Source organism: Phodopus roborovskii, unplaced genomic scaffold (genome assembly GCF_943737965.1).
Source record: "Phodopus roborovskii unplaced genomic scaffold, PHOROB, whole genome shotgun sequence".
Lineage (NCBI taxonomy): Eukaryota > Metazoa > Chordata > Mammalia > Rodentia > Cricetidae > Phodopus > Phodopus roborovskii.
This window is the reverse complement of record NW_026126434.1, coordinates 13,364,487-13,436,575: the sequence shown is the minus strand read 5'-3', so window position 1 is coordinate 13,436,575 and position 72,089 is coordinate 13,364,487.

Sequence of the window (72,089 nt, the reverse complement as noted above, 5' to 3'; positions counted from 1 at the left end):
CATTGCCTTACAAAGTACAGAACTCAACTTGACTTCTCAAGTTAGGTTTGTGAAACATTTAATTTTGTTTCTCTTCTTTCTCTTCTTTTTCTTAGAAGATTTTATATGTATTGTATGTTTATGCATGCTCATAGGATAGTGTGTGGAGCTCAGAGGACAGCTTGTGAAAACTGTTTCTCTGCTTCCACCATGTGGGTCTAGAGATCAAATTAAGATTTGTCAGCAAAGCCTGTTCCTGCTTATCTAACTCACAGTACCCTATAAGCCAATTCTTGATATTAAATTTCTTTTTCCATGAATGTTGTATGTATGTATACACATGGACATATTCATGATGCAGTATGCATTGCTAAAAGACATAATTTTTTATATAATAACCTCAACAACTAGATAAAAAACTAACTAGTTGATGCTACCATCAGTTCACCTGAAATATGGTGAAATGAAGACTACTTAAAATGTTTCTTTCTACCACAATCTGCAATGTACAGTTTATGAGAATACAATTAGGTATTCTGGAACTGACAGCCTTTCTCTGACCATAGAAATTCCAGTTTTTCACAAAAATGAATTCATTTAGATGAATATTTTTTGTAGTTTATATATTGGAATTTAATGAGGCACAGATTACAAAATTGAAAACACTTTCAAATCTTACAATTTATTCACCCCAAAGAAAGTATATGTTTTCCATTGGGATAATTGCTAAGATATTGTTGTTAGGCTCCAAGGATTATTTCTCTACAGTTTATTGTACTGTGGCTGGGACTCTGCATATTAAGAGATTCCTATGCCAAGACTGTTGAATTATCCCAAATGGGTGGACTGGAGGAGAATGGAAGGCAGAGGATGAGAGGGCAAATCTGGCTTCTGCTAAGATGTGTCCTGTTACAGGCATCTCAGGAATAGGTCTATCTGTGAGTGCACTTTGTTCTAACTGCTATTCTCTTCCCATCTCAAGTTCAGCCCATAATTCCACAGAGGCTCTAGCAGCCCGATAACAGGCAGTTTAAATACATGAGTTATAGTTCCAGGTTCTTACCTCCACATTTCTAGGATCTTGACACACATCCTGCTCACTTTGTATTTTTTTTCTAGGTCCTAGAGGAGAAGCATCCTCCTGGGGGTCTCTATTTGATTTTAAATTATTTTTTAATGGGGCTGGAGTCATGGCTCAGTGTTAAGAACAGTTGTTGCTGTTCCAGAGGTCTTTAGAGTATTTCTAGTACCTTTGTTATTTGACTCACAGTCTCTCTTAACTACGTTATTGGGAGATCTGATGTTCTCTTCTGGCTTCAACTTGCACACACCTACACACAGATACATGGACATATGCATAAATACAAATAAATCTTTAATAATACCTTGAACCGTCTAACATGTGGTTCCCTTTTAAGTATTTCACACAACCTGTTATATATGATATAACCTCTATTCAAATGAAGTTGCTATGGCTTAATTTATTCTAACTCATGGAGCTGACTTTTGATCTGAGTAAACAACTGAGCTTGCATGATACCCTTTACTGTGTAAATGTTTGACTTCAAGTTCCTGATATGGATGGGGAAATCTGTAATGACCATTGCTTCTGCCTCTGCTGTACATCAGCCACACTACTCTTGCCACAGTAGTAGATTAGAAGGTCGTAGGTCCTTTTCTGAGATGTGTATTTTGTGTGGACAACACATTCATTGATAAGAGGGCCACAATACAGGTGAGGTATCATAGTGGACCAGTGGAGCACAGAATTGAGAAAAGATGTATTTAAAGAGTTAATGAGCATTCACCTCTGCAGAGCCTGCCACAATGACATTCATTCAGTGACCATAATTTCCTATGAGGGAGAGACAATAGGGTGGGTGTTTAATTTCTCCAAAAGTTCAGGGCACCAATTATGAGGCTTACCTTTGTTGTGGGAGACCTAGAACCATGAGGGAATTATTACATAGTCTTTCCTAGATGGTAACACAGAATAAAGATTAGGGGTGTAGCAGGGCTTCTCAATATGTCATGTATATGTGTCAATAGTAGGCATGCAGAGCCCAGCGCCACTACTTCCTGCCCACAGCTCATGGCAGCAAACTGGTTTCCTGAGAACCTGACACCACATCTACCTGGCCTTAAATTAACTCCAGTATTGAGCCTGCCTACCTGTGGAGTTCCCCAGCTTTTTCCCAAGAATTTTTCACCAAGCTAATTAGAGAATGTCTTTCCCTTCCAACAACATTCAGCAAAGCACAGAGGAGATGGACTTTCTTCAAATTTGAGATGCTTATGGTAGGCTCCAGTGATTGGGGTGATAGTAGCATTTGACATATAAAATTAAAGGCATACATGGTTGTATTTTGAATATAAAATGTCCCCAACATGGTCATGTGTTTTAACACTTATCCCCAGCAGGTAGAAATTTGGGAAGGTTTTTTTTTTAAGCTATTTGGGAAGGACCAGGACTATTAGAAGGTAGAGTTATGCTGGAGGAAATATGTCACTAGGGGCATGCTTTGTGATTTCATAGCAAGAGACCAGGTCTTGTTCACCATTTTCCCTCTGGACTGTTGATGCAGTGTGATGAGCTGGTTTCATACTTTTGCCACTATGCTTTCTTGCTATTGTGCTCTGTACTTGTTGGAACTGTAAGACAAAATAACCTTTTATCCATTAAGTTGTGTTTGTTAAGGCATTTTATCACAACAAGAGAGAGGAAACTAATAATATGGTCGAGCCATAGATTCAAGAATTTTAAACACTGACACAGTAGGATAAAATAACAAAACAACCACCACTGCCATTACTGTTACTAATACAGCTGCTGGGTGCATCCTTTTGCAACCATAAACCATTGAAGACAATGAGAGTAGGGAAATTAACCAAAGAGAAAAAAGATGCCATTTACACAATAGTAGATAGCAAGACAGTAAAGTCTTTAAGGTACTGAAAGAAAATAGTACGTCAACACAGTCAGCTATCTTCAGCAACAACATAGTTCAGAAATGAAGAATAAATAGAAATTTGCAGGAAAAGTGCAGAAAACTGCTTTGCCAGCAAACACTCAAGCAGACTAGATTGTTAGAGGTATGTTTGCTCATTGGAGGGTGAGGAGAGAAGCCAGTTTCCATGCAAGTGAACCACAATTGATGAGAGAGGAATAAATGCAATTATCAGATGCATCATTTTCATTTTTTATAGTTAAAGAACAATTGACAAAAATATTTGGTGTATACAATGTCATTTTGGCAAATATGTACATACATACATACATATATATATATATCTGTGTGTGTATATATGTGTATATATACACATATATATATATATATACACACACACACACACACACACACACACACAGAATTATTGCTGTGACCAACTCATACAATTAATCCCTCACTTTTCAATATGGTGACAGTACTTAAGATGCATTATTCTTAATAGTATTGAGTAGTAGGACTGAAGGGGTCATGCAAAGAAGTTGAAGCTTGGCGCCATGAAGAGAATCTAGGAGAGGTTACTAGTGAAAGTGCAACCCAATTGCAGCAGAAGACCCTGGCACTTTGGAGATGTCAGAACCATGGGATGACCAACCAGAACAGCAGCAGCAGTGGAGTGGAGAGTGACTCAGCAAGCAGCATTCTTCCACAATTTCTGTCTGAGTTGCTCTTTGAGTTCCTACCCCTAACATCCCTCATTGACAGACTCTTACCTGGAAGTGTAAGCCAAAAAAAAAAACTTTTCTCCCATTTATTGCTTTTGTTTCATCATAGCAACAAAAAAGCAAACCAGACAAGAAATGGGAGATGTTAATCCAGTAGCAACTCAAGGCATGTGGTCAAGGAGGGTCCTGCCGGGGCAGCAACCCAGTGCAAGCCCATCAGTAGAGAACACATCAGTGATGTTCTCTAGCACCTCACATGAGCCTCCCTCCATATCTCATCTACCTATAGCCCACATGAGTCCACAAAAAGGAAACAAGTTTAGATTAAGAAAGGCAAGGTAGTATGAAGTCTTACTTTCATTGTTAAGACAGTAAGAAAGGGTTTGCCCTTCCATTTTTTGATTGGTTTTTACAGTGGTATGGATGGGGTGAAGAGCCTCGTGCATGTTAGGAAAATGCTCTGCCACCAGGCTACAGCCCCTAAGGCTCATCTTTCAGTTAGTCTTTTCAATCCAATAATGAGGTCTTCTGACCTCACCCCAAATCAGGTCCTATATTATCTTAGTGTTTGTCCAAATAACTGTATAACATTAAATTCATTGACTCTGACTTTCATTTGCAAAGTAACCAATTATTTTCCTGATATTTTTAAACCAGTTAAAGTATATATTGAGACCTACCCAATAAAAAAGATATGTCTATGGATATGAAAAAATAGTATTGAGTAGTGTATACCGTATTATTAGCTATAGCAGCCATGATGTGAATTAAATAATTAGGATTTATTCAACTGAGAGGGTGAAATGGTGGCTCAGCCCATGCTACACTGACCTGAGTTTGAACCCTAGGACTACCATAGTAGAAGGGGAGAATTGTCCTCTGCAGTGTGTGAGGTCTATAGTATGTGAGCAACATTTTGAAATCTGTTTATTTTTTCTCCTTCCTCCTCTTGCGAAAGCAGGGTCTTTCTTTCTGTCTCTGTTGCTGTACTGTGTACTTCAAGCTGGCTAACACTATGAGACAGCTATTTATCTAGAAGTGGTATTTCCAGAAGAGATACTTTTCATCCATGTTTTATTTTAATTATTTTTGTTTTTTTTTAGGGTAATCCATACTGTTTTCAATATTGGATTGCCATTTTAAACTCTGTTATCAGTATAGAAGGGCTTCAATGACAGCAGCTCATACCCATTTATCTTTTAATAAGGGCCAACCTAACAAGTATGTAATATTGCATTATGGTTTCAATTTATTTTTCTGTGATGTTTGGAGAAATGTCTATTCAGGTCTTTTACCCAAATTTTGATTAGATTATTTGCTATTGGTTTATAGGAATTTCTTATAGATTGTGGATATTAATCCCTTATTAGATTTATGGTTTGAAAATTTATTTTCTTACAGGTTATATGTTGCCTCTGAATTGGGTTGCCTGGTTTTATCTTTGGTGCATAGAAGCTGGTTAGTTTGATCTATCCCCAGCTTCATTTATTATATATAAAAGTCATATTATAAAGTGTATTTCAGCCTAAAGGTGATCATCCAAATAAATACTTCAAAGCTTTAGTCTAAGGATTATATGTTTTCAAATTGCTATGTCTCAGAAACTCACCTGAAAATGTAGACCAGTACTGGACTTGAAAGACAAATATATTTTTGGGAGAATATTGTGATTCACTCTGAAACTGCAGAACTTGTATCTGACAGTTTTATTTACCAGTGTAGTGTGGGTCACAGAGTAATTTGCCATATCATAGATTGTGAATGTCTATTGTACTTTATTTTTTACTTGAAACTCTGGGAGTTATATTACTGTATGTTCTCTTAGAACTTAACAAAATCAAAATTTAAAATTGTTTTAAAAATTACATTTTATTTGTGTGTGTGTGTATTTGTGTGTGTGTGTGTGTGTGTGTGTGTGTGTGTGTGTGTGTTTGTACAGGTGCCACAGTTCATATGTTGAATTTGGAGACAACTTGGGAATGTGGAGAAGTTAATTCTTTCCTTTTACCACCTGGGCTATGGGATGTAAATTTAGGTCATTAGGCTTGGCAGCAGGTACCTATAGCAATGGAGCCAGTCCCTATCCCAGAATATAGACTTTAAAAATAATATAGTTAGATAAAATGTTAATGTTTGTACAGTGTCAGTAATAACAACAATATATTTTAGTTCTATTCTTTTTTATTGTTTTCACACATTTGGACTTTACAAGTTTTAAAAACCCATAACACAGGTGTTTTCATATATATTATGTTGTCTAACATGCCCGAGTTTCCATGACTTATAATGCAAGTGGGTTTTTTTGGTTCAGGGTTCTGATGTTTTGATGGTTAGAAAGTACAAACAGTGTAGCAATGACATCTCAAAAGGGGCCCTTGAGCAGGTCACAACATTCAAGTGAAGTTGGAAGGAAAGGAATTGCATACAGAAATGGTCTCATTTTGTAACAGGCTACTTTTATTGAGTCTAACTTTTGCAGACCAGCGTTAATCCTGTCATGCGAGTAACAGTCCCAAACCCAATGATTTTCAGATGTGCCCTTAGTTTTAGAGGTATACTATCTTTCAGTGCTTCTATTCAGGGGATACACTTCACTGCAGGCTGTGCGCACACCTCACCAGCAATATTACTTTTCTTTTAAATAGTTATTTTCAAATGAGGATGCTTAAAAACCATATTTTATGTCACTGTCATTTTTATTCTGATGCTTTTTATTTATGTTCATCCAAACTTCTCTGGGGTATACTGTTCTACTGTTCTGTCTAAAAACACTCTCTTTAGCTATTTGCCAGAGAGTCTTTTTTTTTTTTTTTTTTTTTTTTTGCTATTTCAGAAGGAAGTCAGGAAACAAAGTTTACCAATCTTGTTTGATTGTTTGATGTTCATTTTTCATGGCTTCTCTTTTATTAAGCTTAGAATTCTGTGTGAAAACAGATTGTTCTAATATTTTAAAGCTATTGTATCTTTTCTTCTGGGGGCTAAAGAACTGGCTCTGTGGGTAAGAGTGCTTGTTGTGCAAGCATGAGGTCCTGAGTTTGAATCAAATGTTGTGAGTAGTTCCATTTGTATCTGTAACCTCAGGGCTATAGGGTGGGAACAGGGGAGTCACTGGGGCATACTGGTTAACAGCCTAGCTCCAGGTTAGGGGACCCTGTACCAAACAAATAAAGTGAAGAGTGACATAGAGGGACACACAAGGCCTACTTCTTGTCTCTGACTTGTACACAGGTGCACATGTCCACATACATAAGTGTTTCCACATTATATACATACACACATTTACACAGACATAAATAAATATATAAATAGGTAGATAGATAGATCCAAACAAGAAGGCTTCTGCTTCTGATTTTTTTTCAAAAAAATTTATTTTGCTTGAGAAAATTATATATGTATTAGATATGTTTTGTTCAAATCCACCCACCCATTCTGTCTCCTCCAACCTCTCCCTTTATCTACATAGTGCTTCCAGTATGTATATGAGTATAGGGTTCATCTATTACAGCATGAAATCTTAGGGCAGGAAGAGTTACATGGCATAGGGGAAAAGCAGACATGGTAGAGGAAGAGGGGTGGGGAGGGATAACTACAACTAAAGAACTTTGAAAACACCAGATGGAAATCTATTAATGCACAAGCATATCCAAATATTTAATAGTACATATATCAAAAGTACAGTTGTACTTGCCTTGCCCAGGCACCACAGGCTATTGCCTATGGGATACCTCCTTTGAGTTGTTGGTCAGTGGGATCCTAGAGACCTCCAGACATTGCAGACTACTGTCACTACTCTTGGTGATGTTAAGTCCCTCTTGATGAAGATACCACACACTTGTGTCATAGGTTATGAACATTTTTTAGTTGTTCATTCTCCTTTGTGTGTACATATGCATATGTATATTTTTTTCCTCTAGTTCCCTTACATTGTTTTTAATTTTCTTTGTTTCACAGTTTGGCTGTGAAGTGTCCAGGTTTTTGTATTTTCTATTTACAATTTATTTTGCTCAGGGTTTTTTGTATTCCATGTATCTGTGAATTATGTCCATGTGAATTTAGCTGGACTCGGAACCATCATATTTAAACATTTTGTCATCCCTGTTCTCTATAGCCCCTCTGGCACTCAAGTGGAATGTGCCTTACACTGTCCTTCACTACTAGAATATTGCTCTTGGCCTTACATTGACCCCTTGTGTTCAGGCAGTCACTGACATGACTGCACTCTATGCTAATTCATTAAGAAAATGTTTCCTCACTGTCAGGGTTATTGTGTAATTTTCTTTTTCTTTCTTTCTTTCTTTCTTTCTTTCTTTCTTTCTTTCTTCCTTCCTTCCTTCCTTCCTTTCTTTTTACACTTTAAAAAGAACATACTTTTTTTGTTTTTTTGTGATTTATTTTTCTTATTTTTCATATCAATCCCAGTTCTCTCTCCCTCCCTCTCTCCCACCCTCCCATTCCCCCTGATCACCCTCCAATCCCATTCCCCCCCATTCCACAGGGAGGGTGGTGCCTTCTTGGAGTGGTCAACAAAATCTGTCAAGTCATTTGGAGTAGGGACTAGGCCTTCCCTCCTGCCTCTAGGTTAAGGGAGTATCCCTCCATGGGGAATGTGCTCCCAAAGTCCTTTCGTGCACCAGGGATATGTCCTGGTTCCACTGTCAGAGATTAGACTGCCCAGGCCTTCTAACTGAGACCCATATTGAGGGGGTCTGAGTAAGTCCAATGCTGGTTTCCCAGCTATCAGTCTGGAGGTCCATGAGCTCCTCCTTGTTCAGGTCAGCTGTTTCTGTGGGTTTCTGTAGCCTGGTCTTGCCCTCCCTCTCTGCATCTGGGTTCCAGTTCGGCTCAGTGTTTAGTTGTGGGTGTCTGCTTCTGTTTCCATCAGCTACTAGATGAGGGCTCCATGATGGTGGTAGATCTTATTATCAGGGAAGGGCATTTATGGTAGCCTTTCCAATGTTGCTCAAATTGTTAGTTGGGGTCAGTCTTGTGGGTCTCTGGACATTTCTCTAGAGTAAGTTTTCTTTTCAAACATATATTTTTAACTTCTTTTTTATTTATTCCTTGTGTCTTTCATCTCCATCTTGTTTATTTCCCTATCCCTTAGTATCTGCCCTCTGCCCTTGCAACCTTCCTCCAAAAATAAAACAAAATATGATACAATTTAAGAGAAAAGAAAGGAAAGAAAAATCAATCTTATCATGGAAGCTGTAGTGTGACACAGTGGTCATGCAGTAAACCCTTTTATCCGTATCTTTATTTGCAAGTATTTACTGCGAAGAGTCATTGGTCTGGTTTTGGGGAGAACTAACTTTGAGGAGGTGAAAGCAGAGCTGGCCTATGCTAATTGCTGCAAAGGATGAACTATCAAGGCAATGTAGGAGAGCTCATCTTGGTGGTTGGCTGACCAATCCTGCAACTACCCAGGCCTAGAACCAAGGTTGTGAGTTGAACTGCTCCAACATCCACCCCATCTGTAATCTTCTCCAGCATGTGAAGGGGCCAGTTCTGTGGACCCAAAGCTGCAGATCTCCATGACACAGGACAACAACAGGATATCCAAGAGGAGTTCCAGTGAGGGCCCATTATCCATAGTATAGCAGAAACTAGAGGCTTCGAACCAGACCTATTGTTTGTTTTTCTATTTCTGGTAGTATCATTTGAGAATTTTTAGTAATTTCCACTTCTCTGGACTTAAATGAAGATCATGGCTCAGTGTGGAACAGATAAAGAGGAACTGTTGGCCCAGCCATGGGGAAAGCTGCTTCATGGTGCTAGAATGCACTGAATGAGAGGAAAGCTGTCCTTCATCTTAGATTTCTATAGTTTGCTTGGTGCTATCTGGGCTTGGCTTACGTGATTATAGCCTTTAACCTCTGTGCTTTTATCTATTTCATGAGCTAACAATGTCCTTGCCTTGATTCTATGCATAGAGATTAAAACCCAGGAAAACATTATCAATAGAGTTGTGTCATTGGACTTTATCTATGTCTTGACTGGCAACAAAAGCCATTCAGGTTTCCTTGAGATCCTGTGTTCTAGAAATCAGGGAGGATGTTTTCACTATGTGACATGGTGGTGAAATCCTTCAATCATCTGAGCAGCTGCACTGTAAGCCTAGTGAAGATTTATTGAAATGTACTTGGCAGCTCATTTTCTCTCTTCCTAGCTCTTTATCTAGTCTCCCCTCATTCACCAGTGCAGCCATTGTTTATGGCTGGATATTGCCATTCCCAGGGAGAAAGCCCATAGGCCTCCCATGTCTTTTGTCAAAGACAAATTAATGAACAGCCTAGGTTCAAAAACAGTAGACACAGACTTCACATTGTCAGGGGTGCAAAGATATATGTCTCCAGGAGGGAAAGCATTAATGACAACTGTCTTTGAAGTTATGCTAGAAAGCAATAGTGACTGTGATAACAACATTGGTCATACTACTGGTGCAAAGATTCTTGGAGGAAGCTTAGTTATTTATCTTGAATCCCAGAACCATCCATATTGAAATAAATGATGAACAAAATAATCCACAAGTTTCAGTTTTACTAGAAAAATAGTCACTGTGATATTGTGTAGTGCACAGAATCAAATATTTCAGACTGTTTTGAATGTAAGAAGTCCATTGGTAAATACTTGAGGCAGTTCACTGGTGTGTTTGAGATGCATTCTATATGTCCTATAGCTAGAGTGTATGGTGTCTCCAGCAATAAATTCTTACCATGTAGTTATTCTGGATAAGGCAGGGCAATGGTACTATTCAGTGTTATTTTGGAGAGATATCTAGAGCTCCCAGGTCAATAATTCATAGGGAGGTATAAATGGAGTTCTTAATTGGTCTAGATAATAATAAGCCAGAGTCAGTTATAGAGGAAAATGCTGAGAGATTAGAGAGAAGGAGCAAACCACAGTATACCTTACCTCTTCAGTGTCTCAGCAAAGGAGAGCAATTTCCTATTTCTCCCTGCTTATATTCTGTTTCCACCCAGCTACCTCATTATCATTATCTGTCTGTCATTACAGACCTCCAGACCTCTATGGTTAGCTAGTGGTAAGCTTTTTTCTCTGACCCCCAAACAGGCTTTAATTGTGTAACAAAGATATTACCACAGGGAGGTATTTCATGCCTACATTTTGATTTTTATGTAATAACCCATGTTACTGTCTACACACACAAGGTAAATTTGCCTCAAACTCATTTTCAAGGTGCATTTTGAGATTAGCTCACTGTTAGATATTACACATAAGGTTTTTTTTTTTTTCAGAGATCCTTTTGATAACCCATGTATATTTCCTTCTTCCCCTACTCTGTATCAGTTTTTGTAACAAACTATCATGATGACAGACAGGAGCATGAGGGTGGGTTGTCAGATTTCCATCCATGTAGGAAGCAGGCAGAGAGAAAGCAGGAACTAGGGACAGCCTATAAATCTCTAAAGCCTGCCCTTACTGACATACTTCTGGCAATAGTGTTCCTCCAAAAGTTCCATAGCACCATAAACAGCACCACCTGCTGGGGACCAAATGTTCAAATAGATGCACCTATGGGGACAATTCTCATTCAAACTGCCATAGAGCCCCCATAACAGGCTTTTAAGTCTAGCTCAGATATTTAAGTACTCTACATTAGTATTGTCCCATAACTTCTCTGCGTACTCATGTTAAAAAAAAAAACTGTAGAGAGAAACAATATTCCAATGTTGATTTGTGGGGTGTGATGGGGCCTGTCTCTGTATATGTCAGAGCTGATCATAATTAGGATTTATCATATGCCACCCCCATCCTTTCTTGGGATGCATGCATAACAGATGCTAAACACTTCTTAAATGGATACAAACATCTCTGCCGTGTTGCTAGCTGATATGCCAGATGTTCCAGGATGAGTTCTTGAAATGAGATATTCACATAAATTAGAGTATGCAGATATGATAGGACATGCAAGGGGATAGGAGAATTAAAATGTATGGAAATCTATAATCAAGAGTATTTGGATACAAAGAAAGGATTGTAATTTTCTCTCATAAGAAAATTATTCCCTAAATCTACCTCATTCTTTCTGGTGATTGCTTAGTGCGTGACAGTAAATTTCCATGTCATATGAGGGAAAATCTTGAGCTTCTTTAGTTTGTTTCACTTCCATATTTTTTTTAAGGCACACATCATATAAATTTGATCAAATTGATTCAAATCACGCCTTGGGAAGGAAATATAATTGCATAAAACTGTATGCTAGCTAGTGGGTTTTGACATTTTAAAAGGACATAAAATTATGCCTGTCAGAAAATGTAGTACATGACACATTAGATACCCCTTCTGATTATACATTTCTTTTTATTTTTTTTTTTATTAAATGCTCATTTTGATACTTAACACTGTCTTTCATATAAGGTGACCAGTAAATATCTATGAAGTCATTGCCTTAAGAAGAGAAAGATTGGGTTGTTTTTGTTTTGTTTTTGTGTGTTTGTGTGTTTGTGTGTGTGTGTGTGTGTGTGTGTCTTTGTGTGTCTGTGTGCCTGTGTGTGTGGTGTGTGTGTAGACAGTATTAGTTTTTTAAATGAGAGATTTTTATTCTTTAATGTTAATATAAAATATGATTATTTTCCTCTTCCCTTTTCCCCCTCCTATTCCTATCATACTCAGCCCTACCCCTCTCAAATTCATAGCCTCCTTTTCTTTAGCCATTGTTTTATATATATATATATATATATATATATATATATATATATATATAAATGAATAAACATTAATACAACTTGACAGTTCCATTCAGTGTTGCCTGCATGTATATGTTTTTAGACATGACTGTTTGGTGTTGGATAACCAACCCAGGGGCTCACCCCTGGGGAAGACTAATTATATCTCTCAGTAGTTGTTAGTTGTTTGTAGCTCTTTGTCTGGGGGTGGGGTCCCATGGGACATCCCCCACCCACATTGTCAATTTTTGTTGGAATAGACTTAGTGGTCTTTAGGAAGCCACACTTTTGCAATTTTGTGGCTGCATGTTCTGTCATAGCTGGATGGCACAATTTCAGAGTTCCTGGTCCTGGGGTTCTTACAGTCTTACTTCCCCGTCCTCTAATGTCCCTGAGTCCTGTACAGGAGTTGGGGTATAGATGTATCAGTTGGAGCTAGAAATCCCACAGTCAGTTGTCATCTGCCTGTGACTAGTTGTGGCATTCTGCAATAGTCTCCCCGTGCTGCAAAAAGAAATTGATATCTCCCAGATAAGGAATATGTAAGTTATTAGAATAACTATCTCTACAAAGCAAAATGTCTTGATTCATCTTCAAGTTAATCTCATAATCCCTCTTAGACAGAATTATTGTAAAGTTTTAAAAAAATTTCCCCCATAGTTGTGAAACATCTTGAGTTGATAGTCTAATCACTATTACTTGACAGAGGTTGGCAAGGTAATGTAAGGGGAAATTGTCAAAGAAAATATCTGTGGAAATTATTGAGATGTTATCTGACTTCTATGAGTCTAAGATTTTGAAACTTTTAGTTCAAAACAAAAGACCTATTCACTGGTGTTCAAAAGTGAGTGTTGTCAGTTTTAGCTCATGATTTTTAACTTGCAAAACAAATGCAATGTCAAAACTCCACTGTATGTTTGTTTTTCCCCTTTTTGCAGCTTGTAAGTCATTTATTTCAAGGTGAGGAGACAATTTTATTCTTAGGTGCATGTGTGGACTGAATTCACTGCAAAGTCCCAGACTCAAAGGCCATCTCACAGGAGTTGCATCATGGAGTCTCTGGATACTGCATTTCTTTCTTTAAAAAATAAATTTAAACTATTTTTAATTCACTTTTGATAATCCCATACAATATATTTTGGTCATATTCATTCCCTTCCAAACTCCTTCCATACCCATCCACCCTTTCCTACCCACCTAACTTTTTAACTTAGAAAAAAGAACCATCAAGTTTAATTTGTGCTGGATATACTGTTAATTCAAATCCTAATGATTGTTTGTAGCAGTAGGTTATATAAGCTTCCAGCTCTCATCTGAGAAGCTTCTTTATGAGGTAGATGGCTGTCAACATAGAGACAAGCAACTTGTCAAAGTGCATAGAACAGAAAACTGCAGCATGGTCCTCTCTATCACAGCTCTTTCTCCCAAGGCTCAGGGACCATTGTGTAAGAGCCAGATGAAATAGATGACTACAAGGAAACTGTTTTCTGGACAAAATAGGACAGTTGCACAGAAAAACGTAGAGGATTGTGACAGTATATGCAAGCCCTGTGCAAGCTTAAGCTAGGCAAAAATGCCAGCATAGAGAGTGGAGTTGAAAATTAAGTCCCAGCTCTAGTTGAGGTCTTACTGGTAACTGACAGCTACCAGTATTGAAATGGAAAGTCAATTTTATTTAAGGACATGATTTCTTATAGGTTCACCACTCCTAGTTGAAGACCACATAGCCAAAATATATGTGGAGCAAAAATTGGTGTATATTTTTAAAGTTATGATGCTTTTTACCTTTTGAAGGTTTGATGTGGGCTGTTAGTTAGAGAGTGTGGTGGTTCATCCCAGTTGTCAATTTGATTATATTGAGAGGTTTTTCACACTTTCTTAATGCATACTTCTAGCTGTATCTGTGAAGTTATTTCCAGAGAGCTTAGCATATGAATCAGCAATGTGAAGGAGAAGATACATTGTGAATGTGGGTGTGGATCCCAATAGAACAAAAGACAAAATTACGTATCTTTGTAGACTTAGTTTATGGACATGCTCTTCAGCCTTGAAATAGAGACATTTTCCAGAGAGTCCTCAGGTCTTGAGCCTGGAACTGGGGCTGCAACATGGGTCTCTCATCTTTTCAGCTGGAGCTGATACCAGTTTCACAACCCTGCTGCCTTCAGATTGGTGCAATAGCACTGACTGTATGACATTTAGAAGGAGAGCTTGATCCTCTCATAGTTATTTTCATAGTGTATTAGTTCCATTTTTGTAGAGAGTAATGACTTCATTCATTTTTGTTGTTGTCATTATGGTTATTTCTGGCTTTGTGACACAGGGTCTCCTGTATCCCAGGCTGGCCTCAAACTTGTGATCCTCCTTTCTCCATCTTCTAAATGCAGGATTACTGGAATGCATTATCATGCCTAGCTAGTATAATACTTTTGAAACTAAGGCAAAATTGAATCTGATGTGTGAAATAGGCAATGATTCTATTTTCTCCCTAACAATGAGTTGATTACATTTTCTCTTCATGAAATTGCAGAATGCAAGGAAGTAGGGTTTGTCCTATTTTATGTGGGAATGCCGGAAGAAAGGAACTGGTTGATCTGTGAAAAATTCTTGTCACTAGATTGATTTATTGAAGCTCCATTCCAGAGTTCAGATTCTTGATCCTCACTCCTGTCTTTACCCACATATATATGCAAATGCAAAGAACACAAAACCATCTCTCTTGCTATTTCCCAATATCTAAATGTTTACCTTGTGTCCATCAGCATTTCCTCCTCATAGGCCCTAATATTTCGTGAAATTTAAATAGAAAATCTTCATCTTGAAGAGTATAGTGGAGTTTGCATGATTCAAAAATTAATTTATATTTCAAAAATTCCCAGACATTGACTAGTGCTTGAATTTGTTACAGATGACTCCCTTCTGAAGAATAAACAGAGGATGTAATTTAAACCATCAGGATTTAGAAGCAAGATTATATGCAGGAGGCATATACTCCTGAAAATAATAATTTAAATTCATAACTGACACCAAGGAAGAAGGAAAGAATACACCAGGGTTTCTGTGGATATTTTAGTCATGCTCCTCCCTGGTACATACAAGGCATTGTCTCAACAATGACCTATCAGCATATTTCAATTTGGATGTCTTCCAAAGTGTTCTCTCAAGGGTTACCTATAAAATGACCTTTCAAAAGACCCTCTGGAGCTCAGTAGGCTGGCCACAGTTTTTTCCATACTGATTCAGATTATACTGATTCTTTCTTAAAGTTTCCAGTGAAGAATGATAGAGGCCAGTGATATGTGGCTCCTTGTTATTGCCTGATACAATGCGCACAAATGCACTGTATTGATGGAAGGTTGCCTTTTTATTTTAAATTTTTTACTCATTTTGCATACCAACCACAGTTCCCCTTCCCTCCTCTCCTCCCACCCCCCTTTACTCTAACTTAGTCCCCTTCTGCTCTTCAGAAAGGGCTTAAGACCTGCCATGGGGAATCAAAGCCTTGCACATTAAGTTGAGGCAGGACTAAGCCCCTTCCCACTGCATCAAGGCTGAGCAATGCATCCCACCATAGGGAAATTAGATCCAAAAAGCCAGCTCATTTTCCAGGGATAGATCCTGGTCCTACTGCCAAGGGCACCACAAATAGACCAAGCTATACAACTGTTGTCCACATGCAGAGGGCCTAGTTCAGCCCTATAACTTGTGCCCTTAACAACTGAAAACACTCATACTTCTTAGCTGAGGTATTTCCATATCTCATTGCTGATGGCACTGGTATTGCAATGACCTTGGTTTGTAGCCCATTGCTTGAGAACTGCAGAAGGCCTAGTCAGGGATTCAGCTATGAGTATTCAACATCCCTTCTCAACTTTGACACAAATCACTTTCACTTTATATCAACTTTAGCATTTTGACATCCTTTTCTCATGGGGTAAGTTATTTTTTTAGCAGGCTCCTTGATAACTTGTGAAAATTGAACACTGAGAATCAGTCTTCAATCACCTGGAAATAATGACACAGTATCTTATTTTAATGAGAAATAAGACATGCATTTTAATTAATGCAACACTGATAATATTTTATATTTGGATGAATTTGAATTGAAGGAATAAAAGAGTGCATTTTATTGTACTAGGAACTTAATCTTGGGCTCTAGATCATTTTATACTTCACAGATAGTTAGAAAAGAAAAACCTTGGGAAAAGGCTTTCCCTAGAGACAGGAAATTGAGTAAATACTGTTACTAATGCACATATATTCTGACCTATTATAAAATGTATTTGTTAAGAAATGAAATATGGCAGACATATTACTCAAGGCACTTTAGAGATAGAGAGCTAATTACATACAAATTCATACATACATACATACATACATACATACTCACAAATGTATAACATGTATGTATATGTTTGCATTTATTCTACAAGATTATAAAAGTTTAATCAAGCATAGACATATACACAACATTTCTGAATCAACTATATTATCTGTCTCTATATAGATGAGTGTATTTGGATGTATATAGCCATAGATACTGATAAATAAATACGAAGGAAGACAGATATCTCTGGATAGAAGAATATGCATCAATATATCCATAAACAGATATGACTGTGTCAATCTAGTATCTATAATCTAATTTGCATCTATTACTCTCTGTCTGTCTGTATATGGGTATGTATGTATCTATTTATCATCTATGTCTATCTATCTATCCTATCTATATCTATTTATTTATGATTAGTAGAAGAGATTGGTTCAAATTGTTATTAAAATACAGTGCCCCAAACCACAAGCATCAAGTTTGAGACCTAGGAGATGCAGGGTGCAAGGCTTGAGGACCATGAGAGCTGATGGTCTGATTTCCATCTGGGGACATGAAAGGAAGCATATCCTAGTTAGCCCACTAGTGAGGTAAGACAAATTCTATCTGCTGTTCAGTAATTCTGTTGGTGAAATGAGGCCCACCCCCCTGAGAACACAATTTGCTCTCTGTGTCAATTCTAATGTTACTTTTATCCAGGCATACCTGCACAGACACAGTCAGAGTCATGTTTGATCAAATATCTGGGCTCCTGATTCCCATGTATGCTGACACATAAAATGAACCATCACTACAGGATCATTATCAGCCTATGTAAACACTAAATCATGTCTGAAACATGAACTAGTCTGTGATTTTTCCCATGTATTATATGAGTACAGAACTTCCTCTAAGAATGAAAGCTGTTATCATATTTGAGAAACCAAACAACCACAGTGTGACTTTGCATTAGGTAAGAGTAATATCTTGAACTTACTCAGAAATGGTGGAATTAAAATGCTCTGAAGAGATTCCTCCTCCTGAGTCATGACACTTCTGCAAAGGTGCTTACTCGGGGTTATTTCTTCCTCTATTCAAAACAATGAGTTGGGGAAATGAGTGGGACTTGAAAATATTATGCTCAGTGAAACAGGGCAAATGTAAGAGGCCATATGTCACATGATTCCAATATTGAAATATGATATAAGCTATCTCAGATAGTCAAATCCTCAGACAAAATAAGCACACTGTTGCTAGGAGTTTACAGAATAGGATTTGGGGCTATGTGATTAAATGCTGAGACTAAATTTGGTGATTTTGATACTGCTATGAGTATCCCAAATGCTCTTGACTCTTACCCTAAAACAGAATTAAAATCTTTATATTAAATGCAACATACATTTTAGTCTGAACACTGTCCAAATTAACCAAATAAAATAGAAACACTATACATATATCATCTAAATGTGTATCCCACCAACTACCCCCCTTCCAAAAAAAAAAAAAAATCAAGGCATTTCTGATGCCTTGCTCAGGTTTTTTTCCCCCTGAGGAACACAAAGAAGAACTGATCCCAGGCCCTTGGGTGGCCTCTGGTGATCAACTGGTCATCTTTGTAATACTTTGCTTCATGATTTTCTTACTCTGACCAGTGTCTTCATGTCCAGGTGGTGTGCACTTACTGCATGCATACCTATCTTCTCATAGCAGATTATGTTACACAAACATAAATCATATCAGATTACAATGAACCCTAACTAAATGCAATATCATATTAACTTGATTACTTGCACCTGCAGTGATCATGTTTCTACATAGGGTTACTTCCTGAAGTGTTGAATTGGAATGGCAGAATAGTAATTTTGGGGAACAAGATTTAAAACCTAACTTAAAATGACACACACAGAGAATATATTTCAATGTACTGAGTGCCAAGGACAGAACACACACACATTTTGAAATGAAAACTAATAGAAGCAAAAGTCTCTATTCCCAATAAATATATAAAAGTGTCTATTTTATAACTAATCAAAAGTATCATCAATGCAATAATCATAAAAATGGCACTGTAGTAATACTCTCTGCATTTTACATTGTGTTTTTTATTGGTAAAATGAAAAACGTTGATGAGTTTTAGGTGGAAAAGGTATGGGAAAATGCTATTTTTTAAAATTAATAAATATTATGGTGTTTTAATATCCATCCAGTGATTTATATCATAATTTTAGGTCTATGTTCTTCTAACCGACTCCCAAGAAGCTACAATTAGCAATGAAATTGTGGAATGCTAATGTTGTCCTACATTCACAGTGACTAAATATAAGTGAAGGAATATTTTGTAATAAGAGTTATCTGGATATTTTGCAGTGTGTCAGGATCGTTGTATATATGATTCTCTTGGATCCTGAACTCAGGCAAAAATGAAGGTAATAGAGAAGAATATACAACATGTACATTTCATAAAATAAGTGAAAGACACAACATATTTTTACACACATTTTTATATTTTACATATATGTTACAAAGTGTCCTTAATTCAATTTATAAAAATGCTTAGTAATATAGACTGAAGCATATTGGCTTTTGACTGTTGAACATTTAAGGTAGACAGAGGAAACACAAGATAAGGTTAAATATATAAGAGAAATTTAAAGACGAGAGGAGAGAGGCAGAAGGAGTCGGTCAATTTTTACAGCAAAGATAGTACTTTCAGCAAGTGTGTAACTTTAAAGGTAGAGATTCAGCAGTTAAGGCCTTGAAGATAACAGTTACAAATAGCACTGGGTTTTTAAATTGTGTGACTTTCACCTTGGGGCAAGCAGGGATTGCATTAGATCTGGAGACAAAAAGACTAGAGCATTTGCTCTCAGCTGAAGAGTTCTCCTGAAGAAAGAAAGCAGAGTAAAAGTAAAATAACAATCATAAATGAAAAACTAGCCTTGTTTAGGAGGAGCCTAAACACAGGGTAAGGCAAAAAAAAAAAAAAAAAAAAAAAAAAAAAGTGTGTGACATTGCCTATGAGGAGTCAACACATATAACTTGAGTGTCACTGCACTCTACTATGAGTGTTACCACCAGATCTCAGTCCCAACTGGTATTCATGAGGGTGGAGTTCACTTTTTCCTTCTTGGCTCATCACTGGAATTAAAAAAAAATAAAACAAAGCAAAACAGAACAAGAAAATGCTATCAATGTATATATACAAATTTTCCCAAGTATATAGTCACTACTCAGTTAAAGCTTGACCATAATTCTTAAAATGAATTATAATATCCACATAATACATATACCAGTTACAAGTGATTTTTAATAGATTATTGGCTACAGCATCATAAAAGAGTTTAGACATAATGACAAAAATATCTGGGTTTGGGCATCTTGATCATTAGATATTTCATTAGATGTTTGCAATTTACTAAAGTGGCAAATTCATAGATTGTAGCTAATTGGGTTTGTGATGTTAGATAATACAGTCAATCATGCGCATAGTGCTAATGTCTGTTCTGTTCATCTTACTGTCCTTATTCCATGCTCAAGTAGATAGATAATAGTTATATCCATATATTTGAGCATGCTCAAGTAAACACATACTGGTAATATCCATATATTTGAGTAAGTGTCTTCACATGTAAGGAAGGCCCTGGCCTTGTAGACTTAGAATAGAGACTTGAATAAGTGATCTTTTATCATTAATTTCCAAAACATGACAGCATTGGTTTTGTCTCAGTATGAGTAACTCCCTAGGGCCTCTTCATCTCTGAAAGCTTATTCATTAAAGTGTTTTTAAAATATGTGTGTGTGTGTGTGTGTGTGTGTGTGTGTGTGTGTGTGTGTGTGAATGTGAATGGGCACAGAGGTATAAGTGCCTCTGAAGGTTGCAAGAGGGCATCTGATTGCCTGAAGCTGGAGTTTCTGGTAGTTGTGAACTGCTCAACTTGTGTGCTAGGAACCAAATTCTATTTGTGTTAACCAATAAGAACTCATAGAAACCAGCACATTGAATTCACTATAAGGGTACTATAGGAAGGTTGTTAGTACTCTTCATGTTGTCATGACAAAAGACATATCAAAAACAACTTAAGTAATAGGGGTGTGTTTTACCTCATAGTTTGAGGGTACAACTATGCTGGGGAAGTCATGGCCACCTGAGTGTGAGATAGAGGCAAAGATGATGAATGCTGGTGTTATGCTTACATTCCTTTTTGTTTTTTGTTTTTGTTTTGTTTTCTGTTTGTTTTTATTTAATTTATTTTACATGTCGATCCCAGTTCCCTCTCCTTCCCTCTCTCCCATTTATTTATTTATTTATTTATTTATTTATTTATTTATTTAATTTATATAACCAAGTCCATTTAAATGAAAACAAACATTTATAGACAATATTTGGGAATTTGGGCATTGTTCTTTCCCAACTACTTCCTGCTGGTAAGGGGCGCTGTCATGGGGGATTCTAAGAAGATGCAGAAATCCTGGCTGTAATCTGTAAGGCTGCTTTGTCCAGCTGTTTTGAATGTAGGATCACCTGGTACACTGTTTCAGGAAGTCTGGCTTGATCAAACCACATTAGTCTGGAAGAAATCCACATCTTTTCATTTCCTGTGGAAACAAAAATAGAAATCCTTTTCCCCAGTAACTTAAATTTTGGAGTCAAAGCATTTTTTTATTTAATTTATTATTTTACATGTCAATTCCAGTTCCCCCTCCCTCCCTATTTCCCTCCCTCCTTTTACCCTCTCAGCCCATTCCTTTTTTTATTCTCTCTTGGACTACAGCCTAAGGTTTGGTGCTGCTGACATGTCATGTGAGTCTTCCCACCTGAATAAAATTTCCATGGAAGCATCTGTACAGATAAGCCCAGAGGCTTGTCTCCTGGGTGATTGTAAATCTCATCAGGTTGACAATCAAGATTAACTACTGCATACATATGAAAGGACTTATAAATACAGGTGCCTTTCCTGTATGTATAGCCTTGATAGCCTCAAAGGTTTTGCTGTTGTTCTCTTTTTAAAGAACACAACTACTTGGACATCTGGATTTACAGGATTTCATGGACTTTTCTGTTAAATGAGTACAGCATTTTGCTTAGAAACTGTTATCATTTGCTGATAGAATGAAATGTGTATCATGAACAAAAAAGGTGGTAAGATTCCTATCTCTCACAGAACTAAAACGATTAAACACTTGTGTATTTGTAACATTATATATTATAGCGGGCAGAATAATGATTCCCTAGATGTAGATGTTTATGTCCTAATTCTTATAACATGATTGCATTAGGTTGAATAACAAAGACGTAGTTTCAGCATAAGAAAGTAAAGTTAGTTTCAAGTTGACTTTAAGTTAGGTTATTTTGGATGATCTGAGATAGAAGAGGCATAACAAGACAAATAAGAATTGAGTCAAAGAAGCACTTAAAAGGCTGGCACGGATGGCATTTACTGGTGGTCGCACATGGAGGAACGCTATCACAGTAAGCAACAAGGGTAGTCATTATGAACCAGAAAATGTGGCTTCTGAGCTTTCTGAAGTGGCTGCAGAAAGGTGGACAGGCCCTTTCTGAACACTGTAAAATTTACTAGCCTGATGCTCAGCAGAATATACTGTCAGCCAGACAGGGCAGAGAGTCAGCTGAAGGAGTTTCTGATGGGAGATGGCATTCTGTAAATGTTTCTCTCATTGGTTAATGAATAAAGCATTGTTGTCCAAATGGGAAGATAAGAAAGGTGAGACTATAAGAGGCAGAGAATTCTGGGAAATGTAGGACAGAGTCTTGATGTGATCTCAGTAGAAGAGGATGCAAGAGTCTGATGTTCTCAGTAAAATAAGACCATGTAAAAATACATATATTAGTAATCATGGGTTAATAATTAAGACAGAGCAAGCCAATAAGAAGATCTAGAAATTGACCAACAGTATTATAATTAAGACAATGTCTCTGTGTGTTATTTGGGGCTGACGTGGCAGTGGGACTAGCTTGGTGGAAAAGTGATTTTAACAACTCTCCAGTTCACAGGCTGCCTGGATCATATTGGACTATGCCCATATCTTTGGGGATTTTCCTTGATAGATGATTGATGTAGGAAGACCCTGCTCATTGTGAGGAGCATTATCCCCAGGCAGGTGGATCTGGGCCGCATAAGAACTGTGAAACTGAGCAAACTGGAAGTTTCCTGACTGTAGCAAGAACTAAGCTAAAATCAACCATAGAGTAGTCTTGTAAAATGGACTTCTGTCTTATACATATCATGAAGAACCACCTATACCTCCGAAGAATGGTAGAAACAGAAGACCAACAATGCAACTGCATGTGGAGCTTCAAGTCTTACTGAACTTTCCATGAACAATATCTATGGGGTTCTTCATTCATATGTTTTATTCTCTCATGTCTGGAATTAATATGTATTGGCCTAGTCTACCTGCAATTTCTTCCTTATTGACCTTTTATAGTTTGCATCTTTTGGGGAGTCTGTCCATTTCATCTAACATGCCCGATTCATTAACAAAATTATAGTTATTGATATACTTTGTCATTTAAACATGTGGAGGGTTTACAATAATGCTACCTTTCTTATTTTTGATATATATGCTCTTTCCTATCCAAAATACAATAAGGGAAAACTTTTTATCAGTATTTGTTAACTTGGATGTACCTGGAATGAAATTAAATAGTACTCCTGGCTCTGGGCACAGACACTGGTTACCAGAATCATGGCAAAGCCGAGTGAATGCACAACAAGAAATGTAAGAGCTCAAAGCAGATATCCAATGAGAAAGAGCAATTTCCTCCAGAAATTTTACTAGTGAAACTTGTTCTCAGGTAAAGGAAAGACTCACATGCAAGAGAAAATAAAAGGGAGACTTGATCATCTAATGTTTTATGTGTACGTTTTTCAAGAATCTTTAACCAAGAGGCATTAATGGACTTTGACATGTATGTGTGACATGTATGTGTTCCTATAATATTTAAAAAAATATTTTTTGTGTATTTTTACTTGTATGTGTGTACCTCATGTTTGAAGAGGCCAGAGGAGGGTGGAGAGTCCCCTCATCTGGAGTTCCCAGTGGCTGTGATGTAGGTGATAGGAGTGGAGCACAGAACTCCCACAAAAGCATTAGGCTTCATAACCACTCAACCATTTCAGTAGAGAAAGATAGTCATTGTGGTTAGGGTTGGGGACTAACATGTATCTTCATAGCAATGGACTGAATGACAAGCCTTGCTGAGTTTTAAGTCTATTCTGAATTGTAATGTTTCATTTCTGTGGATAGCTTAAGTCCTATGAACATTATCAACATGGAATGTAACTATATTATCATGAATTTTTCCAGGGGCTGATATCATTCAGAACTTTATTTTTATTGCTTGAATAATATTATATAAAGTAATATAAAATAAAACTTTTCAAAAGCCAAGGCTATTGCCATTCTGATGGAGGGTAAGTTCAAACTGGGTCTTTGTCACCATTTTCAAGGTTTATTTCTGGATAGTGTATTCTCCATGGCTGTCAACCTCTGACTGTTTGCCTGGATTTTCACACAGCCAACTCTTAAGTGTCTGTTATTCATTCTTTACCTGGTGTATGCACAAGATCTGGAAGTCCCTGACTCTACCAATTTCCTGACACCCCCTGAAATACCTTCTTTCATTTAAGATGGTCAAATACCCACTTTCATTGCGTCGATCAAGGACTTCCACCTGTTTGTTTCCTTACTATATATAACTTTTATCTCTTGAGCTTCCTGCTTTGAAACTTAACCATATATGAATATCCTTATGATTTAGAACTCCTTGGGCAAGGCTTGTATCATCATATCTTATACTTCAAGAAACCTGTAGAGTCATTTCATAGGTAAAAAGACCACTGAATTGTTGAGCATTCTTTCCTTTGGCTAGTTGGTGCATGTTATTATCACTTATGTTTATAGACCACAAGTTTGTGCTTGTATAAGAAATAGTTGGTAACAGTTCCTATCATTCTCTGTGAAATTAGCCCAGGGAATAGATTTGAAACAACAACGACAAACAAACATAAATCAGCACTTCAAAATTCTACAATGTCAAACAGTTTATTCATGGTTACTAAATGCAGAGACTTAAATGCTTGATCTTACAGGCAAGCAATCAAGGTAGGTGGGAGCCATGCTTCTTGAATGCATTCCCAGCAGTGCCAAGGGATGGCTACTTCAGTCTTTGCCATCAATGGGTTCTGTTGTGTGTTATAACTTCCACATTCCCTATTCTGTGTTCAATAAATATCTCATCTCCTTATTAAAGTATGATAGTGTCACATTTTAAGCTAGGATTTCCTCATTTAAAACTTAAGAGGGGTTTTCTCTGTCCTTCCCATGATCCTATTTATCACCAATGTACTATAACAATCATTCTCATTTGTTATTTCCTTTGAGATGACTATTGCTTGTGGCATCTGTCCAATTTCATAGAAGGCAATTAATTAGATAGTTTATATGAATTTAGATAAGATTTACCAAGAAGGCAATTATCACAGTGCTTTTCTAGTTGAAAACTTTCAGAAAATAATATAAGATTAAGAGTTCAATTTACAAAGACCTCAACATCAACCCAGCCACATTGAACCTCTTAGAAGAGAAAGTAGGAGGTACCCTTGAACAAATTGGTACAGGAGACCGCTTCTTGAACATAACTCCAGGGGCACAGACACTGAAAGAAACAATTAATAAATGGGACCTCTTCAAACTTAGAAGCTTCTGTAAGGCAAAGGACACAGTAGACAAGACCAAACTGCAGCCCACTGACTGGAAAAAGATTTTCACTAATCCTATATCCGACAAAGGGCTGATCTCCAAAATACACAAAGAACTCGGGAAACTAGTCAACAAAACACCAAATAACCCTATTAAAAAATGTGGTACAGAACTGAAGAAAGAATTCTCAATGGAGGAAATCAAAAAGGCTGAAAGACACTTAAGAAAATGCTCCACATCCTTAGCTATCAGGGAAATGCAAATCAAAACAACTTTGAGATACCATCTTACCCCTGCCAGAATGGCTAAAATTAGAAACACCAGTGATGACTTATGTTGGAGAGGATGTGGAGAAAGTGGAACACTCCTCCACTGCTGGTGGGAGTGCAAACTCATACAGACATTTTGGAGATCAGTATGGCGGTTCCTCAGGAAAATGGGAATTAGTTTACCACAGGACCCGGCAATCCCCTCTTAGGCATATACCCAAATGATCCACATCCATGCAACAAAGACATCTGTTCAACTATGTTCATAGCAGCATTATTTGTAATAGCAAGAACCTGGAAGCAACCTAGATGCCCCTCAATTGAAGAATGGTTAATGAAGATGTGGCACATCTACACAATGGAATACTACTCTGCAGAAAAAAATAATGGTATCTTGAAATTCGCTGGCAAGTGGATGGCACTTGAAGAAACCATCCTGAATGAGGTAACCCAGTCACAAAAAAGAGGATCACAGTATGTACTCATTCATATATGGATTTTAGAACTAGATGAAATGATCACCAGCCTATAATTCACATCACCAGAGGAACTAGGATACAAGGTGTTTTCTAAGAGATTCATATAAATTCCCTCACAGAACTGGGAAGGGACAAGTACCCCAGAGCTCAGGTGAAGTGGAAGAGGACAGCGAATGAAGAGAGAAGTAGGAGAAAATGAGGGGGAGGAGAAGAAGGCATGTGCGACCAGGAGGATTGATCCTGGTTAGGAATGGAAGATAGGAAAGAGAGAGAGAGAGAGAGAGAGAGACAGAGACAGAGACAGAGACAGAGACAGAGACAGAGACAGACAGAGACAGACAGACAGAGAGAGAGAGAACATAAAAGAGGGAGCCAATATTGGTTTGAAGATAAAGTTGAACACAAATAAAGGTCGAGAGAACTACAAGACTGCTCCCAACTAACAATCTCAGCTTCCGTGGAAAGGCTATCATAAATGCCCTTCCCGGAGAGTGAGATCAACAACTAACTTCTCCATGAAGCCCTCAACTAATGCCTGTTGAAAATAGGAGCAAACACCCATACATAAACACTGAGTCGAACTATAACCCAGAAGCAGATGGAGAGGACAAGACCATGCGGTAGAAGTACATAGAGACAGCTTACCTGAACAAGGAGGAGCTAAGGGCCACTAGACTGATAGCTGGGAAGCCAGCAGGGGACTGACTCGGGCCCCCCTGAATATGGGTCTCAGCCAGAAGGTCTGAGCAGTCTAAGAGACCTCAGACAGTGGAGCCAGGATCTATCCCTGGTGCACAAAAGGACTTTGCAAACATATCCCCCATGGAGGGATAACTGCCTTATTCTACAGACAGGAGAGAAGCCCTAGTCCCTACTTCACAGGACCTGTCACATCTACATGACCCCAACTGGATGGCATTCCCCTACATATGGAATTGTGGTGGGGGGATGGGAGGGGAGGGTGTTTAGAGTGCATGTGAGAGGGCAGAGAGGGTAAAAGGGAGGGAAGGAGGGAGGGAGGGCTGGGGGGAGGGAGGGAGGGAGGGAGGGAGGGAGGGAGAGGGAACTGGGATTGACATGTAAAATAATAAATTAAAAAAAAAATGCTTTGACTCCAAAATTTAACTTGAAGAACAAGTTACTGGGGAAAAGGATTTCTATTTTTGTTTCCACAGAAAATGAAAAGATGTGGATTCCTTCCAGACTAATGTGGTTTGATCACGCCAGACCGCCTGAAACAGAGTACAAGCTGATCCTACATTCAAAACAGCTGGACAAAACAGCCCTATAGAGTACAGCTAGGATATCTGAATCTTCTTCGAATCCCCCAAGACAGCACCCCTTACCAGCAGGAAGTAGTTTGGAAAGAACGACACCCAAATTCCCAAATATTGTGTATAAATGTTTGTTTTCATTTAATTGGACTTTGTTATATAAAATTAAATTAAAAAAATTTATTAAGCCAAAAAAAAAAAAAAAAAGTTCAATTTACTGAAAAGCATACCTCAGTTGCCATTTACTTAATGTAGAGTTGATCAACTTGTGTCATGTGGGAAACATACATTTTTCTCTGGTCTTTACAATGTGTGAGTGTTTGAAGGTTTTTTTTTATGGCCAGTGCATTTTAAGAAAACAGCGTCTTTGTGCTGAGTTATTTTTTAAAATCATAAGGAGGTGGGAGCTGACTGTTTTGAGGAGTGGACTCTTCCATTAGTTCCTCAGACTTTGTGTCACTCACTTTCTGCTGAATCTTACTGTCACTGTTTCTAGTACCCTATTTGCTTTAGAATGATAAGAATTCATATCCTTTTCTAAGGACATGAAATCTGGGCAGGGGGATAAATTTGGATTGGAGATCAGTATTTGTACAATCTTTGTTCCTAATTCAGTGCAGGAAAAAATATTAGTCCATGAAGATCCTTTTAGACAGATAATGGGATTGCTGTGTGACTGAATCCATTTCTTTTCACTTTATCTACTTAACTCCTTAGAAAGTTGATGACAACCATCAAGACTCTTGTGTGAGCATATTTAGATGCTACCAGACCCCCACCAAAAAAAGAGGGGGAGGATAAGAAGGATGTGCTTTTAATATACTGCTGAAGAGTAGGCATAGAGTCCCCATGACTGTATACACACACAGGAGACTTTTTCTGAGTGCCAAAGCTTAATTCTTCATTTTATTTTTCTTTAAGTTGTTTGAGCCTACTCTTGTCTTTTTCTGTTCTGTTCTTCTACCTTGATGTTTCCTCCTCTATCTTCCCAGTTGTACTCCTGTATCTTCCCTGAGGGTTTCTTTTTACATCTTTTCCAATGTTTTCCCTCTACATTTTTCTTTCTGCTTCTCTTATTTTTTCTGTTATTCTTTGTATACCTTCTAAGACAATAATTTCCACACAAGAAAAGATCATCTCACAATCACAAGTTTCATCTTTTCAAAAAACAAATTAAAATACACAGGAGGACATCACATTATGACCACAAGTTATATGTTTTATTCTTAGGAGTCCATAAGTAGTTAAACACTTTTTGTATTAATATTCCCACCATAACCTCTTCACCCAAAGTAATGATTCCTTTCTAATTGATTAACAAAGTGTAAGCAAGAAAGTTATTCTAAGAAACTTGTTATAGTTTAACAAGGTATAAGCAAGCAAGGTATTTTTCTTAGCCAGTTCTTTTACTGGGGCTGCATTTTACAGTTACAAAGAAAGGATCAATCATTTTTATTATGTATCTAAAAATGTTATCTTATAAAAGAGTCACAAATCTAAACTTTTATATATAAGAAATAATCAGTCATTTCTACATTACACCCTTAGAATGCATACCTACTCATCAACAGTTTTTTATTAAATCATACCAGGAAGTGAAGGGCAAAAATTGGTATAAGAAATTAATCAGTCATCACCTTTGGTCACCAACCCATCTTTAGCAAGAAAGGTTAGTTAATGATAACTAGGTGCCTTTGTTCTTGTTCCTTGACCTTAGCAAGTCCCTAGATAGACTAATCAGAGTGTACCTTCCTATACTTTAAATTATTCCCCAAGAATTTTTACATCAAAACCATTAACAAAAACAATCTAAGTTTACTAACAATTTACATCTCTAATTTCTTTCTAAGTTGATCATTTCTACTTTAAGGTGAAAGGTAGCAGTTGAATCATTAATCAGCTACAGAGACAATGCTAGGAAAGGTCAATCACTATTATTGTAAGTACCAGTGAGAGGCTAGAAACCCCTTAGAGTTTTCATATAACTCATAGATTATGAGTCACATGGTGACCATGAAGGCATTAAGCAGATTTATGCTAAAAAATAACACGTGGTCCTCAGGAAATGCAGTCCTTAAACTACATCTTCAAGAAATGTAGTCCTAAGAGGCTCTGCTTTTCTAAGGTTCACTCAAAATGGTCATACTAACTGCGGGGCCATTTTCCATGTGCTCCCAAACTGCTTGCTGTTCCTTTCACATAAACCCTGACCATATATTGCTCCTCTGTGTCCCAATAGAGTAAGCCGGTGACATATCTAGCTTCCATCTACCATTTGGCTACCAATCTTTCTTGTTCAGCCTCATCTCAGGTCTGTGGCATTATACCTACCTATCAGGGGAGAAGGACACAGCTGAGACTGGGAGACAGCATGAACCTATGTGTCTTTCATGAAACATTCCAGCTGGTTGTACTGTTTTATGAGTGTTAGCCTAGTCCCATTCACTGGCTTATTGCCAGATCATTTCGGAATCTTACTTTTGTGAATATTTCTGGGGAAAAGTCTATGGGAGGCTAATTTCCCACACTAAACAGACTCATTACTTCATAGCAGGTAAGAAAGTGGAATGGGATGAGGAAGCATATCACCTTATCTTCATGCATATTTGTATTTTAATTAATTTTTATATTATTTAAAAATTTTGAATTCAACCAAGAAACACAGTAAAAACTCCTGATAAAAAGCATTGTGGGTACGAGAAAAATAAAATTGCTGCTCTTACAAGGCCAGTTAAACAATATTTTCTCCCATGATGGCCTTTAAGATGCATCATATTTAAAATAAAAACAGCATCATAATGGCTCGGTTTTTCTTCTTAGTAATGAGCTGTTGTTATAGGCCAGGCACTAGTACCCTTTTCCAGAGCCTTTCTATTGTGCATGCTCTCATCTCACAAAGGAAATGACCTGCTAGAGTCAGATCTGCAGCCACTTTGCTACCTTCCTTCCTTCCTTCTTTCCTTCCTTCCTTCCTTCTTCTGTTTTTTATGGTTGTTCCATAAAGGGCTTTATATTTTCTTAAGAAAATAAAATATAATAAGTTAAAACAAATACCATCACATCAAAGGTAGACAAGGCAAGGCAAGGGAAGGAAAACAACCTCAAGAGAGAGGATTCTTTACAGTTAACAAAATGGAAGGAGAGAAAAATGGCACAGACATGATGTCACATTGTTACCAAAGATGATGCAGAAACATGCCAGGAGAGCAGGGTGGTCTTGGTTATAAATTCATAAAACTATTATGACATAAGACATAAGACTTTACCAGCCTGCCCTTGGGAATATATTGTGGAAAGGTAAGAGTCTTAGCATAAATTCTTTCCCTGTACTTTCAAGGAATGAATGTCTTTTAGGCCCACACCCTAGAGATAAAGGAGGCGTGCCAAGGTTGGGATTGTTATACAATAAACAAAAATCCTAGATACCTAGTTAAATATGAGTTTCAGATAAATAATTAACAATTCCTAAATATCTAAATATCTTCCAGACTTTCATGTGGCTTGAGTTTAACAGAAACCAACATTTGGAATGTGGTCTTTCCTTCAGAACATATTCCAATTCACCTCAATAGCACAAGGTGAGGACCTGGGCATAGAGAAGCCACTGAGGTGTGGTGAAGCCAGGAAAACTCCAGATAACATCATAATACCATATTGTATAGACTTTGGGGGTTGCCAAGAAATCCCCAGTTTAATGTGTCAAGGTTGAGGAAAACACAAAAAACAAAAACAAAAACCAAAATCAAAAACAAGCAAGAGACACCCTAACTGTTGACACTTCTTGATTTCTTTTCTATATTTGCTCACTTAACAAGGTTGGCAAAAAGAATGGGAAACAGAATATTTTCATACATTTGCAGAAATCTTAAAAGACAGATGTGGAAGGGCAGGGATGTTGAAGTCTGAAGACTATACTCAAGTGGGGATTGTGGAGGGCCAAGGAAAGAAATGGGATAAAGAAGAATGAAACTGAGTGGATGGACAGCCACTGTTAAGTGAAAATACTTTTAGGTGCCAGTTGCATTTGAAATAACTGCTGTTGTTCCTGCTTCTCAAAGGCAACTGGGAAACCTTTATAGAAATATAGTATTGTATTAAAAACTTAACATATTTCAGAAGAATTATTTCAGATTTGATAGAGAATCATCAACCACCAAGAGATTATAAGGTAGAGATTAAGAGCAAATACCCAAAGCACCAAAATATTAAATTCGTTGAAACAAAATGCAAAATAATTAATGTGTCAAGGTAATAGCTGATATCTTACATGTCTTCTTATAGAACTTGGCATTATGATTAGTCAAGTGAAAAGTCTATATAAAAATAAAATATTTGAAATTAGAACTCAATACATAGATTTACTGAGTTGGAACATGGTTTAGAAACATTCAAATAGAAAAAATTGAGAGGAAAATGATTTACCCAAACTCAAATGAACAAGAGCAAATTTAACATAATAGAGAAACCATACTATATAATTAAGAAATATCAATGACATAAAGAAATCTTAGACATATGGGGATAAGTGGTACATCTTCAGATGGAAAGACCTGATAGTGTACAGATAATACTGTATACTATCACTGATTCAATGTCATCTGCCTTAAATTCCAAGGAGTTATTGATATACAGGTATGAAACCTGGGAAGCCAGCCCTACAGTTTACATAGAAGTGTGAAAAATCAAAAGAATAAAAATAAATTTGAAGAGGATTGTACACCCCCAAATCAAGATATATAACAATGTCCAGAAGTTTAGATATTGTGATTTGAAACAATGGAATAGACAATTCATAAAATGTTTACCTCTATCTGTATCTATCCTGTTCCACATGTCTATCATCATGTGCCCATCATCTATTGATTGAGATATATTTCTGCAGTTAATATTCACAAAGACTTGACAAAATGCATTGCAAAGAGACATATTTTTTTTTCAATAAATGGTTCTGCATCTGTTGAATAACTAGGTGAAAATGCAAGTGTTTAACTGACTACTATCTCATACCAATTTTAGGTGGCTTGAGATGAGGGCTTAGTGTGAAAGGAGCCATGAAGGGCTTTGAGAAAAATGCTTAGGTAGGCAAAGATTTCTTGACTAGAACATGTGTACATTTTATGGCAGCAATTACAATCATGGGTTTTTATCCAATTATGGATATACAAATATGGAGTGGTTATAATTTGAAATGGCTTACATCTTTTTTTGTCAGAAAATACTTTCCTAGAGTTATAAATGTTTTTTATCAAAAATATTTTGGTTGTTTTGTAAAAGTTAAAATTTCTTAATAAATCTACCTGTGGGTAGGATGCCTGTATGAAAATATCCACTGTAGTTGGGTTTTTAGGATTTATTCCTAGATACATGAAGAACAGAATAATGTATTTCAAGTATCATAGCTTATGATGCAATTGACATTAGATTGGCAAAATAATAGTATTTATACTAAGAGAAATTGGATGGAAACTAGGTTACTAACAGTAAATAGAATTGCAAATACAAATCTCCCAATGTGTAATAATTCTCTTGGCTGGCTGTTGCAAGCAGAGTTCCTCTCACTTGTGGCTAGGAAATACTATTCACTCCTTCTGATGGGCTCAGTTCTGCTAAGCTAGGCTGACTCTTGAGTTTGACCACATGAGTCTTTCCCTTGTATCTGAACTGTCCACACGAAGCTCAGTAGACATCCTAATCAGAGTGACCCTCAGTGATGTAGAATGATTGACATTGCCTTGGTAACACATTTGGTATTATAGTAATTTTAAGTAAAGCTTATGGTAAGTACAGACCATGTGACTATGGAACTGGACCTAAAGTGAAGCCCTGGTTGGAATTGCACTCTTCTACCTTGCATTTAAAGTTATTTAAAATGTGGTTCATGATTACAGGCAACACTTTAAATGGTGCCAGAACTCAATATTGTTTCACTTATTTATTTTTACTTATCATTTTGTTTTGCACTACCTATATATGACTTCTATTTTCTTCAGGTAAGAACTTCAGTGGATAACTTCTACTATATTTTGGTATAATACACAATAATATGTTTCAGTTTATATTTTTGAAAATTGAGAATGAGCTTGATATCCTCTATGAAATGAGAGTTTTGTTAAAAAGATGATCAGATCATTATTCACTAAATAGAAAGTGTGTGTAGCTTTTTGAAAGTGAGTTTAAAAAGACCTTTTGTAAATCTATAAACACCTATAGAATCTTATCTCTGGTTTTTGTCATGTGTGATGATCTAATCAAAACATACATCTTAGTACATAAAAGCTCATGAGCCAAGAAAAAACCCAAGGTGGAAAATTAATTATAGAAACTTTGCCTAAAATTTCTGGCAATATTAAGATACAGAGACAATATTAAATGCATTTAAATATCATAGTTTGTTTTCATGAGGAATTAATAGTGAGTACTGTGTGTACTCACTCTCCTCTTCTGGCCTTCTTGATGTGGAGAGGTTTGGACCTTACTTTACCTTATGATAAGTTGTTATTTTAGGATCAACTAGAAAATAAACTTATTTGCTATGTTAGAAAGATGGGTGGGGAAAGAGAACTTCTAGTGATTTCTGTTAATTCCAGTGATTTTATTATCTAGACTGTTCAATTTGTGTGGGAAGAAGGGATGTTATAAAAGTCAGCAATCTTAGCAAGTGATAATTGTCATTTTGTAAATTGTGTTATAAAATAATATGTATTGTCTGGACATCCAGGTATAATAATGGCCACACAGTGGACTGTTAATGGTAATGGGACAATTCTTTGGGTTAGTGAAGCACTGGTATTGGGCCGAATTATTGCACAGATATTTGAACTGAATATGCTTTCACTGGATGGGGAGAAAGTTCTGAGACATTTTATGTTTTTCATTGGTGTCATATTGCTAGAAAGATATGCTGCAAGTAGCATTAGAAGTTGAAACAATTATTAATCTATAATGGATACAGACATCACTACTGAGTATATTGCCATTGAATAAAACATGTACACAGATGGCCAAAGTCCAACAGGAGTGTTTACTAAATCTTCAGCAAGGAGTGCTCTGAAGGAGGTGGTGGCATGACATTCAAGCTTCATGATAACATTCTGGTAACTAATGCACACACAATCCAAGTGTTGTTGACAGACATCCCTAAAAAAACCACCAACAGCTGTTACCACAAGGAAAAGTATCTCCCAGTGGCCAGGGCTTCTCTGGTTTCTGTGACTACATACCTGGCAAAAGCAATTTAAGGAAGGATGGGGTTATTTTGGCTTACGTTTTGAAGGGATACAATCCATCCTGGCTGGAAAGTTATGGCAATTGGGAATTTGAGGTATCTGATCACATTGTGTCTGCAATCAGGAAAAGCAGAAAGCAGTGAACTCTGGTGCTTTGTTCTCTTATTACACACAGAATTCCAATTCATGGGATGCTGCTGCCTGTATACAGGGTGGACATTTCCATCTCAAAATAGACATTTCCTTACAGAAGTGTGTAGAGACTTATTTCCATGGTGATTGTAATTCCATCAAACTGAATATTTTAAAAAGAGAGATAGTTTTATATTGCTCATCCTGAACTTGATCTTGCTATATGCTCTGACTTTATGTCTACACTTCTTGAATACTGGAGTTAAGATTTGCATTATCATGTCTGATTTACAAAGTTCTGGGGATCGAATCTAGGCCTAATATACAATGGCCAAGCACTCTACCTACTGAGTTCTACCCTCATGCCCACCTCCATGCCCATGCCCAGCCCCAGCTCATGGAAGTGATATTTATAAAAAGTGAAGCTTCCTCAGGTGTTGCAGATTCACTTTTCAACACACATTTCATTGATTACTTACTATGGGCCAGGCACTGTCTTGAGAACTGGAGACTCAATGGGATGTGAACTCTCTGACCTCATAAAGCTTATCCACTAATGGAAAACACAGATAAAGAGAAAATACATCATAATATAATTTTGAATTTAAATAAATGATATAAAATTAGGAAAGACAGAATAGAACCCCCTAGCTAGAGGCACTAGGGGACTGAGGAAAAGCCTAATATGAACATGCCTGAAGGATGAAAAGGATGAGAAGGTCAAGAGAGGATGCTGGGAAGGGTTCTCAGGCGTGAGCAACCCATCTAAAGATGGGTTCATAATGCCTTAGTTCATACTTCTGTGGTGGTGGCTTTGAGCTTTTAATGTAGGAATCAATTAACATTAAAACTTTAGCTGCTGCTTTTGAGAAATTTTCACATAAGGCTTCTTTGCTGTTGGGCTGGCAGGTGGGATGCCAACAAAGGCATTTCTTTTTTGTGCTAATTACTCCCTGATTCTTAATCACTGACTAACTACTTCCACTTGAAACAGAATTTTGAAGCACTACTGAAGGCAGTAGGGATGCTGTCTGAATTAGGGTTTTGTTTTATAGAGCATGACTTGGCAACAGAAGAATTCAAGAAATAGCTGCCTTTCTTTTGTCCAAACTTGGGTATTTTACTGTTTATTACTTGTTTTTAACTGGTCCACATTGAAATAACAATAAATAGTACTATTAAAATAATTCACTAAACTTTGAAGTATCATAATCCCATACCACCTTCAATTTAATGGCCCACTGTGATATCCACAGGTTAGACAACCAGTGAGTCTAGGAGACAGACCAGGAGCAGGAGAATTACTTTTGAGGCCAGTCTGGGCCATACAGCCTGGACATGTCTCAAAAAAGAAAAGCAAAGAAATATCAGAACCCTGGGGCCTTTTGTTGTTTTGGAGAGGTAACTGGTAAGTTCAGCTGGAATGTATATGTTTAATCAAAGCTTCTGCCTTTTTAAGTTAAGATACAACTCTCTGGTTAGGTGCGTAGACTAAATGATGTTTAGTATTGCAAATAGGTTTGTGTTCTGTGTTTTACCTCTACAAAGATTGAAGAGAGAGGCTATCCTCTGCTGCAGATACCACTCCTCATCATGCTCTCGGACACAAAACAAGCTAGCTTATACTAGGAACTCTGAAAGCTACTTGAAGAAGATGGAAGGTTCAGGAGTCCCTAAAACAGCTAACCTATCCATTCCCAGAAGTCTCATATGATGTGTATAGGAGCTTGTTCACATCTGAAACTTATTTATGAAAGTCTATTTTCTGTGGCAGTATACAGGAGCAGCTGCACTTTAGTAGGAGACTGGCTCAAGCAGGGAAATGATATGGCTCACTGGCCAAGCTCACCACCACAGAGTATGGAGTGGTTTTTTTTTTTTGTTGTTGTTGTTTTGTTTTGTTTTGTTTTCAAAACAAACTACTAAACTATACCTTGGTCACCTCAGAAGCTACTGGCCAGGCTATAATCCACTTACATGTTTAGGTAGGCATAAGGAATATATTCTAACACAAAGGGTGATGCAAGAGAAGGGTTTAACTGTTCACAGACATTAAGAAAAATTTAGGAATCTGTAATTTCCTCTACATAACATGCCCTGAGACGTTCACGAGGAAGAGATTCTAGAAGCACACTGGTCCTTCCTGTTTCCCAAATGTTAAAAGCTTTCAAGTTTCAAGATTTGGAGTGGTGATAAAAATGTATCATATATCATATTTGGATTAACTGATACATCATGAGATACTCTTTCTGATGTTCACTGCCTATTGATTTTCTTGTTTGTTTCAAGACAGGGTTTCTCTGTGTAGCTTTGTAGCCTGTCCTGGAACTTGCTCTGTAGACCAGGCTGGCCTTGAACTCACAGAGATCCACCTTCTTCTGTCTTCCACATGCTGGGATTAAAAGTGTGCATTACTACCACCATGTCTGCCTATTGATTTTCAATATTAGTGTTGGTTGGTGGTATAGCTCAGATATAGAGCTTTGGGTTTGATCCCAGTTGCCACATACACTGGGTATGGTATAATCTTAGCTCTCTGAAGGTGAAGGCAAGAGGTTCTGAAATTTGAAATCATCACTTTCTACATAGGAAGTTCCAGGTTGGTCTGTAGTACATAAACGATGTTTTAAAAAATATTAGGTATTTGTTACTTTGTCTTTCATCTTTTACCATTAATCTTCCCTGTATTATCAATACTACCATAATTTTTCCAGGTAGTGGTGACATAGGAGGAAATTGCTTTCATGAATTTTAAAAGAAACATTGCTGCTAATAACTGAGCAATTACCATTTCCCCATGAACTTGGTATTTTAATTTGATTTGTGGAACAACTCTCTGAATACTTATCATTTCATCAATGAAAGCCATATAGATATTTAAGAGATGATGTAAGGGCTGCAGCCTTAAACTTAGTGAGGTCTGGACTCCAACTTTGAACTCAGCATTCTGGGCCAGGAATTGGCCTCTTCATATGTTTGGTTACCTGTAGGGCTTCTTGAATTTGTTTTCTCACTGCCGGCTTGAGTTTCCCTTCTCAAGAAGTTTGTAGCACTGGGGGCATTTCCTTCTGTGGCTTTGCGGTCTCCACCCCAGTCCTTACTAGGCTGTTGTTCAGACTCAGCAATCTGTGGGCTCCCCCTTATTGTTGTGGTTTCACCTCTTCTTATTGAGCTGCCTAGAAAACATTGAGTTAGTCTAGTTCCTTTGTTTGATGGCCAGAATGATAGATTGCTGTGACTTAAACAGTCAGCATTTCTTACATACCAATACATTGCAAAGGACATATTTTTGTTGTGGACTTCAATTGCAACTGAATTGTCAGAAGTTTCTTCTTCTTCATACATACAACCACAACCAATCTAGGAAGAACTTTAAGTCTCATGCCAGGATAATTTTATTCCTGGCATGCTTAACTCATTCGCATTTCATAACTGATACTTTGATGGAAAAATAATTTTCATGCTAAGATTTTGCATATTTGGTAAAAATTCTTGTTGCTTCCTAGGGTGAATTCGCATTTAGAGATACAGTTAGTGGAGGAAATAAACTATGCATATGACAGGCAAGAACAGCTACATAATAGATGAGATCCATGAGCATATGCTATGAGAGGGGAAATGTCTTAATTTGACTACACTTTCTTTGAGATTCTGTTTTTATCCTTAATTGTGTATGCATGTGTATATGTCTGAGATTTTTCCCAGGAGTGCAAGTCCTCTTGGAGGCCTGAAGAGACACTGATGATTCTTTTGTTTGTCCTTGGTAGGATGATTCAATTTCTTTCTGGAGCTTAAGCTAAACACAGATCTGCATTATTCAGCACCATGGTATAGTCTGTGTCATGCAAAGGATGAGGACCTAGCTGTTTAATCAGTCGAAGCTCATAAAGTCTCTAAGCAACACAATTAAACATCCATCCCTGATGTCTCTACCTTATGCTGTTGAGGAATGTGGGGAAGGCCACAGTTAATCACTGTTACACTGAACAATCCAAGAGTTGCTCAAGGATTGCAAGCATGGCATTTACCTTGCACAATTCAGGTTGGCATGAAGATACAGTGCTAAGAGCATCTTTTCCTATATATTGCTTTAGCTCATAGTTGGATTATGACCTCTGGGTACAGACAAAAAGGTTTAGAAGTCATTCATGTGTTTCAATCAGGCCCAGAGATCTAGGACTTTCCAGAAATTAGAAATTACATATTTTATTCAAAAATCTGTTTTTCATAGATTCAATGTTAATGTTAGAAACTTCTGTTAATTATTGGTTGTTGACCTTCTAGCTGGAGAAACCCTAGATACAGAATAGTCTTGTATTCTTTAGAAAAAAAGAAAGCAGATTCTTTACCACTAGACCATTTTCCAAATTTTTACACTCTGCTGAATGCATAAATTATTTGAATTGGCTTCCCGTAATGGGTACATTTAGAGAATTAGTCACAAGGGAACAAGTAGCCTGCAACATTTTTTATGACTACATATGATAAAGGTTCCATAGTTACAGACCATATATCCTGTACTCACATTTATAGACCCTTTTATCAATGTCAGTCATCAGGACAGTACATTGATTACAAATGGAGATACTACTACAATGACATGCCATAGTATCTATCTATGAGTACCCATTCTTATTAATATATGACTTATTGGTTTGATGAATGCATATACACCATTACAGAAAATGCATGAGGAATAATTTTATCAGAATAAAACCCTCTGTGCTTAATTCATATACCCAACCTCAAACCTACTGGAAATCTTTAATCTATATACTATTCACATAGAAACATTTAAAGGAAACATATATGGTTTAGTTGTGTGTAGTGATTTACAAATGACTATTGTGTCTATGTAATGGTAGTGTTGTTCAACTCATATTCATTCTTGCTTTTGCCTGAGCTTTGTAGTGAGTATTTAAAACTACATACACATAGCTAAACACCGAGCTGAACTCCAGAAATCCAGTTGTAGAGAGGGAGGAGTGATGAGCAAAAGGGTCAAAACCAGACTGGAGAAACCCACAGAAACAGCTGACCTGAACAAGGAGAAGCTAATGGACACCAGTTTGATAGCTGGGAAACCAGCGTAGGACTGACCCAGATCCCCTGAATGTAGGTGTCCATAAGAAGGATTGGGCAGTCTATGGGGCCTCTGGTAGTAGATCAGTATTCATCCCTACTGTACAAATGGAATTAATTGCCCATTCCACATAGAGGGATACTCTCTCAGCCTAGACACATGGGGAAGTGCCTAGGCCCTGCTCCAAATTATATGACAGACTTTGAAGATCCCCCATGGATGGCCCCACCCTCCCTGGGAAGCAGAAAGGCAATGAGTTGGGGGTTGGGATGGAACAGGAAAGAAGGGAAGGAGGAGGGAACTAGAATTGACATGTAAAACAAGCTTGTTTCAAATTAAAAAAAAAAAAAAAAGAAAACTACATACTGTTATTTCTAACAATGAATGTAGAAATTCTTCTTCTGATTTTAATGATGTAAATTCTGAAGTCCTATCAATGAACTCACATTTAGTCATCATGTTTTATTAATAGGTTCATCCTTCTGCTAGTGACTGCACAATGTTCTTTTCATGTGTGTATCATTATCTCATTTTCTTTGGTACTATGTTTGTCTTTTAAATACTAGATTTTAGGACTCAAGTTGGATTTAAAGTACCCACACAGCAGTTCACAATCCAGAGGATCAACTCTCTATTCTGACCACTGTGGGTACTGCACACACATGGGGTATAGAGATGCATGTAGACAAAACACTCATAAATATAAAATTAAACAATTATTGGGTTACATAAGGACATTTTCATACAGGTTTGTAATCCTTTGATCATGGACCTCCATGTTACATCTTCTCTGCCCATTCCCAAGTCCCTTCATTAATCCATTTATCTCATATTCACATTAATAATTCTATATATTCACATATAATCTAATATCCAAGATTCCCAAATGAGAAATTTTGATATATATCTTTCTGAAAGTAATTAAATTTTCATAATATGTTAAACTATTTACAAACATTTTTGAAGTTGGAATAATTTTATTCTTCTCTCTGGCTGAGTATGACTGCATTGTGTCCACAGCATATATGTTTAACTGAGTTCTCAGTTGACAGACACCAACATTCATATAGCTAAGCAAGTATTATTCTATTTAATCTTTGTATTAAGAATATATTTTAGCCTTATTCTTTTCAACCTATCAATGTTTAAATTTGAGCTGTCTGTATAGCTGAGTATGCTGTCTAATTCAATTTTGTTATTCTTCTCCTTACACTATTAATAAAACTTTTAATTATATTATGTCTTTCATTTATAACTATGCAGTGGTTTAATATATTGGATTCAAGTGTTCAAATTCAGTGTTGATTGTATATTTGTTTTGTTTTCTATATTGCATTGTATATATGTTTTTGGTGTTAATTTTTAGTATGTGCTTTTGTATTTAATTTAAACTAGTATAATATCAAATATAATATATTTAGATTGACTCAATTTCCTTTCCTTTCTGTCTTCCTACCAATTTCCCTTTCTGTGTGATATTTCTCATCTTCAAACTGAAGGTATGTATTGAACATTTTAAGTGCAAGTGGACCCAAAATGAAACTCTCCTTTTAATCATTCTGAGATTTTCTTTACCTTATTTATTAAATAACATATTAAACATATAAAAAAAAAAGTCAAAGTGACTTTTTTCTTCTGGAAACTTTGGTCTGTCATTTTACCATTTTGCTTTCATTATTCCAAACATGAATGCCGTTGTTGATATTTTGTATCTTTACTGATGGTGTGGCATTCCTGTGAGTGCTTGTCACAGCTGCAGTTTAATATGTGGTGTTGACATCTTCTTTGTTTAAAAACCATCTTGTTTTTTATTTATGTGTATGTGTATATTTGGCTATGTTCACCTGACTAAAGGTGACCTTAGAGGCTAGACGACATTAAAATAAAACATTGATCTGTAGCTGGAGTTACAGGTAGTTTGAGTCACCTAAGTGTGCTATGACTCAAACGTGGGTCCTTGGCAAGAGCAGTAAGCCTTCTTAAACTAATCTCTCCAGCCCTGAGTGCTGATGTTTTAACATGACATACTCAATTGTGTGCTTCTTTGTTTTGTTTGAATTAATGACACTAAAATTCTGTTTTTTGGAGCTAATAGTATTTGTATGTTTGGTTGAAGAGTATTATGCGTTTAAATAGCCCCATACATACTAAATCCTTTGAGTATTTTGATTAAAATCCATTATATCTGAGGTACAAAGACATACTTGTATTTGATACGAGAAAGAAAAAATGAAAATGGGAGGGAAGTATGTGTTATTTGCCTCCAGAAAAAGCAAAATATTTTGTACAAGTAAGTTTGGGAGATTAGGGTTTAGAAGACCATAATTTGTAAATCAGTGTGATCTTCTTCAGATTGGAGTTATTTTATTTTAATATCAATTTCAGGCATTATGGACTGCTCTCCACATAAATATGGAGAGCCCTAAGGCTCTTCCATTTATCTGCCTGCTAAGGCTGCACATATACCAACCACTTCTCTAGATTCCAGGATCACCTGATCCCCATTCTCCATGCCCTTATAGAAAAGAATGATGTGCCATAGTGCATTTGTGAAGGTCAAAAGACAACTTGTGGAGTTAATTATTTCTTCCACCTTTATATGGGTTCAGATGTTGAACTCAGGTTTCTAGCCTTGCAGGACAAGTGCCTTTACTTGCCAAGCCATCTCACTTGCCTTTAAAATTTTTGAAAATGAGAGAAAAGGTTTGTGATGTGATGATAGATGTCATTCTGTAAATGTTTCTCATACTGGTTAATGAATAAAGCACTGTTGGCCAATAGGAAAGGAAGATAGGAGGGACTAGGAGACAAGGAGGAAATAGGAAGTAGTAAGGAGGAGCCAAGATGGAGAGTCTGGAGAAGGCAGAACCACCAGGCACCTCTCGCTGGTAAGACCACGTGAAAATACATAGATCAGCAGAAATGTGCTACTACTTAAGACAGAGCTAGCCGATAAGAAACTAGTAACTGGCCAACAGATTGTATCTAATACAGAGTCTCTGTGTGTTAATTGGGGCTGGCACAGTGGCGGGACAAGACTAGGCAGCAGGAGAAAAAACCATATTCCTTACAGTGATGCATGGGTATTGCATGTATTGCCTGTGCTACCATCTGTTCCACTAATTGGGTGAAGGCCTAGAGATTGAAATAAGAGACAAGACAGTGGGTCATTTGTTCAACAGGAATGAGGGGATGTGGTGGGCTTAGATACTGACTTACAGCACAGTAGAAAACAACAGGGTCAAGAGTACAAGTTTTCAGGCTTAGCTCCTCCCCAGCAGATGTGTGTTAGCAAAACAGGAAGAGAACTAATAACAACTCTGAGGCAAGAGTTCCAGCCAACAGCTTCAGGCTTGCTCAAGATGTCTCAGGTGTCCATGCAGGGCCCCTCAAGTCCCCCTTTCTTTTAATATGAACTAATACCTGCCTTAGGTGGCATCATGGAGAAGTCACCCAGGCCCATAACCTTCCTGTCTTAGGTTGGATATTTGCTCCCTTCTGCCTTACCCATCTCTGGTGATTAGTTCATCTGTAAGTTCAGTCATACTTGGGCAGAGGCATTCTCTTGATCTAAAGACAGTAGAATCTGTCTTGTTTGAAAGTTGGCAGTGTAGGCAGATCATGCAGATAACACCAATGGCAAGGGCTATCAGCCCCAGTGAGAGAGAGCTTACCCATTCTCTAATCAATCTGCCAGCAAGTTGAAGTCCTTGTAAAAGATCTTCTGCCCTGGCAGGTAGTACTCTGGTTTCCTTGATGTTAATGATCTGCATGGCTAAAGCATGTGTATAATTTAAAAACTGCACTCCAGGACTCCTGGAGAAAAGTAACTACAACTGATATATTCTTAATTTTAGCTGGTGTAACACAGATATGTGTGAAAGAGAGAACAAGGCACCATATGAGCCTCCCACAATAAATCCAATTGTTCCTATAGGAGGCTAGTTTGTAGATTTAGTTTAGTTTAAAATGCCATTTTGTACTAGATAATCAAGTGTTCTTTGGGTGGCTAAGGCTTCAGCCAATTAACCTAATATTTGATCCACTGTGTTTGCAGTATTTACAGATTGGAAGAGGGCTATCCTAGAAACTGTTGCTGCAGTGGTGGAGGTGGCAATAGCAATAACAATCGCAACTGTGATCTCAAAATCTCCTTTCCTCTATGCTGCACAAGTTGGTATTCTGTAGAGGAAGTCTCTGGCATAGGTACCACCATAGTACACAGACCATGACAGCTGTTACTTCATACATCCAGCAGCTAAACAGTCGGCAGACCTGCTGAGAACTATTGAGACTTTTTCCAAAATTATTAGCGGCAACAGCAATTTGTGCATAGACTGCTGGATCAAAAAGAATTTGAGCTGCAAGGGCAGCATATTGCCCAGCACCCATGAGCATATCTAAATTCCTAGCAGGAAATCCAGCAGCGGCATTGTGTTGGGCAGTTTCTTTGCAATATTCCTGAAATTTGCCCCTCTAGAGCAAATAATCACCTCCACTTAACATCGCTCTACAGAGCATCATCCAATCACTAGGCGTGCAATTAACACTGGGAAAGACTCAAAAATTGCCTGAGTGAAAGGAGCATGGGGCCCATAAGCAGTGACAGCCTCCATAAGTTGTTTTATATCCTTGAAATTTAGTGGGTTGTGCTTACTAACTCTGTTATCCCGAGGATCCACTGTCTCAATCACAATAAAAGCTTGTCTTTTCTTTTATAATGCTTCTACCTTGGTTATTAAATCCTTGACCTCCTCCTCTATCCCTCAAGGCACAGAGGCCCTATGAAAGGGATCACAAGAAAAGGGGTTGTGCCATGGCACATGGCAGATGGCATTTTTGCTGATAGCTTCAGCAATTCTTTGTTTTAAGTGTTCAATTTCTGCTTCCAAAGAATCTTCTTCATCAGTTATGGCAGGACTATCATCTCCTAGTTGAGATTCCTCTTGTTCACTGATAGATTTCACAGATTCTAAATCTTGTACTTCTTCAAAATTTCCATTCATGTCTGCCATTTGTTGGTTCCTCTCTCTCTCTCTCTCTCTCTCTTTCTCTCCCACTCTCTCTCTCTCTCTCTATGAGAGATGCCATTCTGTAAATGTGTTTCTCTTATTGGTTAATGAACAAAGCACTGTTGGCCAATAGGAAAGCAAGATAAGTGGGACTAGGAGACAAGAAGGATGCAGGAAGAAGTAGGGAGGAGTTGCAACATGTAGGACAGAGAGAGAATAGAGGTCCTGGCCCTCTCTCCGGTAAGATAAGACCACATGGAAATACTTAGATTGATAGAAAAGGGTTAATATTTAAGACAGAGCTGGCCAATAAGAAATGCTAGTAACAGGCCAACAGCTTTATATCTAATACAGCATCTCTCTGTGTTATTTAGGGCTGGCAGTGGGACCAGGCTGGTGGGGAAAACTGCTTGTAACACTCTCTCTTTCTCTTCAATCACTTTCTCATTGTGATTTTAATTCTTTGTACTCTAGACTTGTCTTTACCCACATTGCCATTCCCTCTTCATTGGACAGAGAGTAGGGGACCTTTTAGTTTGCAAAAAATCAGATCTGAAGGAAGATTCTCCTTTACTAAATTTCCCTGACCTTAGTCTTGTACAGCTGAGCACCTCTCATGGTTGAAAACTCAGAAAGACTCTAGTGGATATTCTTCTGCCCTCCTGCAATGGGTACTTGATGTTCTCTTGTGCATGAGGGTTACCTGCAGATTTTCTATATCTTAGTACTCTTTCTCAGGATTTTGTCTCTAACTTCAATTTTAAAATAGCTTTGTTGACTCATCACTGGTATGCACTGAATGCTTATTACACTTAAAGGTTATAATTTCATAAGCCTTGACTTACGATTGTAGAGCCATCCATTGCTATCACTACTCTCTATTTAGTGAGCACCTCCCTCATTTCAATGATTTTTTCATGCTGTTGCCTCTTTCATGCTCATCTTTGTCCCATTACCAGAGGCAAGACTACCAGACACCTAGACTTAATCAAGGATTGACTTTACATTTTCCGTTTTATTAAAGTATATATGAAATCGCTTATTTGTTTTTATATGAAGGTATTCAGCTTTTCCAGTACTGTGTGGTCAGACAACAGGCTTCCCCATTAAATATCTTTGTACCATGTGGTTTTACTATATAGATGAGGGTCTATATATGAGTTTCATGTTCTCTTTCATTTTTATACTCTGTCTTTCTATCAGTAACACAGAGACCAGGCTTTATATATCTTCCAGCTTTATCTTCTTTCTCCCCAATGAAGTTATTGCTATTTTGACTTCTTTGCATTTCTCTGTGATTTTTTGAGTTAGCTTCTTTATTTCTGGAAACCACCAAGCTTGCTCTCTCAACTGCTTTTTGAACACTGAGTGGGATGTCAATATATATATATGTATATATGTGTATATGTGTATATGTGTATATGTGTATGTATATATGTATATGTATATATGTATATATATATGGAGAATTAACACATAAACACTATTGAATAATACAGTTCACAAATTATATACTTATATTTTCAAAGTACGGAAGTTGTGTGCTATCAAATTTAATATATGCTTCTGACTTCTGACAGACAGGGACTGATGGATGGTGTTCTTCAGCAAGGTGAAAAATAGAGAAATCAGTACATAGGGTTTCCAGTTGCTTCTGTTTCTTTAGGAGAGAATTTCTATGTGTTTACTTTAGTTTGGACCAATTCTGTTTAATTCATTTGAATATAATACATTTGGACATAGGTTATTAGAGAAGGGGTGATTCGTTTAACAGTTATTTATTGCAGGCTTATTGTGTGAAACATTAACAATGAAGCGTTTTAAACTCTAGTAAGTTATAATAAGTAAGAATAAATCACATATATCTTAGGACTTTTAAGATATTAGATAGGGTCTATCCCAGTATCCCAAGAATCCCAAATCAACTCCCATGACTATATTATAATATGTGACACAATTAATGTGAAGTATGGAAAGTATATAAGAAGATAATGCTAAAACCTAAGCTTCTGGGTGCATTCATGGTGGGGTTTTCTTAGTTAAATAATTTGAAGTGGAAAGATCTACATTTCTTTTTTTTATTATTATCATCATACTCTCATACAGTGCATTCCAACTGCAGCACTTAATCTACCCCATCTCCCATGTCCTCCATATCCTCTGCTCTTCTCGATACCAACTGAACACTGCATAACAGGATGCAATATGGCTAGGCACAATCTCTCATGTCAAGTGTGGGCAAGGCAACCCAGTAGGAGGAAAAGGGTCTCAAAACTAGGAAAATGAGCCAGAAACATCCCTACCTCAACTGGTAGGTGTAGTGAGATAGTCCTTCTGTGGCACTGACCATGCCTATTTGGGGGTGGAGCCATGGGTGGAAGTGACCTGTGGAAGGAGGTTGGAGGAAGAGCCTGGAAAAGCTCTATTGCTGGCAGGACTCAGACAGGAGAGCATCCGCTGGAACTTGTTGGTGTTCATATGTCTAGGTTGTAAGTTATTTCTCCCTGAATAAACACCTATTTGGCCTATTTGTTTATCCTGAATCTTAGTTAACCTCAATATCTGGTGTCAGAAGTGGGATTAGGATTTTCATGGGACCTGGGTTTCACCCAGACGGCAGACGCCGCTCCCCTCCCCCACATTCCCCAACGGGCAGGGTCCCTTGCCTAACCAGGTGGACTCACCACAGCTTTGGGACATTTGCCTCTTCCTTACATCTCCTTTGCCACCACAGCGGGCCTGAGAAGGCACTCACTGCTTCTCATTTTTGCCCATTTCTGCACTGCACTTTGCATTCTCACAGAGCCGCTTGGAGCCCTCCCTGCTTGTGCTTTCCCCATGGTTAGCCCTGCGGTCCTGGCAATTCCACAAGACTCCTTTTACTTATATGTCTAACAAAATTCCTTCATTTAACAAAATTTTGCTTGCCATAGTTTGTTAAGAGCTATTCTACAGGGACCAGGATCAGAAGGATCGTCTGCTTCCGGATGATATTTGGCGGTACACTTCTGGGCAAAACTGGGATCAGAGGGGTCCTATGTGGCTGGACGCTATTTAGTGGTACACATCCAGGAGTAACTATCACAAGCTGAGATCTACAACTAAAAGCATCAAAGTTCCAGGACAACAGAATTACACCTAAGGCAATTTAAGCTGATATAATACCTGAGATCAATTATTCCATAAATATGGCAGGTAATTTTACAATGCAGGACTTTAGGAATTATTTTACTTCATATATAGAAGGGATTTTTAGCAGAATAAACATGACTGGACCAATATGTACTTTTATTTTGTAATAGCACTGAGTTTCATCATTAACATGATATTCTTAAAGAAATGATTTGAGATTACAGCAAAAAATAAGGAACTTGTATAAACCATAGTAACAAGGTTTTGAAACATTGAAAATGATAGAATTCAAAGCATAGAAAGTATAGAAAGAAAGGTTCAGAATATTGAAGATGGTGTTGGAGAGCTGACAGGTAGAATACAAACCATGGAACATGAAAATGACCAAGTAAAAAACAGAATTTGTTTCATGTCAGATACCTCAAAAACCAGAACAGAAACAATGCAATGCATTAACACACTAGCAGAAAGAGCTCGTTCCTGGTCAGAGGAAGCTACTAATAAGTTTAAAAAACTAGAACATCAGATAGAAAGACTAGATGATTGAATCTCTTCCATGCCTGAGGATAATGGCAAGCTAGCAGATAGAACATTGTTTCTGGAAGGCAGTTTACATGCCATTCAGATAATATCTATGGATGAGAATATTAAATACATGAAATCACTCATAGTTGGAAAAAAACAAACCGACTGATGCAATGAAGTCTTTGGAAAATCCTGTGATTCAACAAGTTCAAACACTGAGAAAAACAATGACTAGATTTCAGACCTTAGGAGACTGTAGATCTAATAAACCAAAAGAAGGTAATAGGGCATAAGAGAGATTTAAAATTTACTACAACCTTCAGGGTCAGCGGAGACCTGCTTAAGGTCATTGTGTCATCTCCTATGGCTTCCGGTGTACCTGTTACTGAAAAATCAACAATGAAAAAAACACCCAAAAGGTGTCATTGCATATCAGTGGGAACCAATATGTATAAAAGTTTTAAAAAGTGTAAAGGAAGCAGTAAACTCCTATGGTATGCACTCACCATATGTGAAGCAATTAGTAGAATCATGGGCAAGGAATAACAAGGTAACCCCTAAGGATTGGGATCAATTAATATCAGCTGTCCTTGAAAACTCCTGTCAATTAGAATGGAGGTCTTTATGGAGAGAGGAAGCAAAATTTCTTGAAATACAGGGCTTAAGGAAAGGTTGTAAAGCTCCCCAAGATAAAATCCTTGGTGAGGGTCTTTATGCTGACCCAGAAACCCAAGCTGCCTATGATGAACACATCTTGTCTCTATGCAGTACAGCAGCTCTGAATGTTTGGGATAAGGTTCATGAATTAGGAGAGAGGATAGAACCCTATACCAAGATAAGGCAAGAACCTAGAGAACGCTTTAGTGTCTTTCTAGAAAGATTATCTAGGGCAGTACAATTAGAGGTAGCAGACATAGATGCTAGGTGAATACTCATAGAATCTTTAGCTTATGAGAATGCGAATCCTCAATGCAAACAGGTGCTTTGGCCTTTAAAAATGCGATCAGCACCCTTGGATGAATGGGTCCTATATACAGGCAACATTGAGTATAATGACAATAAGACTGAAGCATGGGTAGGAGAAGCCATATCTAAAGGTCAGAGAAGACATCAAGATAACAGAATTCCTTACTATGGTGACTTAGAAGCTTGGGTAGGAGAAGCCATCTCCAAGGGTTTAAAGAGATATCAACATGTCAGATGTTATAACTGTGGTAAGATAGGACATCTAAAAAGAAATTGTAGGCAAAGCTTCCCTAGAAATAACACTCCCAGGAATGAATCAAACAGAAGGCCTCAGCCTCCTGGGCTATGTAGAAGGTGTGGCAAAGGTAGACACTGGACAAATGAGTGTAGATCAACCAGATACAAGCAAGGAAACCCTTTACCATCGGGAAATTCCTTGTGGGGCCTCACGAAGGCCCCCACGTCACAGGTAGTCTGAACATTCCCAGTCACAGTTGAAGACAATCTCCCACAGGACAATTAGAAAATTCTGTGCCTATTATAAAAACTCATACCACTCTGGATGAGAAACTAGTGACAGAAGTTGAATCAAACATGATTGAAGGAAATAACGTATATTTTGGCAAACCGCTATAAATAGTCATAGGCCTAGATTGATCGTTAAGATGAATAATAGACTATTTGACGGTTTACTGTACACAGGGGGAGGATGTAACTATCATATCTAATAAATCTTGGCCTCAAAGATGGCCCCTGCATGAGGTAAATGTTCAATTCTTAGGGATTGGAACCCTGTCTCAGGTAAAACAAAGCACTAGATGGATTAAATGTATAGGACCAGAAGGACAGAGAGGAAGGTTGAGACCATATGTGGCTGATGTAGTGATAAATTTATGGGGTCGTGATCTATTACAGCAATGGAATACACAGATTAACATTCCTCCAGTATTAGATAGGAACCATAAACATCCTCATGATTGTGGAAAAAATATTATAAAGTACTCTACAAGACAGATACCAAATATCCAGGCTGTACAAAAACAGAATACAAGTGCTGAACAAACAGAGGAACCAAAAGCCCTACCTTTAAAATGGCTAACAGAGGAACCTGTCTGGGTAGGACAATGGCCTATGACCTCTGAGAAGTTAGAAGCTTTAGAAAGCCTGGTTCAGGAACAGCTAAATGCTGGACATATCGAGGAATCAACCAGCCCTTGGAATTCTCCTGTATTTGTGATCAAAAAGAAATCTGGTAAATGGAGAATGCTTACAGACCTGAGAGCCATCAATGGGCTCTCTACAGCCTGGAATGCCCTTGCCTTCTTTGATAGCTGAAGAATGGCCTGTTATAGCTATTGATTTAAAGGGTTGCTTTTTCTCTATACCTTTACAAGAAAAAGATAAAAATTTGCCTTCACTGTACCTAATTGCAATAATTCTCAGCATACCTGCACAAATAAAAACTGACAATGCTTCAGCATATGTCTCCAGCAAATTGAAACCATTTTTTTTTGAGTATTGTAATCATCTAAGTTCATCAAGATCCGAGTTGAACAAGAGAAACATCTTAATGAAGAGAAATGACAAGTCATCTAACGTAGTTCCCATGAGATGTGCAGAGACCTCTCAAAGGTAGGGGAGGTGCTCTGTTCTTGTCTTTACAGGAAAACGGAAAATGCCCATCTTTAAACAGCCAAAAGACACTGAATGTGTAGGTACCTACAGAAGAGAAGATAGCTCTCCAGAAAGAATCATTTAACGAAACAGAATCTGATGGATGGTAAAAATATTTCAATCTAGTGAGCTATTTCTACGTAGAAATTCTCTTTACTATCTAGTATTCCTCTAGTCACAATTCATGTAAACCAATGCTGGCTTTGGAGTTGGATTTGGCTTTCCTTCTCTAAATTCAAGCATGTTGTTAAGATTAAATTCACGGTTTCTGCCTTAAATCAAGAAGCCAACTGGTGTAAGGAAGAAGAAAACAAAACCTGGGGACTGTCATTTGCCTATACTCGGTTTCATCTCTGAAATCTTAATTTTCCTCATATACATTTTAATGCTTATTGTTGCCTTTCCCAATATGCATACCTTAAAGGTTGAAAATTTATATTGATATTGTTGTTTAAGTTTTCCACAAGGAATAATAACAATTCCTAACAGCAATCTTTGAACTCTCCGGAAAGAAGATCGGGCCCCACTTCATCGTTTTCACTTGATTCAACCTGATGCATCTGAACTACAAACATGACCCTAAAACTGGTTTGAGACTGTTTTGCTCAAGACAACTCATGACTAGCTAGCTGTAATGGTGCACCTTTTTATTACACCCTGGCCAGAGTTTCAAATAGAACTACAGTCAAGAATTTTTTGCCACACAGTGACTAGCTACATATGTCACAGCCAGTTCTGTTGAGAAATTTGGTTGCTAAAAATTTTCTTCCTATAGGATCCATTGGAGCAATCATCATCCCATTTCAGCAGGAAGTAACCTTAAGATAACGACGCCCCCTTTCCCTTCCCTTGGAATTTTGGGATAATAATCATCGTCTTTGGGTTGGTTTTAGTTATTTGGGGTTGGGTATGGAAGGTGATGCTTACACTTGGGTTTATCTTTTAGACAGTAATAGAGAATGGTTGGGAAAGGTGTGGTTTAGATGGGATATAGGTAGATTAGCCGATTTTCTTGTGAATTTGAGTAAGAATGAGATAGTATTTTACAGCTTACATTGTTATGTATTCTTATATGTGGTAAGCTAGGTAAAATTAAGTTTATATTTTGTTATATTGTGTGAAATCTTTCCACATATGATGTTTTATGCACATTATTTTTTACCATATTCTATGTATGTATATTTTTCTTGTATTCAAGACATTTTGTATATTGATACAATTTGGGATATTTATCATGCTGCCCTTTATAGTTCTACCTCTTGTCTTGACATTTCTACTCTACCTCTATTTTAGGGATTTATATGTATGTATGTATATGGCTATATTGTTTAAGTATTTGTTCCTGCTTTACTCAGGGGAGTTTTAATCAGTTTTTTAGCTAAGTTTCTGAGTATTACAGATTATCTTCACTCATGTTTCCTGTACCTATGAGATTAGTCTTAATGCTTAATCTTCAATCACTTCATAGACATGCAGAACATGGCATTTAAATGTTTTAATATTAGTACTCCATTGACATGAGACACTGTTGCTCCTGACAGCACTATGCACTTTCCCAAAAATATGTTGGACACTGTTGTTGCTCCTGCTGGAGTTCATTCTCACCTCAGCTAATGGCCTGTTGGGCAAAGAACTGCCCCCACCTTGACCACTGATTTGGACATGCAGTCCTATGTGCTTGCAGGAGACAAATATAGAAGACTGGTGGACCTTGCCAAGTCAGGGTAAGACAGCCATTCTACATCCCTGCTTTTGTTGTGGTCTGTCAAGTTTTCTTGCCCTTAGCCAAAACTGGGTGTACCAACGTTGCTGTGAGACCTAGGGTGACTGTCCAGGTGGCTTGCTGTTTCTGTCTTTGCTGCACCTTTTGGAAGTTGTCCATCCTTTTGTCCTTCTCTCCCCTACCTGATCTCTCCTGTTTCCTTCCTCCCTGACCCCAGTCCACCCACAAAATCTTTTCTATTTCTGTTTCTTAGGGACATTCATGAATTTATCTCTTGGGCTCTACTTGTCACTTAGCCTCTCTGGGGAGAAAAACCATATTTAATCTGATCTTTTGATCTGGGAAGATTCACCTTTTATCTAGGCCACACCTACTGGTGGCACTTCCTATCTATTCTAGTATCATTACTTTCCTTCTCAGGTCTTGATGAGGTTGAAGATTAAACTATCACAACTATTATTCTCTCTTCCTAGTTAGATATATTAGGTACTAGATTTACGTTTTCCAGCTTAGGACAACTCTATTGTAAACTCCGTTATGCCTTTATTATAGGACTAGATATGTAGGTCATTTTGTTCTCGATTTTCCCTTTCTTAGAGCACACTTGTTATTCACTGTTTTGTATTTAGTTTTGTATTAAGCCTAAATCTTTTCTTTAGACTAAAAGGGGAATTGAAGTGAGATAGTCTTTCTGTGGCACTGACCATGCCCATTGGGGGGTGGAGCCATGGGCGGAAGTGACCTGTGGAAGGAGGTTGGAGGAAGAGCCTGGAAAAGCTCTCTTGCTGGTGGGACTCGGACAGGAGAGCATCCGCTGGAACCTGCTGGTGTTCATGTGTCTAGGTTGTAAGTTATTTCTCCCTGAATAAACACCTATTTGGCCTATTTGTTTATCCTGATCCTTAGTTAACCTCAATAGGTAGGAGTCCCACAAAAATTCCAAGCTAAAACACCCACAGCATATTTACAGAGGACCTATTATGGGCCCAAACAGATTCTGTGACTATTGCTACAGTCTCTGTGAGCTTCTATGAGCCCTGCTTAGTTGATTCTGTGAACCATGTTCTCATGGTGTCTTCCATGTGGTTCTTATAATCCTTCTTCTTCCTCTTCTGCAAAGTTCATCAGGCTCCACCTAGTGTTTAGCTATTCTTCTCTGCATCTGTTCTCATCAGCTGCTGGAGAAAGCCTCCTTGATGATGATTAAGCTGTCCTATGAGTACTATGAGTATAGCAGAATATCATTAGGAGTTACTTCATTGACTTTTTTTTTTTTTTTTTTTTTTTTTTGCCAGTCCTGTTTGGTTCTATCCTAAGTCTCTGGGCCATTCAGCTTCTGGTTCCTGGACATAAAGGCAGTGTTGAGCATTGACTTCCTTTCATGACTTGGGTATCAAATTAGACCAGTCGTTTAGCCAATCCTACAATTTCTGTATCACTATCACTCTAGAATATCTTGCAGGCTGGACAAGATATGGGTCAAAGGTTTTGTGACTGGGTTGATGTCCTAGTCCTACTACTGGAAACCTTTCCTGGTTTCAGAAGATGGCTAGTTCAAACTCTGTATCCTGAGATTACTAGGAATCTTCACTAGGATCACTCTCACAGGATACAGGAAGTTTTCACTGAACTAGATTTCCACATTAAGCCCTAAATGCCTCCCAATTCCAGTTGTTTCTTCTGTACTCTCTCCTTTTGTCCTTCTCTCCCCTACCTGATCTCCCCTGTTTCCTTCCTCCCTGACCCCAGTCCACCCACAAAATCTTTTCTATTTCTTTTTCTTAGGGACATTCATGAATTTATCTCTTGAGCTCTACCTGTCACTTAGCCTCTCTGGGGAGAAAAAAACATATTTAATCTGATCTTTTGATCTGGGACGATTCACCTTTTATCTAGGCCACACCTACTGGTGGCAGCCTAAATAAAAGCACTTGAAAGAAGGAAGCTTTTTTCTTTGCCTGCTTGCTCTCACTCTTGCTGGCAAGTTCATTCATTCACTGGCATTAACATGTCCATATAATTTAGGATTCTAGTATATACTGAAGACAAGCTGAGTCATCCAGTCTCATGGTTTGAACAGCTGCTGGATTCTTGGGCTTTCCATTATAGGATTAGCCTGAAAGTCACTCTAATAAATCCACTTCCTATATGTCTATAGATTTATTATATCACTTCTGTTCCTCTAGAGTAGGATATCTTGATGTATAGTGTTGTGTGTTTGACTGTGTCCCATAAGTTCAGGTATGTTGTGTCCTCATTCTTGTTGAATATTAGAAAGTCCATAATTTCTTTCTTATTTCTTCTTTGACCCAGGTGTGGTGCAATTGCACATTGTTCAGTTTCCATGTGTTTGCAGGTTTTCTGCTATTTGTGTTGTTGTTGAATTCCAATTTTAATACATGGTGGTCTGATAATAGGGAACTATTCCAATACTCTTGTATCTGTTGAGGTTTGTTATGCCACCTAGTATGTGTTTGATTTTAGAGAAGGTTCCATGTGGAACAGAGAAGAAGGTATATTCTTTTGTGTTTGGATGGAATGTTCTATAGATGTCTGTTAAACCAGGTTGAGATATAACTTCTGTTAGTTCTTTTGTTTCTTTGTTGAGTTTCTGATTGGTGGTCCTGTCTAGTGGTGAGAGTGGTGTGTTGAAGTCTCCCACTATATGTGTGTGAGGTTTTATGTGAGCTTTGAGTTTTAGTAGCATTTCTTTTACGAATGTGGGTGCCTTTGTATTTGGGGCATATATGTTCAGAACTGAGACTTTGTATTGATAGATTTCTCCTTCAATGAATACGAAATGACCGTCTTCATCTCTTTTGATTAATTTTGTTTTGAAGTCTGACATGTTAGCCATGCCTGCTTGCTCCTTGGTTCCATTTGATTGGAAAATCTTTTCCCAACCCTGTACCCTGAGGTAATGTCTATCTTTGAAACTTGGATGTGTTTCTTGTATGCAGCAGAAGGATGGATTCTGTCTTCTTATCCATTCTGTTAGCCTGTGTCTTTTTATAGCTTAGTTAAGAACACTAATGTTGAATGTGAGTATGGACCATTGATTATTGATGCTTGTTTGTTTTAGGTTTGTTGTTGGGAGTGGTATTGTGAATATGTTTGTTCTGCTTTACCCTTGGTTTCTGGTGTAGTTAGATTATCTTTTGCCTACATTTTTGTGGGTATAGGAATTTCAGGAGGCATCACCACCATTCCCGACTTTAAGCTCTACTACAGAGCTATAGTTCTGAAAACAGCCTGGTATTGGCACAAAAATAGATGGAATCATATTGAAAATCCTGATGTTAACCCACACACCTATGAACACCTGATTTTCGAAAAAAACAGCTAAAAGAATACAGTGGGGCGAGGACAGCATCTTTAACAAATGGTGCTGGCACAATTGGATGAGGGTATGTAGAAGACTGCAGATAGACCCGTGTGTGTCAGTATGCACAAAACTCAAGCAAGACCAAATGGATCAAAGACCTTAATATCAATCTAGTCACACTGAACCTCTTACAAGAGAAATTAGGAGATGACATTGAACAAATTGGTATAGGAGACCACTTCCTGAACATATCTCCAGGGGCACAAACACTGAGAGCAACAATTAATAAATGCGACCTCTTCAAACTTAGAGGCTTCTGTAAGGCAAAGGACACAGTGGACAAGTCCAAATGGCAGCCCACAGACTGGGAAAAGATTTTCACCAATCCTACATCTGACAAAGGGCTGATCTCCAAAATATACAAAGAACTCAAGAAACTAGTCAACAAAACACCAAATAACCCTATTAAAAATGGGGTACAGAACTGAAGAAAGAATTCTCAATAGAGGAACTCAAAAGGGCAGAAAGACATTTAAGAAAGTGCTCAACATCCTTAGCTATCAGGGAAATGCAAATCAAAACAACTTTGAGATACCATCTTACTCCTGCCAGAATGGCTAAAATTAGAAATACCAAGGACAACTCATGCTGGAGAGGATGTGGAGAAAGGGGAACACTCCACCACTGCTGGTGGGAGTGCAAATTCGTACAGCCATTTTGGAGGAACGGTGGTTCCTCAGGAAAATGGGAATTAGTTTACCACAGGACCCGGCAATCCCCCTCTTATGCATATACCCAAATGATCCACATGCATGCAGTAAAGACACATGCTCAACTATGTTCCTAGCAGCATTATTTGTAATAATAAGAACCTGGAAGCAACCTTGATTCCTCTCAACTGAAGAATGGATAAAGAAGATGTGGCACATCTACACAATGGAATCCTATTCTGTAGAAAAAAAAAAAAAAAAAAAAAAAACAATGTAATCTTGAAATTCACAGGCAAGTGGATGGCATTTGAAGAAACCATCCTGAATGAGGTAACCAAGTCACAAAAAGAGGAACATAGTATGTACTCACTCGTATATGGATTTTAGACCTAGAACAAAGGATCACCACCAGAAGAACTAGGATACAAGTTGTATTCTAAGAGATTCATATAAAGTCCCTCAGGAAGGGACAAGTCCCCCAGATCACAGGGGAAGTGGGGGGGGCAGTGAATGGAGAGAGAAGTAGGAGAAGGAGAGGGGAAGGAGAGGAAAATATGTGCGACTAGGAAGATTGAGTCCAGGTAGGAATAGAAGACAGGAGAAAGAGAGAGACAGAGAGAAAGAGAGTGAAAGAGAGAGAGAGAACATAAAAGAGTGAGCCAATATTGGTTTGAAGAGAAAATTGAACCCAAAGAAAGGTCTAGAGACCAATAAGACTGCCACCAACTAACAATTTGAGCATCCATGGAAAGGCTCCCATAAATACCCTTCCCAGATAGTAAGATCAACAACTAACTTATCAATGGAGCCCTCATCTGATACCTGTTGGAAACAGAAGCAAACACCCATACCTAAACAGTGAGTTGAACTAGAACACAGATGCAGATGGAGAGGACAAAACCAGGATGCAGAAACACATAGAAACAGCTGACCCAAATAAGGAGGAGATAATGGCCTCCAGACTGATAGCTGGGAAGCCAGCATGGTACTGACTTGGGCCCCCCTGAATATGGGTCTCAGCCAGAAGGAATGAGCAGTCTAAGGGACCTCAGACAGTGGAACCAGGATGTATCCCTGGTGCACAAAAGGACTTTGTGAACACATCCCCCATGGAGGGATAACTTCTATAACCTAGAGATAGGAGAGAAGCCCTAGCCCCTACTTCAAATGACCTGTCAGATCTACATGATCCCACCTGGATGACATTGCCCTACATATGGAATTGGGGTGGGGGATGGGAGGAGAGGGTGGCCAGGGGGCATGTGAGAGGGCAGAGAGGTTAAAAGGGAGGGAGGGAAGGATAAGGGGGGGAACTGTGATCAACAGGTAAAATAATAAATTAAAAAAAGAAAATGTAAAATGAGTCCAGAAACTGCTTCTTGGATTTAAGTTAAAATAAGATTTGTATAAGATTTAAGCTTAGTGTCTAGTAAACAAAGGTTTGATTGAGTTTTGTGAAAATTATCTTTATCTTTTTGTTGTTACAGAAACAATAAATGAACTTACTGTCTATTATGCTTTTTCCTTGTTACTTTGGAAAGATTCTTCTTTGAATGAAAAATGTGTATATCAATCTGTTTGTATAGACTTGTCATAGGTAATTATGCAATTTATACTTATCCAGGATTTTCTTAATGTTAAGTCCAGATTTGTAATTCACATAATAAATGTTGATTAACTGGCAAAAGCATTGTATATGACTAGAATCATATATGACATTAATAACCACATTCACTATGATGGGAGGTTGACAGAAATTTCTATCAGCTTGGAGTCAATAATTAATCAATTATTGTACTATTTTACATTAATGGAGTCTTAACAGCAAAGGCTATCTTTTATTTTCTACCCTTGGATAGGTAACTGGGAGAGAAATCAAGTCTTGATTGTACTATTTGAGGTTGTACGTGGTCTATCTAAAACATTGGTGTGATCAGTATCTACTTTCAATGTAAATTTTTAAATGGTACCCTATGGCTCTGAGAAGCTACCTTGTCCCAGAAATTTCCCTCCCAACTTACTAAAGACACTATTTGTTAATTCTGGTTCTGTCTGAATAGCACCCACTTTGCTTTGATCTTTATTCTGCCCATCCACAGAAATCAACCTGGACAGCATCATTCTTGCTTCCAAACAAGATATATGACACAAACATGCATGCAAGATTCATCACCTTTGTATAAACAAACATATACATCAAAAGGAAGCTAAAGGAGACCCAAGAAAAAAGAAAAGCTTTCAAGTGGGTACAATACTGGAGACAGTGCATCTACACCAGGCAGGTGGTCACAGTGACCTATCATCCTGGCTTTTAAGATTTGGTTTGTTCATTTTATGAAGGTGATATCAGTAATTTATTAGCACGGAAAAACTTTGCGGTAGTTTTCTTTATATTGCTGTGATAAAAGCCATGACCAAAAGTAACTGGAGGCAGAAATATTTTATTTTGGCTTCAACTTCCAGGTCACAGACCATCACTAAAGGGAGTGAGGGCAAAAACTCAAGCAGATCAGAAACTTGAAGCAGAGATCACAGGTAAAAAAAAAAAAAAAAGCTGCTTATTGGCTTGATCCTGGCTTACCTAGTTTTGTTGTACAGTTTGGACCCATCCACCGAGGTTTAGTGCTGCCCACTTGGCCAGAGTCTTACTACATCAGGAAATCTATTACAGGGAAGGCCATAGGCCAGTCTGACCTGGAAATGACTCAGTTGAGGTTCCCTCTTCCAAGGTGACTCTAGGCTGCGTGAACTAACCAGCACAAGCTTTCACATGCAAATAGTTTAAGAAAAATTTAAAATGACATAGAACTGGTTTCCTAATTAAATTTTTGCTTCATTAATGTATATTCATTAGTGGTTCTTTTGGAATCTCTTTAATTTGAATAGCCTTTATTGTTTCTATCATGAAGTAGAAAGCAATAACAGAGTAAATCAACTGATATATGTGATGAAGCCTGACATTCACACTGGGTATAGTACCTGGGTTTATTATATCTATATTGCTATATCTAATAATTACCTACAAAGAATAATTTTATGACTATAGAAGATTGTCAGATGATTTCTGTGATTCAATGCTGTTTGATTTTAGTCTTCATCATTGTGTCTTGGAATATTATCCTCAGTCTTGGATGTTAGCTTGTTCTTTTGAAAGTAGTGGCATCTTTATGAGTTGAGACTTGGCTGGAGTGTGGAAGTCATTATGACAGGCTTGGCAGGTTATAGCTTTAGAATTTGTTATGTCACTGCTTTCTGCATCATAGTCTGTCATGACGTAAGGTGATTTCACTCAGTGCTCTCATGGCCATGAGTCCTGCCAATCCTTTCCTACCCCAATCAACCAAGATCCTGTAACACTGAACAAAAATAATTCCTTTCTCCCTTCCTTTTTGTCATATATGCTGATATTTTAAATAACAAGAAAAAATGAATGCATGAAAGTTGGAACCATAGAGGTAGGCCATTGGTTTGAAAACTCTGGTCATGAGATTGTTGGTATTCCAATATAGTATTCAAGAGAGATTTGGGAAGTGAGGGAATGTAAGGGAGGGAATTCCTGGATGCTGTAAGCAAAGAATAGTAGATGGGTTTGTTTGGTGTTGGAACACCAGATTGCTAATGGACATGTATACAATATAGATGGTTTTCATGAAATTTCAGATAGAAACGAGAACTCTATTGGGAACTACTGTAAAGGTCATTCTTTGTTATATCCTGGCAAAGAATGTGTCTATATTATACTCATTATACATATTTGAAAAGGCTTATTCAAAGATAAGAGGCTAATTGATTCAGACTGTGGCATGGATATTGCTGATATTTTCATTCAGGTATTTAATGAAGACTTGGATAAAAATATCAGAAGGGATTTTTGAATAAATCCATTTGGCATGAAAATGAACACGTGTGGTTGCGGATAAGATTATGTGCAGAGGAAGATGTGACTGTTTAAAGAGATCAGCACCATTGAAAATAGCCCATGCACTTTCCACTAAGTATAAGAATGGTGTCTTCAGGGCTCTATTCTGTCACTAGAAAGCTGTACATGTGGAAAATGGTGTGTAACCTAAGCACTTTCCTTTATAAATAGCATGTGCAACTGAGTAGCCAGCTCAGTTGGTAAAGTTTTTGCTATGTAATTATGATAATCTGGTTTAAATCTCCCAAACCCATGCAAAAACCAAACCAAACCAAACCAAACCAAACCAAATCAAACCAAAAGAAAGCAGGAAAGGGAAAACTAAACACCAGCCAGGAGTATGAGCATGTACTTGAAGTCACTGAACCTGGGACATGAAGCTAAGCAGTTCCTTAGGGCCATACATACATACACACACATACACACATGCACACACGCATGCACAGAGAGGTGGGGGAAAAGAGGGAGAAAGAGATATATAAAGTAGTAACAAAAGAAGGAGCTTGTGAAAAAGACACATCTAAAGAGACTGTCTTCTGAAATTATCTATCCAGAATACTCAAAGGCCATGAGCAGTATAGTGCAAAGAGTGACTGACTAGTTCTAGCTGACAGCAAAAAGTGGCATCATCCATGACACATATTTCAGGCATACAGAATACAAAGTTTAGTGCCATGTAGACTTACACCAACATCTTTGAGAAAAGTCTGGGAGGCCAGGCAGTACGTGGTGCAGTTCTTTACAGGGAACTTCTGAGAAGACCACAAATGATGTCATGATGGTGAAGGCTGCAGTAAAATGAGGGATTCCACCAATGAAGGATGTCTGCTGAGGAAAGCTACACAAAGTGGAAAATGCCTGAGAGATGCCACCACATATGCTATAAACTGGTTTTGGTCTGGAATCATGAACTGTAATTTTCTGACCTAGTCTTGTGCTTATTTCTCCCCAAATTACAACCATACATATTCATAATTAATCTAATTATGTCTGCATGTTTTGTATGCCAGGTCTAAGACTTTATTTATTATAAATTTTATTTATTGTAAATATTATTATTAGAAATTCTGCTCAATTGGGTTATATCCCAAAACTCTATGTATTTATAGTACCTTATTTCTAAGTCTTTTTGAAACATTTAATTATATATAATAATGTTATTGTTTGAATTTGGACAATATTCCCACTGGAAATGAAAGTCCATAAAATGGAGATCACACCTGCTTCTCCTAATATATAATTACTCGCATATCACATGGGCTTCTGCATAGCTATAAGCTAACAAATAGGCAAGCAATAATATATATCTCATTTAAATAACTGAAATGTCTGCCTATCAATAATATTTATGCCAGTTGGGCTGCTGTGCATACAGCTAAAGACAATATAATCCCTCTCTATGTTTTAGTTATTATTATGTCTTTACTTGTCTATGAAGTAATTATATGAACATTTTTGTCCTAAAATTAGATGAAATGGATTAATTTCCTTTGATGGAGTTCCTTATTCATATCATAGCCCACTGAATTTATTCAATTTTCTGTAAGAAATATGTAGGCATGAAATTTTCATTTCTTAGATGAATCCAGTGAAGTTGGGAGCAACTTCTATAGAAGGATTGAGAAGAAAATGTGAGTTGGAAATAAAAGCCAAGATTGTCTATAAATGTTTGTTTTCATTTAAATGGACTTGGTTATATAAAAATAAATAAGTAAATAAAAAGAAATCAAAAGGTACAACCAGGAAATAATGAATCTGTGGTGCTTCACAGAAGTGGATCATTCTTACTGAATTCATGATGCTAATGATGCCTTCCTTAACTGGGGAAAGATAGGAGGGGTGATTCGCAAGTGCAATTAAAAGGGAGCAAGCCTGGGGGCTGCACTGTGAGCTGCTTTGCTTACACTTCAGAGAGAGCAGCTGTGATCAATTAAAAAAAAGAATCTATATAAAAAATGCTATCTTTTGTGTTTTGCAGTAGTATAGGTCAGGATTGTATTAGGTAAAATTTACAAAATTACCACATTTGGATCAGAATTTTTAAAATATATTTTAAAATAATTATTTGATAATGTCATATGTACATCAATGTATTTTGATTATATTTACACCAAACACCTGGGGTGATATATATTTTTATGATTTATTAAAGCTTGCCTGAGTGAACAGAAAACAAAGCTAGCCTCAAGCCATAGAGCTAAGCAATGGTGATACAAACCTTTAATCCTAGCAACCATACTAGCTAGCCACAGATCCAGGTGGTGATGGCACGCACCTTTAATCCCAGGACTCAAGAAACAGGCAGATGGATCTCTGTTAGTTCACGGCCACACTGAGCTACTTGAAATCCATCCAGTCCTAAAAAAAAAAAAAACAGGTCACAAAAAGGTGATCTCAGCACTAGGGATCACATGCCTTTATTCCCAGCACTAGGGAGGTATAAAATGAAGAACCAAAGGGTCTCATGAAAGATTTATTCTCTAGCCATGGTGAGGACAAGGCAGCCTTTTCTGACTGAGGTAGAGCTAGTGACAAGTTGCTTTGCTTTTATGATCTTCAGCTTGAAGCTTGAACATCATCATCCAACATCAGATTCTAGGTCATTAATATTCCTGCTATACACACCCCTATAACTTCTCTTAGATTTTCTCCATCTCCCTCTGAACTTCATATCATTGCTTTTATAACATAATGTTTCTATTAATGCTGCTCATGTGTGCATCGGGGTAGGGCCCTTATTGGAACAAGAAGCTCAGAAATATTTAGTGACATTTTACAAGGTAATTCACTGCCAAAACTTAAGTGTACTTTTCTAGTCCCTCAATGTGACAAACTAAAATATGGTAAAATAAATGAATATTGCAAAGGATTATGCTATTAATTTTTCATTTGTATATTTTGGTGTATGTATGAGGTCATATGCATGTTTAGCTCCAGGTGCATATGGAGGTCAGAGGCTGACTTCTTCTGTCTTTGTCTGTCATTCTCCATATTCATTTATGGACCAAAAACTTTCATTGAGAATGGATGTCACTGTTTTTTGGTTTTTTAATACTGTCCAACCAGCCAGTGCCTGATGCCCGTCACTACCCCAGGCTGTTATGCTTGAGCTTCCTCCTTGTTTTCAAATGTTCAAAGTTAATTAATCTCAGCTAATATCCTCTTTACTCTTCAGTATAATTAACACAATGGGAGACATTTACTCTGCACTCTACATGGGTTGAAATGAAGATGGCAATGTTGGCAGGAGCCCTTCATGTGAGTTTTGCTCTTGACATGAAGGTGATGGATGACTCAGTGGTTAAGAACACTATCTACTTTTACAAAAGACCTGGTGCTGTTCCCAGCACCTACATGATGGCTCACAACCATCTCTAACTCTAGTTCCAGGAGATCCAACACTTTCTTTTGGCCTCTACAGACACCAGGGATGAACATGGCACACACATACGCACATACACACACACACAGACACACACATGCAAAACACCTATAAACATAAAATAAAAATAAATTTCTTCTAAAATACTGATTTAATAATGACTGGCTGGAATTTCTTTGACTGTAAGAATTGGTGAATTGTCAGAATAATATAGATAACACATAGTAGCATATGTGGATTTAATAGAAAGCAATGAGAATTATACAAGTACATAAATAATGTAATGTGAAGACTGGTACTTTTAGAAAACACACTTTAGTACCTTCAGGTGACATCATACAAATTTCAGCTTTGGAAATCATATTCTAAATTTTAATTTCCGTGGCGTTTGTCAATAGCACATACTATACCCACCTCTTCATAATTTGCTTCTATTTTGAGTAAAATGTTTTATGCTATGTTGAGTTATAATTTTCATATTTTATCTTCTGGCATAAAATTTATTTGGATTGTGGAATGTAGTGCACAACGCTGTGACATAATGAAAACTTTTCTGATTCTATAAGGACATTGATGTGATTTCAGCTTTTGAAATTTCATTTCACTGCTTCAGGAATGAAAGGCTTTTCAATTTTCATTATATTGTATCATTAAAAAATTATTCATATGTTTCATGATTTGGCAAATGTGAATCATTTACTTTTGGATTTCTGGCTTAGGAAAGAATTTTAGGGAATAAAAATAAATAGTAAGAAGAAAACAAATAGTTCCTAAACCAAGCCTCATCTTGGTTAACAAGGCAGAATATAAAATGGAACCTGTCAAAATAGATTTAGTACCTGTTCTCAACTATTTATCAGCCTATAATTTACAAAGAAAATAAATCATTTTCCCTCATATATGAACTTCTGTTATGTTCTCCTGGTGAGGACTTCTATGCTTGACATCCCAAAAGAAACTGTGCCATACACATGACAAAGAGACTCAATTCACACTATTCAGGCTATGATGTCTTGCATCCGTGAGAGAGCAGGAGATTGAATCCTAAGTACTGATGGATTCCTGGGTCTTATTCATGTATTTATCAACAATAATGACTTTCATCATATGCATGTCATCAGGCATCATGTTCTCAGTACCCATTCTCATCATATGTTACACTGCACTAAGCAGTCTTATTTTTCTATTTATAGTGAAAAGACTGTGGTCCATGGAGGTCTTTGGTAGCCCTCATGATTTCCTCTCCATGTATAAACACCTTGCATATAATCAAGGGTGTGATATATTTGATGCTACCCCACTGATAGCATATAACAATTCAAATTGTAAAAAAGAAGCAAACTGACTATTTCAAATATTGTTGTTCAGCAAATTCTTTCATTCTTATATGTTATTACTTCATAAATATTTGTTTATTATACGTATAAGTGTTAAGTAGTAGATATGCAAGGAACATGGTGTGATAGACACAAAAGGCTTCCAGTCACAAGTCAGTATCATCAGTGTCCTTACTGACTGCAAATACAAGTCTTTCCCAGAAGTACAGACAGTGTGGTTTCTCACTTTTTCTTTTTCAAAACTCTTGGAATTTCTCTCTGAAATTTAGCAGTTGTAGTATAGATGTTATTGATGATTAAGTCACCTACTGAGGTTCACGTTTACTGCAGTTTTGACAAGCATGCATGGCATTCCTGGGTGGTTATGTTTATGGTATTACTTTGGCTACTTGCTGATAGTGCGTGAAGTGAATTGATGCTGAATCTTGAATATTGCTATACAGTTATGGTAAATAGAGGACAACTGTTTGTCAAAAGATAAGAAATTAAGGCAAACCAAGATAAAAAAAAAATAACAACTTTGCATTGTTTTAACTCTGGAAAAGGGAGAAATATCCTGACTACCAAGTGAGGAGATTCAAGAGAAGAAAGACAACAACAAAATGGTATAAATGGAGTTTATTTTTTATATTATTCTTGAAAGACAGTATAAAGAGAAAACTCTATGTAATAAGTGCCTTTGCAGCTGTCAATGTGAAAAATAATTTGAAACAAAACTTAAATTATCTAAATGTATACAACTAGTAAAGTCAGAAAAAAATCACAATGGCTTGAATTAATTGAACTAGTTGTTTTTTTTAACCCATATATATATATATTATGGGATAGTCTATTAATCCCTTAAAAGTATAAACTAGTAAAAGTATATTTTTCTTTTTACCAAAATGGCAGTTAAAATTTATTGAAGGAAACACTGTTAAATACACTTCTAAATATTGCATAGAATTGTTACAAGTATTTATTCAGTTATAGGTTAACTATGCCATGTTTTAATTTTAATTTTATCTACCTGAGGGGGTATAATTTGATTCATAGTGTGACAGTTAGAGTAATTGAACAAAATTATAATGATATTTTTTAGTGTCTATACTTTATTACTGTTTAAATTGCCTCTTTAATTTTCTCAACCCTTAACTCTTAGCTGAATGGTTTAAGGTGTTTAATTTCCTATATTTGCTTAATAATTATTTACCTCACTTAATTTCTAATGAAAGTAAAGGTCTTAAATTTTAGTTTTATAGTACTTGGGCTTCAGGCAGTGACAAATAACAGTGAATTTGAGTAGCTTTGGGACAGGGAAATATATATTTCATGTAGGCTAACACTGAGTAAGAGAATCCAATCTTCTCTGCTTTAACCTCATATGTGTTTTAGGATCTAGGGAAGTTCCTTAGGTTTGTTAGTAGGAAGAAAATTTCCTCCCCCATGGCTATCTTCTCTCAAGATCTCTCTTCTTTATCCTATTTCCTTCCTTTTTTCCTTCCTTGCATCTTGGTATGAATAGCTATGGAATTTTAAACTTCTAAGTGAACTAAAAAATGATAGTCACTAAAACTCTTCACATGTCTAGAAGGACATCATATATAAGAATGAAACAACTTTATCCCTTTTGCAACTTAAGAAAATTAATGGGATCTCCTCATAGTTTGTGTATTTCTAGATAGCACCATTCATTCTCCATTAATGTATTTATTTTCTTGGCATGAATTAGGAATCTGCTTCTATACAATTTCTAACATGATGTGAAAATTATGGAAGGAAAGCAAATGAGATAACTTACAAGATGTTAATTAGTTAGTACTTTAAATAATCATCCCCAGGCTGGAGAGATGGTTCATCAGTTAGGAGTGCTTTGTTTTACAGAGAATGCAGCTCAGTTTTCTGCATCTTTATCAAATGGTTCACAATTGTCACTAACTAGTTCCAGGGGTTCAATGTCCTCTTCTGGCCTTTGTGGACACCTGAACATTTGCAACTCGTGCACCTACATGTGTACACACACAATAATAATAATAATAATAATAATAATAATAATAATAACACAACAACAAAACATGCATCTTTAAAAGCAATTCAGTTAACTTTTTTGAGATTATAATTACATCTCTTCCTTCCATATCTTCCCTCTAGACCAGTAGTTCTCAACCTGTGGATCATGACACCTTTGGGGGATGTCAAGCAACCCTTTCACAGGGGTCATATATCACACATCTTGCATATCAGATGTTTATGTTGTGATTGATAACAGTAGCAAAAACACAGATATGAAGTAGCAATTAAAATAATAATAAGGTTGGGGGGGTCAGTACAACTGAAGAAATGTATTAAAGTTCACAGCATTAGAAAGGTTGAGAACCATTGCCTTCACATATACTCTTTCTCTCATATTGATGGCCACTTTTGATTAATTTTTATTACATACATATATATGTAGATACATACATATTCCTAACTATAACCTGCTAAGTATATATTATATTATATGTACATTTGTTTTTTAGGGCTAACCATTTAGTGTTTGATAACCAATAGGTGTGTTCTTCTCTAGAAAAACACCATTTCTGACCACTGAATATGGATGTCAGTTAGGAGGCCTGGGCAGTCTATGGGGCCTCTGGTAATGGATCAGTATTTATCTCTAGTGCACAAGTGCACTTTGGGAGCCCCTTCCACATAGAGGGATACTCTCTCAGCCTAGACACAAGGGGGAGGACCTAGGCCCTGCTCCAAATGATGTAACAGAATGGAGATCCCTTATGGAAGGCCTCACCCTCTCTTGGGAGGGGAAAGAGGATTGGAGGGTGGTTGGTGGGGGGAACAGGGGAGGAGGACAGGGAGAGGAAACTGGGATTGACATGTAAAACAAGATTGTTTGTAATATGAATAAAAATATATTTAAATACAATGTGGTAAAAAATAATTATGGTTCACAATCAATAAATATTACTGAGTCGCCCCACCCCCAAAAAAACACCCCACCATTTCTCCTGCTCGGAAGCATTTCTTCATTAACTCCAGTTTGTTGTGTTGTGTTGAACCTTCAAGTGCGTTTCCCTGTCCACTTTAGCATGACTATTGTTGTTGTCCTTGTTCAGCACATGTTTAGGCAGTCATGTTGATATTGTGTTTCCTAATCTTTCCTAATCTTGTCAGTCACTCAAGTCCAGTAAACTTAAAATGGCTTAGCAGCTGGAGGTGCTTGCAGCTATAGTTGAAGATCTAGGTCCAATCCCCAAGACCCATATGGAAAAGGAGATACCTGATTTTGGCAGGCTGTTCTCTGACTTCATGCCTAACATGGCCTGCCCTCTTTCACAATATCACACACATACACACACACATGCACACACATGTACACACACACACACACACACAGACACATGCACACACACATACACACACACACACATGCACACATACACACACGAACACACACACATGAACACAACCCTTGCATGCACATATACGTCCAATCAATCAATAAATTGGCTGGCCAGCCAGCCAATCAGTCAGTCAGTCAATCAATTAATCAATCAATCCTAGTCTTATACACTTTGTACTGAATAAAGAATTACAAATGGAATGTTTTATCTGTAATAATGCCCAAGGATGGGGCTTGAGGGATGACTCAATAGTTATGTGCCTGCTCTCACAGAGGACTCAGATTTGATTTCCAGCACCTGCATGCAGGAACTGTAACTCCAGTCCCAGGAGAACTGATGCCTGCTTATGACATCCATTGGATCTGCATGCATATGGTATACAGACATACATTCAGGCAAAACACCCATGCACATAAGATAAAGGAAAAATATTTTACATGTTCAGTTAGTTTTGACAAATGTATAGTCATCAGTAGCATAATGGAAAATTAAAAAATTAATACACACACATGTTCAATAATTCTTCACTAAAAGATGATAACATTATCACTGAAAAAAAAGTTACAGATAACTTAGTAGTACAAAATGTGTTTCTGCAAGTTAAGAAGCAACTTAAAAAGTAGATGTTAATAACATTAAATACATGAAACAACAACAAGTTATCTCTATATGTAGTACATATATTCATACCTAAATACATAATATGGTATCTATGCACACAATACTAAAGCCTAAAGTTCAGATAAACGAAGTCATGAACATAAGGAAAGATTACAGTTTGTTTGGCTCAAAATTATGACTATATTTGTCTCTATATAGTAAGAATTTTTATTTAAAAATTTTCTTTCTCCTAGAGGCAAGAGGGAGGGCCTAGTCCCTACTCCAAATGACTTGACAGATTTTGATGATCCCTCCTGGAAGGCATCACCCTGCCTGTGGAGTGGGGGATGGGTGGGAGGGGAGGGGGTTGGGGGACATAGGAGGGAGGGAGCAAGAGGGAAAAAATTAAAAGAATAAGTAAAATATTTTTTAAATTTCAAATAAAAAATAAAAATTAAAAAAATAAAAATTTTCTAAGGTTTCTGTATGAATAATTGCCTATATTGAAAAGACAGTTTAAGATTAAAGAGATATTTGTGAATTTTATGAGTAATTTACCCTAGTCTTTAAAAGGAACCTGTTGTCTCAACTGGCATAATGATTAGCATCTTTATTCTTTTTAGAAAATTTTACTTTTACACATACATATACATGTTTGTATGTCTATGACTGTTTATAACACATGTGTCTGAGGGCCCATGGAAGCCAGAAGAGAGTATTGGATCTCATAGGGCTGGAGTTATAGATGGTTGTAAACTGTGGACTTGTGTGTTGGGATCTGAACCAAAGTCCTCTTCTACAGCAGCAAATTCATTTAACCCCTGGGCTGTCTCCCCTACCCTTCATACCTTTGTTTTACTGATATGTTAGTGTTTCATGAATTTTCCAAACTTTTGGGAAACTTCTATTCATGTAGAACTTCTTTGAGACTTTTCAAAAGTGTATTTTTATTATATTCCCATAATTTAAGATACACATCTTAACACTATTCATATACACTCAGTTGCACCTTCATTGGTGCACATCGATGTGAGCTTGGGGTTAGTTCCTTCTTCACAAACTCCCTGTTCATCACTGGCCTTTAAGAAATGTCCCCACTGTGTTGTCCTCTTTTCCAGAATGCCATTTGAATACACTTATTTAGTATGTAGCATTTTGTATCTACATTTTCAAAGCCCTGTTTCTGAAATCAATCTGTACTGCTTACTGCCTGTATCCTTTTCCTTTCAGTTTAGTGTCCCACTGTGTAGTTCCCACTCTTTATTTATCTCTGAAAAGTTAGGGGACATCTGGGCTGTTTTGACTCTTTTGTGATTATGAATTGGGTCACTTTAAACATATACAGAAGTGTATGTTTTCATCTACTTTAGTAAATATCCTAAAGATTCCCTTTCCACTGGGCAAGGGAGGGAGGGAGGTAGAGGGACATGTAAAATAAAAAAATAAATAATTTAAAAAAAAAAGAAAAATCCCAAACTGTTTCTAAAGTTGTACCATCTTTTATTACCTTATTTTCAAAAAAGGCATTTGAGTGTTCTAACTCCTCTAGCACCCTATGAGTTCATATTCTACTTCTCAATATATGTAATCTTAACTGCAGTAATTTATTGTAGTTTTAATTGGCATTTCCATAATGGTCAATGACACTGGTCATATATTTGGAATTTAAAATAGGTATATCATGTTTTAAATATGCCTTTGATTTGATAACATAAGTTAATTTACTTCTAGATTTTTTTTTCATTCCATTTCTTCTTATTCAGAAAAAAAGTTCTGCTTTATTTTATCAGGATGATGGTTTGTGCTGAGAACAGAATATAGTTTGAAAATCAGATTCCCTTTTCCTACCCACGAGGCCAGGGGCTCCCTTCCAGGGACTGATTGGCAACTTGACTTTACCCACATGCCTACAGTCAGACGGGTCAAATATCTCCTGGTATTAGTTGATACCTTCTCAGGGTGGGTGGGAGCTTTTCCAACTACTAACAAAAAGGCTCAGACAGTGTCTGACACCCTTCTCAGGGAAATCATTCCAAGGTTTGGAATCCCAGCTTCTCTTCAGTCAGACAATGGCCCTGAGTTTACCTCTCAGATTTCACAAATCTTATTTAAAGCTCTAAACATCCCTTGGCATTTCCATATCCCCTATCACCACCCCCAGTCCTCAGGGAAGATAGAGCGTACTAACCGTCCCCTAAAAAATGTTCTTGTCAAAATGTCACAGGAACTTCACCTTGACTGGGTAAAGCTCTTGCCTCTGGCTCTATTCAGGCTTAGAGCCCTCCCCAAACGACCCCTTCTCATCTCACCCTTTGAACTTATGTAACACCTGAACAGTCACCTCTCCCTGACCACCTGCTTACACCCTTACTTCATCATCTCTGCTCCCTCCTATGGAACTTTACTGAACACTCCCTGCTTCGACTTTGCACCAACTTCTGTACATCCCCAATTAACATTGGGGACCAGGTCCTTCTCTCTTCCCCAGACAAGAACCCCTCACCCCTCTCTCCTAAATGGCAGGGCCCCTTCAAGCTAATTCTTGTCACCCCAACAGCTGCTAAGC